This window comes from Coenobita brevimanus, chromosome 52 (genome assembly GCF_032717465.1).
Source record: "Coenobita brevimanus isolate Jiangsu-jjx chromosome 52, ASM3271746v2, whole genome shotgun sequence".
NCBI classification, from domain to species: Eukaryota; Metazoa; Arthropoda; class Malacostraca; order Decapoda; family Coenobitidae; genus Coenobita; species Coenobita brevimanus.
This window is the reverse complement of record NC_137005.1, coordinates 16,795,635-16,866,359: the sequence shown is the minus strand read 5'-3', so window position 1 is coordinate 16,866,359 and position 70,725 is coordinate 16,795,635. Positions and strand designations below refer to the sequence as shown.

Sequence of the window (70,725 nt, the reverse complement as noted above, 5' to 3'; positions counted from 1 at the left end):
TTCGGACGAGCAGCTAGCCACCACTGCTTTCGTTTATTCTCTCTGGCTGGTACCAGAGGAATAATTTCCCTGGTGTGCTTTTGTCTGTGCACTTACACATTGGAACGAAACATTAGCAATTATTCCTATTGTAACTGGGCTTTCTTGGAGGTCAGAAATAAGCATGGTGTATGTAGGTAAAACGTAAACAAAGTCGACTATGCTCCTCAGTGTGAGTAGTGACATCACTACCAATCAGAGGCCATTTCAGAGCCACGTGATTTTTCAACTACTTTATCTATTATTTTTTCATGTATCTGCTCAATCTTTTTGGAAAAAAAAATGGTTGACATAGTGATTCTCTGCGTATTTTTTATTTATGCAAGTATCTTGCTTAAAACAAAGTTTGACCGGAAACTCGTCTATTGCTTGAGTCAGCAGAGTCACCAGATTCAAGGGGGAACTGGCTTGCCGGCAAATACTCAAACCATGATTTATACGAAGGGTGACCATTGAATATAAGACCTTAATATTAATATAGCTTAAAGAACCAGTAATGATACCAACTGTGCAAGCTCGAAGAATCACGCTAAGCTAACTCCTGCTCTTGGCTACATATATTTTAATATAAAATGCAATTTACATATACACTTTAAGAATGTTGGAGATCACTGCTCAAGATTAAAAAATAGAATGAATGAGAGTAACCAGGTGGGAAGGGGTTGTCACACAGAGGATCAACTTGCTGGTGATGCAGGAGACAAGTGCTGGATGATCTCACATCTGCCCATTATAAAAGTCAGGTGACACCCACGATGCGACCCTTGCTCACATGTGCAAGCAGGGCAAGAGATGACCTCCACTCAGCCAGGGTCAGAAGCTGTGCTTGTCTGTCGATTGGTCAGCTTTTTGAAGCACGGTCAGGATTTGCTAGGTGGAGAATCGAGTCCACTTGGATTTTGCGATTCTCCCACGCCAGCCAGGTAGATGCGGCTCCACGTGGTCCAAGAGCCAGCCTGGGAAGGAAGTGGGTTCACTTGACAAGGGACAATAAGCGGATTACCATCTCTTGCCCAGCCCAAGACCAGAAAGTCAACTCCCTCTGGCAGATTAGCATGGGTCACTTGTCATCTCTCTTCTCTTTCATCTTCCTCTTCCTCTTGCCCTTGTCACTCATTTATAACGTGTGTGTGTGTGTGTGTGTGTGTGTGTGTGTGTGTGTGTGTGTTTGTGTGTGTGGCATACAGTATCACCTATATGTATAATTAGGACCACATTGTTTACAGGGCATGATGTTTTTAATTTTCATTCATAGCATTTATCGATCATGTTAATCCTATGTAATTATTATCTGTGCCACACCAGAGGTTACCAGTCACAGCAGTCCTGTGTCACACCAGAGGTTACCAGTCACAGCAGTCCTGTGTCACACCAGAGGTTACCAGTCACAGCAGTCCTGTGTCACACCAGAGGTTACCAGTCACAGCAGTCCTGTGTCACACCAGAGGTTACCAGTCACAGCAGTCCTGTGTCACATCAGGGGTTACCAGTCACAGCAGTCCTGTGTCACACCAGAGGTTACCAGTCACAGCAGTCCTGTGTCACATCAGGGGTTACCAGTCACAGCACCAGTCCTGTGCCACTTTTAAGGTCTCCAGTTGCAAAACTACAGTGCATTCAGAATGGTAAGTAGAGATACTGGTGGCTGTTGAGCTGTTCACATTACTGGCCTTTTATGTCATATATATATATATATATATATATATATATATATATATATATATATATATATATATATATATATATATAATGTTTATATATATTTATTTATATTTATATATATTTATTTATATTTATATATATTTATTTATATATTATATATATATATATTTATATATATTTATTTATATATTATATATATATATATATATATTTATTTATATATTATATATATATATATATATTTATTTATATATTATATATATATATATATTTATATATATTTATTTATAGATTATATATATATATATATATATATATATATATATATATATATATATATATATATATATATATATATATATCCATTATCCAATTCTACATTGCCCCATGAGGAGCGTAGGAGCCCGGGGCTAGGCAGTTGGTCCCGACATTTCAGATGAGTGACCAGCCTCACTCATCCCTGAGTGGCATTACATGAGCAATCAACCCCAATCACCCTTTGAATATAAACCTTAACCGGCTCAATCCGATTGGAGCGCAATAATTACCCACTAAACCACCAGGCGCCAAAATTTGGTTATATGGTTATCACCCAGCGTAGTAAATGGTTTCCTGGTGCACAGGAAACCATTTGGCTTGTCACTCAGTGTAGAGTCACCCACAGGCTGAAGGAAGTGGAAAGAATGAAGGAAAGAAAGACAGAAGAGGGAGTGTAAAGTCACCCTTAGGCAGAAGGACAAGGAAAGCATGAAGGAAAGAAAGACAGAAGAGAGTGGAAGGAAAGAAGGATGGAGAGGAAAGGGCAGACACCCGAGAGCAGCACTACATCGAGTGAGTGGATGGTGAGCGCCCCCACTACCACAATATATATATATATATATATATATATATATATATATATATATATATATATATATATATATATATATATATATATATAGATGTAACATTGAAAAGGTACAAAGGTCCGCTATATATATATATATATATATATATATATATATATATATATATAGAGAGATAGATAGATATAGATATAGATGTAACATTGAAAAGGTACAAAGGTCCGCTATAAGATGGGCACCAAGTGTAAGAGATCTAAGCTATGAAGAAAGACTAGAAAAACTGAACCTTCCAACATTTCAAGAGAGAAGGAAAAGAGGAGACATGATTATGTTATACAAATGCATCACAGAGAAAGAAAAAGTAGACATGAGTATACTCGTATACCCTGTGGGGAAGAAATATCAAGTGGACACTGCAATAACTGTACAAAAAGAGAGGTGATAAAGACGTAAGAAAATTCAGCTTTCCAAATGGGACAATTAATCAGTGGAATGCACTGTCAACTGAAATAGCGTGTGCGAAAGCAATTAATTAATTCAAAGATATGTTTGATATTTATGGTTTAAAACACGGGACAGTCAGTGGCGTACCTGAGGGGGGGCGGGGGGGGCTGTTTGAAACTACCCCCTGGGCCCCAATTGAGGGGGGCCAAAGAAAGCCTTAAAAATATATAAGTTTTTTTTATTAATATTTAGAAATATATATATTTATCATCCCGACAATCCCGGCGGAGATATTAGATAAGTTTTGAGAATTAGGGGGGCTAGGTTCTTTGTGGTGCCCCCCTCCAGGAGGGGCACCACCGTTGCGTATACCTAGCCCCCCGGGCCCCCAAATATCTAGGTACGCCCCTGTACGAGCTTGACTCATTCCTGTAAAGATACAATTAGGTAAGAACTATTCGGTAAGAAAACACACACACACACACACACACACACACACACACACACACACACACACACACACACACACACACACACGTGAGAGAGAGAGAGAGAGAGGCAGGATGTACCACACATCGCCCCGCACTTGGCCAATCTCTGCCACAAATGGCCATACCTAAACAGTGTCTTTATATATGTTAAGCTCTGTACTATGTTAAACTACTGTAAATGGTGTTCTGATATAAAAGAGGAAGTTTAAGTAAAAATGTTGTTCAAATAACAGAATACAACAAAGCCGTGCAGGAATGCGCCAAGGAAGCTAAATCAGCTGTTTTGTTTGCGGCTTACAGGAATGCAAAACTGTAAGCAAAATCTTTCTCTTAGTACCACTAGATGACCACCATCTTTAGTAAAGCAAGTTTGGAAGGAGTTAAGAAAAGGGATAAAGATAGAAAGCAGGATGATGATTTCTACCAGGAACTGGTGGAAATGGAGTCATTCAGTAAGCTGGTAGAACGGGTAAACAGATTAGAGAAGGCATTTCAGACTGAAATGGATGAAATTAAGCAATTGCACATGCAGAAGGAGATGAATGGAAAATCAATAAAGAAGGTTAACAAGAAAGACACAACAATAGATGAGCTGTCAGTTGAGGTGGGTTCACTTAGGAGGACAATTAGTGAAATGGCAAGCAAGGTTGTCAACCACGAGAGTATTATGGAAGAGTTCAAAAATGATACAGAGACAATAAGGCAGGCTAGCACTCTGACAGATCGTAGCAGTGATATTGAGGAGAAGGTAACCCAGGTGAACGAAGCACTGCAAAGCTACAAAAATGATATGGAAACCACGTGTGCTGAAATGGTGAAAGTGAAGAAAGACTTGGAAACAAGGGTCGAAGAAAACAGCATTAAAAAGGAAGTGAGGAAAATAATCCAAAACAATCCAAAATTGGTCAAAGATTCAGCAGAGATCAACAAATCAATAGTAATCGCAGGTATAGAGGAGGAAGAAATAAAAAAACAAGATTTCGAGAGACAAAAAGGAGATGGCAAATGTGATGAGCATATTGAAGGAAGTATCAGAGGAAATCTGTAGTAAAGACATAGAGGAACACAGAAGGCTGGGGAAATATGAGAGAAATAAGTCAAGGCCGCTGAAAGTAACCTTCCAGAGTGTAAACACTGTGGAGGAGATACTAAAAAATGCAACAAACTTATGGAAAAAGAGGAATTAGAAAATGTATGAATAAAAAGATGCCTAACTCAAGAGGAAATGGGATTACTAAGAGAAGAGGGAGGAGGCAAAAACAAAGAATGAGGGAAGATCAGAGGAAGAGAAGAACACATTTTGTTTTACAAATTGGATTGCAGGTACAAAAGTGGTACATAAACAGTAGGGAATAAAAAGGAGGAAGGTAGTAGACCCAAGTCATGACAAGTATGTAAACAAGATGATTAAGTTGATGTACTCAAATGTAGATGGAATGGTATATAAACTATTAGAGATGAATGATTATATCATAGAAAAGGAACCACATATTATTTGCCTAACTGAAACAAAATTAACACCAAAGATATCAAACGATACCCTAAACCTAGAGGAATACAATATATGGAGAAGAGATAGGAACTTAAAAAAAGGAGGAGGAAATATAATATTAACAAAGGGAAATCTGCAAGTCAAAAAAAAAAAAAAAAAAAAAAAAAATAGATATATCCTCACAAGCAGTGATTGCAGTAGAGATTAGTACATCTGAAGGGAAAGTAATTGTGGCAAATGTATACATGCCACCCAGATCAAACACTTGGGAAACAGGCGAATATGAAAACCTGGCAGTGAGTACATTTTTTAAGTTTAAGAGCGTTACTACATAGAATGGAGGAGAAATATGAAAGACTTATTCTAACTGGAGGTTTTAATACAAATATAAATTGGAATACTCTAGATATAAAAAGCCAGGAAAGCTGTTGGGACCAAATGCTCCTGGACCTTGTGCTGGAGTTTTTCCTAATGCAGCATGTAAAAGAAAGCACCAGAAAAAGAGGACTTGGTATACCATAAGTACTGGATCTTATATTTACTAGGCAAGAAAATGATATTGATAATATTGTGTATCATCCTCCATTCGGCAAAAGCGACCATGCCGTATTAAAGTGCAGCTTCAGGATTGCGTATGATAGTTATCAGTAATAAAAGTTACAAATAGAACCTTAACTACAAAAAAGGCAACTATCATGACCTAAAGGAATACTTCTTAGAAACAGATTGGGAAAAAGAGCTTAGAGGACACGATTTAAATGTTATATATAGAAAATTGTGTGAACTTTATGAAAGAGGAGTCCAAAATTACATCCCTCAGCACAAAGAAGCGGAAATGAAAATAAAGAAATGGTTTAAGAAAGAATGTAAAAAATCAAAAGAAAGAAGAGACTTGTGGAATAGATACAGAAGACACAATAGTGAGAGGGCATATAACAACTACAGACAGGCAAGAAACGAATATACAAGAATAAGGAGAGAAGCCCAAAAACAGTTTGAAGAAGACGTCATAAACAAAAGTAGTGATCAACCGAAGCTATTTAATAGCTACATCCGAAGCAAAACTAAAATAAAAAATAAAATACATTGCATTACGGATGAAGGGATCATCTATACACAACAGAAAGATACTTGCAAGGCACTATAAGAATTTCCAATCAGTTCTTAGAGAAGAAAATTTGGAGAGGGATGATATGGAACATGCATGCCCAAATATATTACCAGATATACAAAAATCAGAAAAAGAAATACAGGAGGACTTAAGTAAAGCAGACAAAGGAAAAGCAAATGATTCTGACGAAATTTCATGTTGGGTGCTACATGAATGTGGAAAGGAGCTAAGTGAACCATTATCTTTATTATTCAAGGAATCCTTGAGTCAACTTAAGCTACTTGATATTTGGAAAAATGCAAACATTGTTCCCTTATTCAAGAAAGGAAATCGACAAAATTCACTCAACTATCGACCAGTATCACTAACCAGTGTTGTAAGATACTGTAAAAACTGATAAGAAAAATTTGGGTAAACCATCTAGAACACAATATGATAACAGAAAGGCAATCTGGTTTCAGAAAGGGAAAATCATGTGTTACTAATCTGTTAAGCTACTATGACATAGTTGCAGAAATATTACAGAAAAGAGAAGGGTGGGTGGCCAGTATATATCTAGATTTCAAGAAAGTATTTGGCAGAGTACCACACCAAAGACTTTTATGGAAACTGTACCATCAGGGAGGCACCCAAGGCAAATTGCACTGTTGGAGGCAAGATTTTCTCAGAAAAAAGGAAACGAGAACAGTACTATGGGGCAATTACTCATCATGGAGGGAAGTGACTAGTGGAGTTCCACAGGGCCCAGTGCTGGCACCAATTATGTTTTTAGTGTATATAAATGACATAAATAGTAACATTGGAAATAAAAGCAATCTAAATATGTTTGCTGATGATGCAAAAATACAAAGGAGAATTACTAACACAGACTTTTGTAAAGAGCTAGAATTATTATTATTATTTTTTTTTTTTTTTTGCCAGGTATCCCCGAAGGGCTAAGGCGTTGCCTCTGGGTAGAGGACTTTTGGATTGGAGCGTGTAGCATTTTATGACCAGATGCCCTTCCTGATGTCTACCAATGACCCTTGGGTGGATTCGATCCTCCGACCGTTCGGTCAGAGTGGAGTACTCTAACCCACTGAGCCACGGCTGCTTAGAAGAAGAATTAAATAAACTTCATGAATGGAGTAATACATGGCAAAAATTCAGTGTGGACAAGTGTCATGTAAACTAGTTTGTTAAAAGTGGGAAAAAACCAGATTAGGATGCAAAACCCTACACTTATCAGAAAGAGAGAAGGACCTAGGTGTGTTTATCAGTAACAGACTATCTCCGGCTGACCATGTCAGTGAAAAGGTATGGAACTTACACACACTGCTTGCAAATATGAGAATAGCATTCGCATACATAAAGGAAGACATGCTGAGAAAGATAATAACATCTTTTCATCAGACCACCCCTGGAGCATGCATCAGAAATCTGGAATCCGCATCCCCCAAAAACACATAGATAAAACTGAAACAGTTCAAAGGGCCGCTACAGGATGGGTACCAAGCTTAAGGGATCTAAGCTACGAAGAAAGACTAGAAAAACTGAATCTGCCAACACTACAGGAGAGAAGGAAATGAGGAGACTTGATTATGCTACTGTATATAAATACATATCAGGGAAGGAGAAAATAAACGTAAATGAATATATAACCTATAGGGAAGCATCAGCAAGAGGTCACTGCAAAAAACTCATAAAATGAGAGGCGATAAAGATGTAAGGAAATTTAGTTTCCCAAGTAAGGCAATTGATCAGTGGAATGCACTACCGAATGAAATAGTGTGTGCCAAAACAATTCATAAATTTAACGAGATATATGATGAAAATGGTTTAAGACACGGGACAGTACGAGTTTGACTAATGTCTGTAAAGATACAATTAGGTATGAAGGTAAGAACACACACACACACACACACACACACAAACCACAGCCTCTATTTTTACCCCACGCCATTGATACTGTGTCTTTGTGTGTCTTGTACTTATTAGTTTTATCTCATTCAGGATAAGTATTCTGCGATTAACAATGGTTATGATAGACTGCCATTACCCATGAGCAGTTGACTCCTACTGAATCTTTTTAGGCTTAGTTCAAAACTTTTCTCTTTTCGAAAAGCAACAATGTTGGGGAAGGTGATATCATGGAGAATTTCAGGTTTTGTTGTTGCCGCTTCTGCATGCAGACGTTCGTGCTGTGTGTAAACAATGTCATCAATCATGTAACTGTAAAAGTGAAAAATGTGTTTCGAGTGCTGGTAAACGACCCGGGATGAGCTCCCGCTTATAAACCCCAATGACCTGACTATTATTATTATTATTATTATTATTATTATTATTTATTATTATACGGTGACGACAGAGGAGTAGACTGTACCACCAGTCGGGCAGGGCAGTACTCCCAAGGTGGATGGAAAGCTGATGACAGGGAGAGCTGGAGCTCCCTTTTCATCAGCCCTTGGGACTAGTTCCTGACCATTCCCCTTTGCTGAACTTTGTCAGTGTTTCACGGAGAGTAGGCCAGTATGCTCTCCAATACAAGTTTCTCTAAGGGTGCATCTACATGCGCTCTTGAACACATGTTGGCAACACAGCAGGCAACATGTTTGGGAACATTTTTGCAGCAGTAGTTGGGCAGATGTATGCAAACATGTTTCAGTCCAGCTTCGAACACTGGCAGCGGAGGCATTGGGATAAGTGTGCCCATACCAGGCAGCTGAGACTTCATCATGATATTGCCAACATGAGCTGGACGCTGCTGTTCCCAACATGTTTGCAGCGTGTTCGTTACTGTTTTACATGTTGCCAGCATTTGCTTGAGCACACGTGTGGACGCGCGCTAACTGTCAGCACCAAACTACATGCACACTACACACTACACTTCTTTTTCAAAATTAAAAAAGAAAAATGGCATCTAACAACCAAGCCTCGGAGTTCCCGGGGGGGGGGAGACCATAAATTCCCCTACCATCCGTCCCTCTCTCGGTGACGAACCAACGAGCTGCCTGGAACCACTGTCTAACTCAATTCTTCTTCATTTCTGCAACATTCGTGGCCTTTCCTCTAACTTTCTCTCTGCTGGCACCACCTCACATCTTCTGAACTTCACCTTCTCTTCTTAACTGAGACTTAGCTGTCTGAGGCAACTGATAGCAAACCCTCCTCTGTGTCCTCCTAGTTTCTCTATACTCATCTCAAAGCCAAAGGTGGCTGTTGTGTATATGTACGCAACGACTTATCTTTCTCTCATGTTCCTGAACTTGATTCTTCTGAATTCTCTACTATCTGGCTTCGGCTTTCCAGTCATTCTCTAACTAAATACTTCTGTGCTATTTACTTATCCCCTGATTTTACTGACTATGAAAAATTCATGAACCATCTTCCACGATGGAACACATCATATCCATTTCTCCTTTCTCTGAAATCTCCATTCTAGGCGATTTCAATATTCACCACCACCTTCGGCTCTCCTCTCCTTTCACTGATCCACCTGGTGAGCAAGCCTACATCTTTTCTAACCTTAATGACCTAGTGCAGCTTGTACAGCATGCTACCCGTATCCCTGACTGCCTTGGAGAAAGCTCCAACATATTTGACCTCTTCCTTACAGGCCATCGTTCTGCTTTCACTGTTAATCTTTCCTCTTTGTTGGGCTTCTCCAATCACAACCATATTATCTTAACGTGTCCTATCACTCTGGTACGACCTGCGGACCCTCCAAAGAAACGTTGGATGTGGTAGTTTGGAGCTGTGGATTGGGAGGCCCTCAGGCACTACTTCTATTATTATCCCTGGAATGATTATTGCTTCCATGACCGGAAGCCATCTGAGTGTGCCTTGCGGATTACAGTTATTCTCTTGTGTATAGAAGCATACATTCCCTTCTCATATCCTTTGACTTGTGCAAGAAAGCCTTGGTTTAATCACGCTTGTTCTAATGCTGTCCACAACAAGGAGAAGGCTATAAAAGGTACCGGGACCAACCCACCCCCGAACATCTTTTTTATGTTCCTGCCCGGAATCTTGCTAAGTCTGTTCTTCGGTCTGCTGCAAATAATTTCATCCGTACTAAATGCTTTCAACTCTCCAACTCGAATTCTTCTCGCTCCTTCTGGCACCTTGCCAAAAACCTTTCTAACAACTTTCACTCGTCATCCTTCCTCTTTTCTACTCAGGTGGTTTGTAGCTATTTCTTCTACTGATAAAGCAGATCTCTTCACTCAGATTTTCTTCTTCAGTTCCATCTTAGATGATTCCGGTCCTGTTCCTCCATCACTTTCTCCCCCCTGACTTCCTCATGGCTGACATTAAAATTTCTTCAACTGATGTATTTTCTGCCATCACTGGCCTCAATACTAACATGGACCTGATGGAGTCCATCCTGTTGTCCTAAAGAACTGTGCTTCTGTGCTTACACCCTTCCTAGGTAAACTCTTTCGCCTTTGTCTGTCAACTTGTACCTTTCCTTCTTGCTGGAAGTTTGCTCAGCCAGTCCCAAAGAATGGTGACCATTCCCAACCCTCTAACTATTGCCTAATTGCTTTAACATCCTGTGTCTCAAGAGTTTTCGAATCTATTCTTAACAGAAAAATTTTAAAGCATCTACCTATCATAACCTTTCTGATCGTCAATATGGATTCCGTCAGGGAAGCTCCATTGGCGATCTTCTCACCTACCTTTCGGACTCCTGGTCATCCTCCTTTCGGGACTTTGGCGACAGCTTTGCCATTGCACTTGACATCTCAAAGGCTTTCGATCGAATCTGGCATAAATCTTCAACCCGCCCCATCCTGACGTTTTTGGACCTTTTTTTTTTTTTTGGCCCAAACATCTGCTTTTGGTGAGGAACATCGAAAATTCATAGAGAAATCGCTTACCTGAGGTTTAAAATACGCGATTTAGGTACTTGTACTTCCTTACCTGACTGGGTTCTCTAACAGGCTGGCACCAAAGAAAACGAGTTCTATGGGAGGGTAAGTATTTTATCCACTCATAAACAGTATTAATTTATTTACTTAGTACGAATTTATACGTAGTACAAGAGTATATTGGTTTTCAAATAGTAATATAGCCATTAAAAGCATTGTTTCACTCACTAACTCATCACAATTCATGACCTTTTTTTTCCCACATTACCTGATCATCATTTCTGACTGATTCTTCCTCAGATACTGTGTAAACTTTGTCCTCCACATTGTCATCGATTGGGGAATCACTCTGGCCCTGCATGTCTTTATTGACCAGGTCACTGGTAACAGGTGAATTGTCGAGACAATGGCGTGCAGGGGGGGCAGGGAGAGATTATGCAGTGTAAGGCATTGTTCCTGCTTGGCATCTTGTAGAGGAATAGAGGAAGGTGTCCCGTGTATACATGCCAAAAATCACTCGCGAAATCACTCGCGAAAATTTAAAATTGTGCAAATTACGGACCTTGCAATGTTGCCCCATTAATTCACGTCGCCGGGACGGCACGGGTTATTTTCCAAACTGCCCACTTATGGTTTCAGTCCTTCTATCTGTGCCTTCATCTATAGCTTCCTTTCTGGTCGTTCTATAGCTGCTGCTGTAGACGGCCATCTTTCTTTTCCTAGATCTGTGAACAGTGGTGTTCCTCAGGGCTTTGTTCTATCACCAACTCTCTTCCTTTTCTTCATCAGTGACCTTCTAAACTGTACATCTAACCCTATCCACTTGTACTCTGATGATTCCACCCATCACCTTGCCATTCGGTTCTCACAACATCCATCTCAGCAGTTACTTCAACAAATAAGGGATGAGGCTCTGGCACACCTAATTTTTGGCTTGGCTCGTATCTCTGACTGGGGTAAAAATAATCTTATTTTTAATGCATCAAAGACTCTGTTCTTACACCTATCAACCCGACAAATCTTCCACAGGAGTACCCACTAATGTTTGATAATATCCAGCTTAATCCTGCATCATCCTTAAACATACCTGGGGTTTCATTCTCTCGTGACTTATCTTGGAAAGATCATATTACATCTCTTGTAAAATCTGCGTCCAAGAGATTAGGTGTGCTAAGCCAACTCCGTACCTTCTTTACCCCTGGACAGTTGTTGACTTTATACATGGGTTTTATTCGCCCCTGTGGAGAGTACAAGTCTTGCGTGTGGGGAGGCTCCCCACATACAGCTCTTCTCAATAGGATGGAATCAAAGGCTTTTCGTCTCATTAACCCCTGAAACGCAGGGCGTCGCGTTTGCGATGCTGGCAAAAAAGGACATAACGGCGAATCGTCGTGTTTGCGATTCGAGTTAATTTTGAATAAACGCGGGCAAGGATGTTCCAACTGGTATTGTCTATCAGTACCACCACCCTTTAGCTACAATTAGCATACTTTACCTTTGTACTACTGACCTCCGTTGTTGCCAAGTATCGCCCCCCCCACCACGGCCCGGCCAGCCTGGCTGTGATACATGGCAGCGCTCTGACTGCTCAGAACTGTAAATCTGCACTCTCCTCTCACAAGCAGTTTATGCTAATAGGAAACGCTTCTTTCCCCAGTTGTCACACTAGCTTTTTTTCGCACGGTTTGCCCCTGTTTAGCGTCAGTTTACCGCAGGCTTTCAAAATGACATTATGGCAAGTTCTAGCTCTTCCGAGTCAGTGCGAGCAGCCGACAGGAACGAGAATAAAGTGACGGGGGTAAGGCAGAATAAAAAGCGCGCTGCGGTGATCTTTTGGGAAGTAATATGATTGAAAATAATGTAGTATACGTGTTTTTAGCTGTGAAAATGGAAATGTTTGTTGAGTGACGGGAAGACCGCTGCCGCGCTGCGTGTCGGCTGTACGCTTCGTTGATTTTAGCCTTATTTTCAGTGCTTATTGTACACATTCCAAACTACCTGTACGTTGTAGTATAAAGTTTACTGTGACAGAATGAGGCTGTGGTAGAGGGGAAACCGGGTTGCTGGAGGTGTGAAAGTGAAGATTTGGCTACCCAACTTTGCAAGTCTCCACAAGTCCTTGGGTAGTCCACGAAGGCTCAACACCTGTCTCTGGAGAAAGCTGAATGTAAGTACTATCTGCCATACCAAGTATAATGTTCTAGGGTTAATCTCTGATTTTTGGCTAATATTTTCCTACAGGTACTCAGACTACGATTGAACCCCGCCACCCGGGGGGGGTCGGCTGTCCATTGGCCGTGTATTAGGGGTTAACTCACCTCCTCTCACTGGCTTCCTTCAACCTCTGTCTCTTTGCCGCACTATTGCATCTTTATCTCGTTTCTATTGCTACTTCAATGGTCATCGCTCCTTTGAACTGTCTGCTTGCATCCCTCCACCTCCAGGATGGGCGCATGGCACCAATCTAGCAACAAACTCTTATCCTTTTTCAGCCCAACTTTCTTATTCAGGAGTTAACCATTACTCCCAGTCCTTCATTTATGCAACAGGTCAACTCTGGAACTGTCTCCCTCAGTCTGTACTTCCTACTTCCTTTGATCTCCAGTCTTTCAAGTGCAATGTGTCCAGGCATCTCGAAATGAACAGATCTTGAATTTGTCTCTTTTGTATTTTTTTTTCTTGGAACGAACGGTTTCTGGGCTCCTGGCCTTTGGTTCTTTCTTCCTTGCATTAAAAAAAAATCATCCACTCACTTGGTGTAGTGCTGCCAACTTCTTCCTTCACTTTTATCATTCTTTTTCTGTGTCTGCCCTCCTCTCTTCCTATTTCTCCCATCCTTCCTGTTACCTTTTATTACCCGTCCCCACCCCTGAGGGGGTCTTGTTTTCACCCGGTTTGTCTCTGTCAGTGTTTCTTTTAGCATCTTTACGTGAAAACTAGTGGTGCAATATTGAGAAAAATTAAAGGAGTGATGGGCTATGACCTTCTGTCAACCTGATTAAATACTGGGCCAAACTGGACCAAGGCCCAGGCTGTAAGCCCAAAAAATGTAGAAAAAAAGTAAAACAAGAAATGGTTTTTCCTCCATAACCCCTTTCAAATTAGTCATATTGATATGAAACCAAAACCTAAGGGTGCATCTTTCATATCTGCATCTGCACCATGCCTCATTCCATCAGAGGGGTCAGCTAGCGGTAGGGGGATCAATGTAAGGTGGGCCGGGCCTAAAATTTAAATGGGCATAAAATAGTATTCGTCAGTACTATAATGAGTGCTGGGGACAGATTTGCTGTGGCTTGGCACCACTTCTAGTTACTCTTCTTTCCTTTTCAGGTGACTTTACATTGAGTGACAAGCCTAATGGTTTCCCACAAGCCAGGATGCCATTTACAGCACTTGTGATTATAACCAACCCATACATGTTCCTTATGGGTCAACAAGTGGGTTAGCATAGTGCTTGTGCCCCTCCCCCAAAACAACTAACTCAAAGACAGACGGCCACCCCTTTATGGGATTAAGGCATTTGGCAATAGATAGACAGATTATTGGCCAGCTCCATGCTGCCATTATTGTCACTCGCATTTTCCTTCTTGTAGTTCTGTATTCTAGTTTAATTGTGGCAGGCACTTCTACCTTTCAGAATTAACCGATTCCATCCAAACCTGGAGACAATGACCTGCCTATGACCTAGATGTGTCTGCAAGGTTTTGGTTGCTAGGCAACTACTCGTTGCCTAGCAACTGCCGAAAACCCGCTTTTTCATACATTTCACGTTTTCAGCTTTAGAAGCATTTCTAATGGGTGTAGAAAGCTCTGACTTCTTTAGGCATAATCTTGAGGTCATTCCCTATCGGTAGCGTGCGGTCCATTTTCCCCTCTCTCTTATAGTTTTCGAATGGCAACCCAGTGAAGATTGGCCTCAGCATCCCTTGCAGTCTTGTTTAATTGTGGCAGGCCCTTCTACCATTCAAAATTAACCGATCCTTACCAAACCTGGATACAATGACCAGCCTACGACCTAGTTGTGTCTGCAAGGTTTTGGTTGCTAGGCAAATAGCAGTTGCTTAGCAATGGCCGGCCTGCTTAGCCCCTCCATGGCCGTGAATCTAGAAACTGTCGGGACCCCAGTGGTCAGCCCTAGCACCATTTTTTCAAATTTCAAAAATCGATATTTTTGTTCATACCAATTTCAAGAGAAACGTTTGGCGAACCTGGCAATACAATTTTTAGCTCCCTAAGCCCATCCTATAGTTTGCGAAAAATTTCACAAAATCACTGCTACACGCCAGTGAAAAGTAAGGAGAGCAGTGGATAAAAACAGCATTAAGACATATCCATATTGTCACTTCTTTAAAGAGTTCCATGGTGGTGAAATTATTTGAAATGACTAGATATGTGTATTACAAGCAAAATCAGTACATAATATGGGAGGTTTCATAAAAAAAAAATATATCATTTTTTTCAAAGTTTTTGTTGTGTTTCTTGTGCTTATGCAAGTATCGAGTTACTTCTGTTGTCTAGGTGGTTTAGTTCGTGTCAAAAGAGAGGCGACAGATAATACTTTTAGGCTCTAACCCGATAAGGGTCCTTCTTTGTCAGGCTGAAGTGCAACGGCCCACTGAGAGATGGCCATCGTCGCCTACCGGTCTTATTATTATTATTATTATTATTATTATTATTTTACTGCTGAATTTATATGTAGGTGGTCATACAGTTTGTGCTTAAACAGTGAAATATTAGACCTCGTATATTCGGAACTATATTCATTATCAATATACCTAATACTGGACTCTATAATTGTTGTTGTCTTTTAAATGTACATTCAAATTAGTATCAGAAGCATACTGTAAACCAAGTGCAATACAGATGACGGATACATTGTATCTTGTTGCCGATTTTTCTCTGATGACTAGTGTATTATAAGCCTTGTATAGACTGTCTAATAAGTTAAAAGATCAGCTGTGGTCTGATTCGAAATTCGTCAGAAACTAATGAATATTAATTTTATGCCACAGAACAAGCCTGATGAATGCAGTGTGTGTTATATCACCTACGATGAGAGAGAGCATCGGCCGCGAACTCTACCGTGTGGCCACAGTTTTTGCTCTCCCTGCGTCATTACCTTAATTGTCAATGGGCATCTGTCCTGCCCCGACTGCCGCACCTCTCACCCCGCCACCTCCATAGATCAATTCCCTATCAGCTATGGTATGGAGGCCATGATGAAGCAGAACAAGGAGGCAGCTGTGACACAGAAACCAGAAACTGTCTTTGAGAAGGCTGGTGGAAAAACTTCAGCAGAAATGCAGATGCAAGTAAAAGCACATAACACACTCCAGAAGAGGCTTACGGGGATGAGCAAAAAGCTGCAGTCCCTGCTGGAGGAGCAGATGAGAAGCGTGAGTGGCCTGATCACTAACTGCCAAGACACCCAGTCTCAGTTGGACCAGTACCAGACCCAGCTGGCAGACTGGAGGGACCAGCACATCCAACTGCAGGACAAACTTCTTGCCTTAGTTGAGCAAAACAAACTGGCTGTGATGCTGATAGAGCAGGAAAATGCCAACGTGGCGGCCATGAGACAGGAAGGAGAAGCCGAAGAGAAACAGTTGAGAGCTGCACTGGGGTGTTTGCAGGAGGTTAACACAGCACAGGAGGCAGACACAGCCATCGACCATGCTGACCAGTGCAGTGTAGAAATTGAAGACTGGAGGCAGAAATGCCAGGAGATCTTTCCAAACATCAACACTGTCTCCACCAGCAGAAAGGTGGGCAGCCACTCCCTTAGCTTTTCTTCTACCACCGCTCTGTTATTAACATGAGAAAACGCGCAGTAATATCGCTAGGTACTGTTGCATCAATAAAACATACTTGATAGATCTGGTATTCAAAGCCTCCGCCATTAATGCATGTATTTGTACGGGCAGGTACGTGAGGCCACCAGGATGGCCCTGGAAATAGTGTCAGAGAGGAGTGATGCCACACCAACTTCAGACTTCTTACTACACCCAGACCCAACCTCTACCATCATGGAGAAGGTGAAGGATATGACAGACCTACTGGAAAAAATAACAGTAAGTTTCACTTCAGTGTCCCTCCTCAGTGCCTCCTCAATGCACGGGCACCAACAATGGTTAATAATGTAATTGTGCTGTCCACAGGAAATGTACTGTACTGAGACAGTCAACACATAATAATGACTTGGCACTCTCCACATGTAATGGTGTACTTGCAATGTTAGTAGGTAGTAATGTACTACATCTGTTTGCAGGTTCAGGATCTCCGTAGAATGAATCAATCGGTCAAGAGACTTGTGGAGGCTGGCCATTTGGTGGCTGTCCAAGAAGATCATGGTCGTTATCGCTCATCCAGGATCACCCTAGAAAATGGCCGGCTATACCTCCACTGTCTCCTGGACCAGCCTTTACCGCCCCATTCCCACACACTCCCGGTAAATCCATCACTCTCTCGTATGCACTGACTCTCTCCGTTTAGTTTGCACTTCCTGCTAGTCGCTTATGTGGCCTACTTTTATCGTAATGCCTTGTGCAGTTGGCATATAGTGTCTGAAGATCATATCTGTTAATATTTTGTTTAGCATTTCATATATAGATCATACGTTCCTCTCATGATACCCTTCAGTCTCAAAAAAAAATATATGTATATATTAGTATATCTGTCTATAGAAATTAGGGTAATCCCAGAGGGATGACCACAAAGAAATTACCTCTAGATCGTCGTGACCTCCATAACTGACATGTTTCATTCATATGCCTCTTCATACCGTCCCTCCCATTCATCCACGGTCTCCTTCTCGTCTTGTCCTTCCACCTTTCTCACATACACAGTAGTTGACAGTTGCTCATTCTGTCTCATTACAGCGATCGGGATGTGCCTGCTAACTCTTCCCGGTACATCCATATCGGTACCAAAACTTTCTTAAACCACCTGACTTCCTTTTCTGTTTTTTTTCACATGGAACTGCACGTTCTCCCTTCAGGTAACTCATTTCCATCCTTCTCACTCTTGACTTCCATACGTCCAGCAAATCCACGGTCCACTTCTATGCATTGATATGAGAGTCACAGTAGTCATACAACGACTTCTTTACAAGTAGGCTCACATCTAAACAGACATCGTTACACATATCATCGATACTTCACTCCTAAATGCAAATGCTCACCCGTGCGTAACCCACACAGACGCATAGGTGGTGAGGAAAACCGATTCCCATGAAAAATTACACTATTACCATGAACTGATGTTATACGTTTACCAGAATCCCCACTCAAGCATCAGCCTGATAACTTTAGTGCAGTGCCAGTAACAACAGGCAGTTGCGTCGTACCTCCACTAAAAGTTGTCGTAGGGACGATATATCCTTCCTGTTAACCTCCCCCCCCATCCTCGATTACAGAAGTATTACACTCATCGTCACTACTGTCACAGTTTTGGCCTTAAACAATACCACATATACTAAACTGTTAATAACATATCAAGCTAATTTCTAACTTATATTATCTTATTGACCTCAGTCACCTGAAAGGCTTAGAACGGGGTTTACGTGGTGGGGGTGAGATGTAGGCCACGAGAGGCGAGTTGTACATGCGTACAACTCCTGTTCGGCTAAGATCGACATCATTTTAGTCATACCAGTCTTTCCTTATTTCAGCAGCATTCGCAATAGCGGGGTGGTTGATATGCTTTGGTCGTCGTGCACGTGCGTCTTTCGGCCTGCTTGTTTGTGAATAAAATAACTCAAATAGTTCTAATCCAGTTTTGACCAACTTTGGTAGAAGGGTTCAGGATCAAACCAAGGGTTGTCCTTTTTTTTCTCTCTCTCTCGAGCATTACGTCATTGGTCAAGGACACAAGTCAAATTAAACTTAAACAGATTATATCTAATGTAGACTAAACTTTGTGCAGGGCCACTGGTTAAGGCAGTGGTGAAGGGATTCCAATCCGAGAACAATTAGTCAAAGGTCAAAGGGGAAAGGTCAAATGTGAAAGTCACATGGTTGTACCAAACTTGGTGGAATGGATTAGGATAAGGCAAGAACAAAGGAATTTGGTACTGAAAACAATCAGTGAAAAATGAAGGTAAGAGGACAAAGTTAACGCTAATTTTGATCCGATATAGATTAAACGCTATGGAAGGATTCATTGTAAGGCAGTGAAGAAGGACTCCATCCCGATATCACTAAGCTGAAGTTCAGCGTCCTTGGGAAAGGTCAAATGAAAAGGGCCAAACATACCAGAAGGGCTAAACGTAAGGCAAGGATGAAAGAATCCGATTTTTAGAAGACTCAGTCAAAGGTCAAGGTCACAAGACAAACAGATCTGGACCCACATGTTACCATAGGTGAACAAAAAATCTAAAAAGTTTTTCTCTTAATCTGGCCATACGTGATGGAATGATTGAGTGTGTTATTGAGAATAATATGTGAAAGGTCAAGATCACATGGCAAGGTCAATGAATATAAGGAGCTTTGATGCGAGTTGAACTGAATTTTGAAGATTTTAGGGTATGTAAAGGTGAAGGGATTTTTTTTTTTTTTTTTTTAAGCACAGTCCATCGAACAAGGTCACGGGGTAAGATCAAATGTTTGTACTATGTGATGAAGTGACTATTGGTTGATTAAGAATAAAGAGATTTAATTTTTAGACAAATGATTGTAAAATCATGGTCTCTTGACAGGTATGATCCGTTTTTGACAAGGCTTAGTAGAATGGCAGTGGATCTAGCAACAATAAAGCTATTCGAATTACAGGACAGTTGTTCGAAAATGAAGATTATTTAGCGTTTTAACCATCTGTATGGCGCAGGTGTTGCATTTCCTGAGTACTAATTATTGATCTTAGTTACGTTTGGAGGAAAACTCGGCCTGTTTTCTTCTTTACTGCTAGTACTATTACTACTACTACTACAACTACTAGTAGTAGTAGTAGTAGTAGTAGCAGTAGTAGTAATAGTATTAGTATTTTGTAAGTGTATCAAATAGCATGCATACAGCAGGATTGGGTATGCAGTTTCCAGGTTTTCTTTGAATACACGGGAAGAAACTGTACTTCTACTTTGTTACACTAAATGATCATCCGGCACACTTCCCATCATTATATCACACTCCGGAGGACATCAGGCTGCCCTCTTTACACAACACACACATCCACATTATATTACATTACCTTAAACCAGCTATCCTCTCTCCAAAAAACACCGATCTTTTCATTACATACCATACCCATTCCACAACACATCCCTGTTCTACCCCCCATAAGAAGAACCATGGCTGCTGCTATACTGGGAATCGGTGCGGTGGTTTCTCAGGTGACCACCACCGGCAGGGCTGGGTCGTTTGCACAGGGCCCTCCCGGTCGTCATTAAGCTACCATGCCACCTCCAGAGTTGCAGTGCCCTAAATCTGCTCGTCATTGCAGTAAAATTTTCTTTTGCAATATTAGGGGACTTCACTCCAACATCAACTCTGTTCAAAATTTCCTCCAGTTTGAATCCCCTGATCTGCTATTTCTGACAGAGACACAAGTAAGCTCCACCTCTGATTTAGCTAGATTTAACTTTCCTGGTTATATCTTGATTCAAAATTTCAGACCCAAAGGAGGCGTATGTTGCCTTGCTAAATCAGTAATTGCCCTGGAGGAGATTACTAAATTTAATTGTCCTTTTTTCGACTATTCCATATACAAATTAAATTCTTTTGGTAAAATTAAGTATTTCTGTTCTGTTTATCGTTCCCCTAATGCCCCTTCAGAGCCGAGTTAATTTGACTCTGTCTTCACAACTAAGTGTCCTCAACATTAATACTGCATCAGAAATTACTATTCTGGGTTATTTTAATGTCCATAATGTTGAATGGCTCACTTATTCAGCCAGAACTGATGACTCAGCTCTTGAATGTGAGCTATTTGCAGACTCATTTAATCTCACCCAGTTAGTCAGTCAACCCACCCGTGTACTAGACAACCCCGATCAAAATCTCCACCTATTTGACTTGTTTCTAATAAGCAATTCAGATAATTATAATGTCGAAGTGAAGTCCCCCCTCGGATCCTCGGATCATTTTCTGATTCAAGCCACCAGTTTCACACCTACCACACCTTCCTGCTTTGAACCTGTCGTGATGACTAAATGGCACTACGACAGGGCAGACTGGGAGTGATTTCAAAATGTTCTCCTGGATGTTCCTTGGACCTCCTTTTTCTCCCATGATGCAAATTCGACATTGGGCCACATACAGGATTTCAATAAAGTCGGCATGGAAACATTCATTCCCCATCATCGTTACAGAAAAAGATGTAATTCTCCTAAATGGTTTGACCACAATTGTGCTAGAGTAACAGAACATAAAACATTAGCATATAGCACTTATACAAGGACCAAAACCAAAGAAGCCTTTAACTATTATAAAAATATCAGAAACCATGCCAAAACTATTATCAATCTTTCTAAATCAAACTTTCTACATAGACAGGCTAACAAACTACTAAACAATCCAAATGATAACAAAATATTCTGGTCAACCCTTAATTCATTCAAAACTAACTTCACTACCACCTCTTCCATTCCACCTTTACAGTCCCCCAATGGAAATCTAGTAAGTGACCCACGTGGAAAAGCCAACCTTCTTGTTGACATTTTTTCAACAAACTCAACCCTAAATTCAGAAAATCATAATATTCCTGTACTTGATTTTGATTCCCCTCAAATACCTCCTTTCATGATTCACACCAGACACGTACAAGCCGTATTACAGAATCTATCAGCAGACAAAGCCACTGGTCCAGATGAAATTCCTTCAATAGTACTTAAAAATTGCTCCAAAGTGTTGGCTCCTGTATTAGCAAAATTTTTTTGCTTATGCATCCGTACCTCAATTTTTCCAGCCCCTTGGAAAGAAGCAAATATCCATCTTGTTCTTAAAAAGGGGGCAACTTCTGATCCATCAAACTATAGACCAATTGCAATAACTTCCGTTCTCAGTAAAGATTTTGAGACACTAATTAACAAACACATAGTCAAGCATCTAGAAATCAATAAATTGATCAATGATCGGCAGTAGGGATATAGACAGGAACGTTTAACTGTAGATATTCCTTGCCTTCTCACCCATCAGATTAACAAAACAATAGACCAACATGGTGAAACACACACAGTAGCACTTGATATTTCAAAAGCATTGGACAGAGTATGGCACCAGGCCTTATTGTCTAAGATGTCACACTATGGCCTTGCATCACTGGTTCCTCTAATTTCTTCTTACCTTCACAGTAGAAAAATACGTGTCATGGTAGATGGAATTTATTCTCAGTTTCATCCCATAAATGCAGGCGTACCTCAGGGATCAGTTTTGGCGCCAACCCTCTTTCTCATACATATAAATGACCTCCTATCTGTCACGCACAACCCATAACACTCTTATGCTGATGACTCGACCCTTCATAGTTCTTTCACATTTAGTACCTCCTTTACACAATTTGATATAAATTCCCAAATAAACACAGCAATTTCTCTGAACCAGGACCTTTCTAAAATTAATCAATGGGGACAAAAAAATCTGGTCTCATTTAATGCTCAGAAAACTAAATACATTAATTTCTCCAATAGAAAGAATCCCTCAGACTCTCACATAATTTTAAATGATGTCAGTATTCCCATATCCACTACAATTGATATCCTAGGTGTTACTCTAAACCCCACCCTAAGCTGGACAGCTTATGTTAAATCCCTTGCTAAAAATGCTTCTAAAAAACTGGGACTTATGTACAGAGTTCGTGAGTTCTTCACTGACGAGCAGATGGCCACAATATACAAAAGTCATGTGCGTTCTCAGATCGAATACTGTTCACCACTGTGGAGTGGATGTGGAGCGATTGCATTGAGGCAGTTGGACAAAATTCAAAATAAAGCCATTAGATTATTCAATAATCCTACCGTAACTCAGGACCTTCCTCCGTTATCAGTACGTAGAGATGTTGCTTCTTTAGCACTATTTTATCCATATTTTTACCGTAAGTGCTCTAACGAACTGGCTTCAATTGTGCCTTCCCTTCACATTTTCTCCCGAAATACTCGGGCAGCTTGGAGCGCCCATGAACTCACACTCTCTCCCCCACAATGCGGAACCTCTGCTTATCAAAATTCATTTATCCCCAGAACTACTACTCTCTGGAATTCACTTCCTGGGAGTTGCTTCCCACATACATTTAATCCTCTCAGTTTTAAATCCAATTGTTATAAGTATTTTATGAATGGAGGATGCCTTTAGGCACATGGACTTATTTTTTTTTCCTTTGTTTTTCCTTCCTCCATTCATTATTAAAAAAAAAAAAAAAGACGCATATGAGGTGCAGTGAAAAAGCCGGCTCCCCAGATTGTAAACGACAGCAGTGAGAGAGAGATAGAGGAAGGCAGAGGATGTAGACATAACTAGGGATGATGAACCGGCAGGGAAAGCGAGAGTTGAGAGAAACAATATAAATTAAGAAGCTAAAACAAGTGCCGTGGAGAGAACTCTGTCTCCAAGCCTTCCCTTCCAAGCCCATGCATATCCTGCAGACGAAGTGGTACCGATATTAAGAGGAAGTGCCGAGTCTGTGGCAAGCTACATGCACAGCACTGCCCCCTCTTTCACTCACAGTAACTGATGCAGAGAGAGGTTCATGAGACATGGACTTTCCATGCTAATCATTTAATCGCTCCACGCTAATACTGACAGGCTCGTGGAATACGTAGCCAAATCCTGCATATTGGAATGCTCCTTTATCATGCTGAAACTGAAAGGAACAGAGTAAACGGGAGACAGGGGTGGTTGCATTCTTTGTCTTCCTGCCTTGGTCCACCACCCTTAATTTGGTCCCATACGCTCTTATCCTCTCATATACCTCTTCCTGCATCTACCTCATTACTGACTGTGATATAATTTTATAATCAAAATATGAATGCATTTCCAATATGTTTGATGTTATCTTCGAAGCAATGTCCGGGTGATATTACACCGATTAATTAATTACTCATTGGCTGCATAGCACTAAAATGTGAAAATGTTTGTATTCGTCTTCTCTCTTTCCAACTTATATCATTACAGCAGTCATCCCTTTGTATGCATTTTTCATTATCACCTCCTATATACCTCGAGTCATTCTGTAGCATTACACGAAGAAATGTGGCATCATATTAACAAATACTGACTTATCCCATGCCACATTGATACAGCCTCACCCTACATCACAAAATTATTCCACCCAACCTACCTCCTTCACCTCAAACATTCCCTTCTACGCCTGCACCACCAATACGTCCTGAACTTCACCTTCCAGCCAGTCTTCTTAATCCCTCACTCCCCTCTGTGACCCTGTATCTCAGAAGGACTAGATAAGAAGACCAAGGAAAACAAGAGACAGAAGACTAAATACAGTAAGCATAATAATAACGAATTTATACTGTTCAAATTCACTGTACTTAATAAGCCGTTATCTCTTTTCCACATTATCTTACAACGTAATTCTATAATACATAAGCTATAACATTCCATGAAAAGTTATTGTTAACAATAATTTTATAATGTGTAATCTGTGGGAAATTATTTGTTACGAAACGCAGAGCATTTACTACCAAAGATACTGCAATGGAGTGTGATTAGTTAACAGGAACTTTCAGTCTACATTATCTTCCAACAGAGAGAGAGAGAGAGAGAGAGAGAGAGAGAGAGAGAGAGAGAGGGGGGGAGAGAGAGAGAGGGAGAGAGAGAGAGAGAGAGAGAGAGAGAGAGAGAGAGAGAATTTTCGCACTTTCCCATTCTCTTCATATTTTTCTCTCCTTGTGCAATGATTTTCCTCTCATTTTTTGCCGTCTTTCCTCTTGCTATCTTTTCTTCCTCCATTTGCTCATCAACCATCGCTCTATTAATCAATCCTGTTTGTTTCATCTTTCATCTACTTACATTTATTCTTCCCTATCCTTTCTGGCATACTGGCACACATCTCCGTAGCTGAGGGCGCCCATTATCCACTCACTTGATATACTGTAATGCTGCATACTTCTTCCTTCATGTCTGCCATTCTTTTTCCTAAGTCTGGCCCCATCTCTTTCTATTTCTCTCATTATTTCTGTCACTATGTATTTTTTCTTTACACTTAGGGTGGCTGTAACCTGAGTGGCAGGTCAAATGTTTTCTTGTAACCCAGGAAATCGTTTACAACGCTGGGTGGTAGCCATATAACCAAGTAAATGGATTTGTGTTAACTGGGTGGAGACGCAAATGTGGCATCCACCCAGGAGCCAAGCCTACACATAAATCCGCGCGCCTAAGTGTAGCAAGACGCTGTCAGCCACATGTCAACATCGGTTCCCTGCATGGGATGGCTCTGTAGGGGCGGTCTCTTGCCTATGTTTGATGGGCCTGCTCGATCAGACAGATTCGGGTAGTGCAGCAACAACTCATGTCCGGTCTTCCCTCCTAATATCCTGTCTTTTTTCGTTTTCCGCTTAATTTTCCATTTTGTGCATTCCTTGTCGTCATGTCAGTATTATCCTCCCTTCCTCACATCTGAGTCTTTTCTCACTTTCCTTTCATTTAAGTATATTCTTCCTCCAATCTTCTTCTCTCTCTCTCTCTCTCTCTCTCTCTCTCTCTCTCTCTCTCTCTTTTCGTGTTTCATCTATTCACCATTACTTTCACTAATATTATCCTTCATATCCTGCACTGTTCTCTTTTCCTATCTAATAAAAGGTATTTTTCTGTTCATCTCAGCACTTCGGGCTCTACTTATTTCTTAAACTTCATTTACTTTTACATTTTTACGCCCAGGCTCGAGGGTGTAAAAATGGTGCTCCCTGTTATACTCTGTGACTGAGAAACTGGACATGACATTAAACAGTGACTTGAAGCGGCAAATTGACTCATCTAGTACTGTCTTTGCAGGATCATGGGATATCGCTGCCTAACGAGCAACTACTCTGTGAGACTAAATCGGTGCATATTACCCACATAATACGTCAACGTCAACTCCAGTTCTATTGGCATGTGGCCCGTTTGGAAAGAATTTGGAAGGAATTTTAAATGTAAAGTGGAGGGAATGTAAAGAAATGCTCTGGAAGGAGGTAAAGAGTTACACAGGGTTATAAAGAAGGTCATAGGGGAGTGAAAACTAATAGTGGCAGACTGCTACTGGAGAAGAGAGAATAAGTGAGCAGATGGAGAGGGCACTTTAAGGATTTGTTGAACATAGGGAATGAAAGTAATGCGAGTATAAGTGACTGGGGAATGGCTGGGAGAAGAAGAAAGTCTAGAAGTGAGGAAGTGATCAGCAGGATGGAAGTAGTGGATGGAAGCAGTGAAGAAAGTCAAAATGGGGAAAGCCCCAGGAATTGATGGAGTGTGTGGTGAAATGCTGAAGCATGGGGCAGGGATATTTGTGGAATGGATGTAGAAGATGTGCATATTGGTTTATGGGGAAGATAGTCTCAGAGGATTGGAAATCAGGTATTATTATTCCCCTGTACAAGGGAAAATGGGAAAAAGAAATGGGTGATAATCACAAGGGCCTGTCTTCTTAATGTAAGAGGAAAATTAAATGGTAGGATACTGGTTGACAGAGTTAGGAGAATAACAGAAATTTTAGGTGGTGATGAACAGGGAGGTTTAGGAAGGGAAGACATTGTTTAAACTAGATATTCACCCAAGGTGTTTAGTGGAATAGTTTCTAGAGAAGGGAAAAAGATGTATGCAGCTTTCCTGGATTTGAAAAAAAGCATATGACGGAGTAGATAGACAAGGAATGTGGAAAATATTAAGATTATGTGGAGTAAATGGAAAGCTGTTGAATGCCGTGAAGAGTTTGTATGATTGCGCTAGGGCTGCAGTGCGTATGGATGGTGAACTGAGTGAATTTTTTTTATTTGAATGTTGGGTTGAAAAAGGGATGTGTCATGTCTCCATGGTTCTTCTGTCCGTATATGAATGGGGTTATAAAAGAGATACAGGGTAGGGCAGTGGATGTTGGAGCAGCCCTAATGAAAGAGGGCGACGTTTGCAAACTCCCTGCTCTGTTGTTTGCAGATGATACTGTATTGTTAAGCGAAGACGAAGGGGAACTGCAAAGTGTGGTGAATGAGTTTGGGAGAATGTGTAAGAAACGTTGAACATGAATTGAAGGAAGAATAAAGAGATGGTCTTCGAGGGAAATGAAGTCAGTGAATGTACAGTGAGGTTGGATGAGGAGGAAATGGAAAATGTGAGTGCATTTAAGTGCTTGGGTAGTGCGATGAGTAAAGATGGAAGTTTAGAGGATGAAGTGCTTGAAAGGGTACAACAGGGAAGAAAGGTTGCTGGATCTTTAAAAGAAGTGATTAAAATTAGGGAAGTGACATATGGAAATAAAATAGTCGCTGCATGATAGAATTGTGATACCAACTCTAATATATGGAAGCGAAGCTAGGACGGTATTGGAAGGACACAAGACAGGAGTGAGTGCAGTGGAAACGAGTTAGTTGAGAGGAGCATGTGGAGTTAATGGAGAGAGAGAGACTGACACACGAGGAAGTGAAGGAGAGTTGTGGTGTAGATATGATAGAATGCATCAAGAGAAATACATTGAGGTGGTTTGGCCATATGGAGAAGATGGAGTGAGAGATTGACGAGAAGAGTGTATGTGAGTAAGGTGGAGGGCGGAGAGGGAGGGGGAGACCGAGGATGAGATGAAGTGATGGAGTGGAGAGGTCTATGAGAGAGAGGGGTGTGAGCTTGGAGGAAGGCACCATAATGGTAAATGACAGGGAATCATGGAGGCGTTTTGTTAGTGGCCACCTCTTCCGGGATTAAGGTGCCTGGCTATAGATAGATACATAGACAGAGATAGACCTGCTTTCCTGGGGTTGATCCTGCTCACACTGTGATCTCTAGAGTGTTAATTCGAGGTGGAGTAGACCAAGGAACTCATGGGAACAGCAGGTCGATCGCTCCTGTCGAGGGATAGCCTACTTAGAGGGGGAAGAGTCACTGCCTGGAGGGTTGCACGAAGGGATCCATGTGGGCAGAGTAGAGGATGGATGAAGCTATGCTCGCGAGGCAAAAACTAGCCTTTTGCTTTCCGGGACAAGCTAGTGAGCGCGCGCGTGCGTACGTGTGTGTGTGTGTGTGTGTGTGTGTGTGTGTGTGTGTGTGTAATTCACCGGGTCGGTCAGGATCACTTGATGGTCGTGATCGTCAGCTTTTACCCTCCCGGAAGGGAGCTGAGAGCTCATATTGTCCGATCTAAGGGCAAGGCTGTGACCTTCACACACGCACACACCCGTCCCCTTGCTCAAGGGGGACAGTAACCACCCACTTCGTCAATGAAACTTTTCGCAACCTGAGCGAGGCGCGAACTCCCGTCCACCAGTTGGTAAGCGAGAGCGTTACCACTGCACCAGCGAGCGGTGTGTGTGTGTGTGTGTGTGTGTGTGTGTGTGTGTGTGTGTGTGTGTGTGTGTGTGTGTGTGTGTGTGTGTGTGTGTGTGTGTGTGTGTGTGTGTGTGTGTGTGTGTGTGTGTGTGTGTGTGTGTGTGTGTGTGTGTGTGTGTGTGTGTGTGTGTGTGTGTGTGTGTGTGTGTGTGTGTGTGTGTGTGTGTGTGTGTGTGTGTGTGTGTGTGTGTGTGTGTGTGTGTGTGTGTGTGTGTGTGTGTGTGTGTGTGTGTGTGTGTGTGTGTGTGTGTGTGTGTGTGTGTGTGTGTGTGTGTGTGTGTGTGTGTGTGTGTGTGTGTGTGTGTGTGTGTGTGTGTGTGTGTGTGTGTAAAGATTAGAATTCCAACAGTTTTCATCCGATTTTAATCAGACTTTGTGGTGGGGTTCTCAGTGAAGGAGTTAAAAATAATAATAATAATAATAATTTGGTTTTACGCCTGGTATCCCCGCAGGGCTATGGCGTTGCCCCTGAGTAGGGGATTTTTGGACTGGAGCGCGTAGCATTTTATGACCGGATGCCCTTCATGATGTCTACCAATGACCCTTGGGTAGATTCGATCCTCCGACCCTTCGGTCAGAGCGGAGCGCTCTAACCCACAGAGCCACAGCTGAGTTTGACTATTATTGTTATTATTATTATTATTATTATCATTATTATTATTTTAGAATGAAAGACAAGGTCACGTGGCACAATCAGAGTTCGACGCATTTGTCAGAGTGAGAACAAAATAACCAAAACAATATGATATTATTCAGGCCCAATTTGATGGTAGGGCTGATGGTCACCTAAGGAGTTGCTCGTTGTTTTTTTATAGTGCAATAGGATGGATATGAAGGTCACATGGCAAGGCCCAAATGAACAGTATTTATCTGATTTAGACCTTTTTTTAAGGGTGCAGTGCAAGGCGAGGATAAAGGGTTTCCATTATGAGAAAAGTCAAAGGGCAGTCAAAGGGAAAGGTCAAGGTCACAGGTAAGGTCAACTTAGTTTTCATCTTAAGTGAACCAAACTTCGGGGAAGTGCCAGTGAAGCAATTCGTTTTTTAGAACAATTAGTCGAAGGTCTAAGTTATGGGACAGACAGACCCTTAGCAGCTGGCGAGCGTACATGTTGCACTAAATGAGTACTTCTGTGATTTCCTTTTTATCATCTAATGTACCATTTATTTTCTCAACCTCCTCTGCTTGACTTTGCTTATTTTATTACCATGTTCTCTCTCTCTCTCTCTCTCTCTCTCTCTCTCTCTCTCTCTCTCTCTCTCTCTCTCTCGGCGGTAATTCTGCTCTGCTTCTTGTTTCTCGTACTCTTTAATCACCGTTTCTCACTCCTGTTTTCATTGTTTTCCACATTTCCTTCTGTCTTCATTCTTTCTCTCTCAGTTTATTGTCTTCTTTTTATGTCAGTGTCTGCCACACTTCTCATATCGTCATCTTCTTTCACCAGTTTTCAATCTTCATCCTGTACCTGTTTTCCAGTTGTAATTTTTTCTCTCTCTCTGAACCTGCTGACTCATTTTCCTGTAATTCCATTCCTCCTGGTTTTCCCTTGATCATTTATATCATTTCTTGGTCTGATTTTCTCTTCTTCCCGTCTTCATCTGTCTTCTGTTTCTCCATTTATTTTTTTTCGCTCTCCATCTCTTTTCTTATTACTCTGACATTCATCAACCTTCCCGCCTCATTCCCCTCCATTTGCCGTGTACACAGTGCTTGGTCCTTTCCATCCCTCTTACTCCTTCTTTCTTTCCTTCTTTTGTCTCCCTGATTAATTGACATTGTTATTATGTCCAGGTGAGGGAGTTGATGGCGGCCATTGACCCTTCGTCCACCATCGTGTATCTTGACCTGGCGTGGGGTGGGTCAACAAGAGGACGGGTCCACATCCAGGTGTTACCCGACACGCCCGTCTCAAAGCAATTTATTCTGCTGTGTACAGGCCAGTGCGGCCACTCCTACCGCAACACTCGCTTCTTCCGAATAGACGAGAAAGGCAGGCCAGGGGAGCGTGTGGCTGGCGGTGACTACGACGGCAGGGGTGGGGAATCTCTAGATGCTCCCAGCGGAGGACAGTACCGTATGTCAGGCAAGGCGGGAACCGTGTCGCGGGCATGGCCTGATGATGCTGTTCGAACAGCCCGGTTCTGCATTACCACCAGAGATCACAGCGGTGGTTCGGTGAGGCGTTGTGTCTTTGGTGAGGTGGAGAGTGGGTTGGATGTGGTGAGGGCAGCGGCCAGCCTCAGCGACATCACACAGGTCACTGTGAAGGACTGTGGTATAGTGCTTAACCAATAGTTACCGTGCAATTATTATGTGCTGGACTGTACTCCACTTACATATATTTTATTACCATCATGTTTATAGCATCGCTTCAATCCTCGTTTATGCTCGAATATGCACAACTTTCTTTTACCAAACTTTGTATAACTAATATTTCCAAACCCTGAAGTACCACCATGACACTGCCATATCTAACACAGCACCTGACACTGCCATATCTAACACAGCACCTGACACTGCTGTATCTAACACAGCACCTGACACTGCTGTATCTAACACAGCACCTGACACTGCTATATCTAACACAGCACCTGACACTGCTATATCTAACACAGCACCTGACACTGCTATATCTAACACAGCACCTGACACTGCTATATCTAACACAGCACCTGACACTGCTATTCTAACACAGCACCTGACACTGCTATATCTAACACAGCACCTGACACTGCTATTCTAACACAGCACCTGACACTGCTGTTCTAACACAGCACTTGACACTGTTATTCTAACACAGCACCTGACACTGCTATATCTAACACAGCACCTGACACTGCTATATCTAACACAGCACCTGACACTGCTATATCTAACACAGCACCTGACACTGCTATATCTAACACAGCACCTGACACTGCTATATCTAACACAGCACCTGACACTGCTGTATCAAACACAGCACCTGACACTGCTATATCTAACAGCACCTGACACTGCTATATCTAACACAGCACCTGACACTGCTATATCTAACACAGCACCTGACACTGCTATATCTAACACAGCACCTGACACTGCTATATCTAACACAGCACCTGACACTGCTATATCTAACACAGCACCTGACACTGCTATATCTAACACAGCACCTGACACTGCTATATCAAACACAGCACCTGACACTGCTATATCAAACACAGCACCTGACACTGCTATATCTAACACAGCACCTGACACTGCTATATCTAACACAGCACCTGACACTGCTATATCTAACACAGCACCTGACACTGCTATATCAAACACAGCACCTGACACTGCTATATCAAACACAGCACCTGACACTGCTATATCAAACACAGCACCTGACACTGCTATATATAACACAGCACCTGACACTGCTATATCTAACACAGCACCAGGTAACATTATACCAATTTGTTGAGTGGAAAGAATCAGTGTATAACGTAGCATTGCCACTAATGCCACAGTTGCCTCCAGTGGGCTAACTTCGTGCTTCATCTGTTACCATCAACACGAACTGTCAGTTCACTGGCAAGCAGGCATGGGCATGATTATGATTATAAAAAAAAAAAAAAATCATAATCCTGGGCTCTGATTATGTAATCACAATCATATCATAATTAAAAAATTAGGCAAGCAGCATTATCATATCATAATCAAAAACTACGCTGCAGCATTAATCATAATCAAATCATAATCATATTTTTCTTGACAATAATCAGTGATTAAAATGTGATTATTGTGATTATTTCTTTGTATTTTCCGTGGAGCAGTGTTCTTTCAAGTACATTAGACAGTTACATACACGTTCCAGGCCCAAGTATGTTTAAAAGGCTTAGCAGTGCACCACCTCACATGTTTGTACTTGTTTATATCCCATGATATATCAGTCAAATACACACACAGCCTATACATGTTCCAACAAGCTTGAAATATATGGCACCACCCGACACGTTTGTACATGCACGTGCTGCTGACTATATAAGGCAGACATTTGGTAAAGACTCATCACTCCACTCCAATCCTCAACAAGTACATCTCCATATCATCATGGGGCCACCAATACTGGACCATTTTCATGGCGGCTCCAAGGCAGATCCTACTACTCAAGTGAAACTGAAATGCAAGCACTGTGACAAGTTTGTTAGTGGTAGCACTCGACGGACTTCTGATTTCCATACTCACATGAAGGTAAGATAATTTATAATTGTATCATTATGTACAGTACTAATAACTTTCTATAGGATATGAGTTAAGCTGCTTGTTAATACTGTACTATTCTACAGTGATGGATCTACATTCACACCTGGGATTCAACCATACGACTATGTGATCAGTAGGACTCATGCTAATCACATGGTCCTGAATTCAATCCCAGGGCAGGGATTGCTTCATATTAGATTACTTGTATTTGCATCCCCAACCAATGATGTCTGTAAACTGCCCCTGGATCTCTAATGGTAAGGGGTGAATGTGTATAAAATTGTATTCATCATCTTCCCTGTAGTCATATGGTTGAATCGCTCAGATTCATATGTATATGCTGGAATACTGTCATTATGTATCACCTCTTACTGCCACATTTCTGCATGCATTGTAGGTGTACTAAATTTATGATGCTTAAATGTTTAAAGAAATTGTATTAAATAAAATGCATATAAAGGATATAAGCCACACACCATTACAATTGAGAGTGCTAGTTGGGAGAACACAATAATTAATGGTATAATAATGGATGCTCTTGGATAACAATGTATAAATTAGTGTGTCAGTTAAACAAGTAATACAAAGTGCACTGTGTGTGTGTGTGTGTGTGTGTGTGTGTGTAATATATATATACTGCAATGTATTCTGTACTTTCTACTTGCGTGTTGTGTTGTGTGTTGAGATATTCTCCCCGCACTTTTGGGGGCACAGGGAAACATAAGAGCTCGTCAGGGAACATGCAGAAATAAGCTCTCAAATGAGAGCGTAACGGGGACGGCAAACTGGCGAACGAGGGGAAGGCGGCAGAGGCAGGAGAAGATGCGATGGTTGGTAGTGAGATCGGCTGCCCGACGCTCGACGATGCAGGGCGGGACGAGAGAGCAGTGTAGACATCGCGGCGTCGATGGAGGAGGCGCCGACGAGCTCAGGTGGAAGCCCCAAAACGACTCTACGGTGGATGGTGAGGCCGGCAGCACAATGGTCAAACGAGGGCAGGGCGGGACGAGACCCAGGTAGAAAACACAGCGCCGATGGAGGAGGCGCCGACGACCTCAGGTGGAAAACCGCCCCGACGCTGCCGTCAACCCCCATGCCCATGGTGGAAAGGGCGACATAAACTCGCTCCAGCTCTCCAGCAGCAGCAGGTGGAAGCACAGAGGGGAGGCCCAGTCCTGGTCGTCACAAGGGCACAACCCCGGTCCAGGTAGTGGCGGAGGGAGGGTCGTCGGCCGGATATAAAGGGGGGAGGAGCCTTAACCTCCTGGTGGGCAGACCAGGGCAATCCCTCAGATGGAAAGGACAGGCCCGTCCCTCGGCTGGGACGGCTGCTATGGAGAGCTGGTCCCGCCGGGAGGTGTTACCGTGACAAGACATGGGCTGCGAGTCCCTTCTACTTGCAGAAACATCATCCAGATGTCAAGGTGATCGGCAACGTGGAGTCAACAATAACAACTGGAGGAGCACTTGCTCCGGTAACTGACATCGGGGTATCTTGTACTAAGAAAAAATTGGAGCAACAGCGATGCCCGCCAAAAGGAAATGAATAAGTTACTGGTTTGCTTCATTGCCGGCTCTCTCCAACCTCTTTCAAGAGTTGAGGATCCTAACTTTCAAGCCCTTCTAAACAAGGCCCAGCCCTGCTACAGTATCCCAAGCCACAAGGAGCTCAGCAGGAAGCTTCTTCCCTCTCAAACTCAAAAAATACAAGAACATCTCAGTGACAAATTTCGTTCTGTTGGGTATCTTTGTGTTACAGTTGATCTTTGGACAAACACACAGATGCGTTCGTACACTGGGATCACATGTCATTTCATTGAAAACTTCCAGCTCCAGTCAACAATGTTAGCTTGCAGGAGATTCAAAGGGTCCCACACTGCAGAAAAGATTCATGCCACATTCACTGAAATCATCACTAGCTTTAACATAGAAAAGAAGATTCTGACAATTGTAACCGACAGTGTCAGCAATATGCTTAAAGCTTTTGTGACACTTCCCGGTATGGACGATGTGGACACTAATCAAGACAGTGAAAGTGAAGAGCAAGATGACACCTTTGACATTCCTGATAACAGTGAGAAGTTCCTCGAGCTCTTGCCTGAGCATGTCAGATGTTTTGATCATAATTTACAAAATACTGTGAAAGATGGGCACGAGGAAGCAGGACCTGTATCAGGAGTCATTGGAAAAGCCTCACGTCTAGTATCACACATTTGTCATTCTGCACTGGCATCTGACATTCTTGATAATGAATGCAGACCTCAGGCCAAAAATGCAACCTGATGGAACAGCAGTAACAAGATGCTTCGCTCCCTTCTGAAGATTGATCTAATCAAGCTTGAGCAGTTAGATTGTCCACTAAAGTTAACCAAATATGAACTTAATCTCATCAAGGAAATAACAGACATCTTGATACCATTTGAAGTAGCAACTCTAGTATGTCAGGGACAGAATGTTATAACGTCAAGCAAAGTAATTCCATGTATTCGTGGACTGAAAGCTGAGCTCGAACAACTATCACAGACATACAAGTCAGTGATGATTACTACTCTCAAAAGCTCGATCGAGAGAAGGTTGAAGATCTATGAAGACATGGAGATGTTTCAGCTGGCTTCACTTCAAGTTCCACTCTTTAAGGTGGACTGGTGCTCACCAGAAGAAGTGAAGGTCATGAAATCTCTACTGAGATCTAAAGTAGATGAAATTACGCCTAATGAAGAGAAGAGTTCCCTTCAGGAAAATAAGGACACCCCACCAAAGAAGAAGTGCAAGCTGTTCAGATTTATGATACCATCAGCATCAACGAGCTCTTTCCTGTCAACATCAACTTCAACTCCATCACAAGTAGAATCCTACCTGAGTCAGCCAACAATAGATGATGATAGTGATTTCCTTCTCTTCTGGCAACGGAACCAGTCAACATTACCCGAACTAACGATACTGGCTCTCCAATATCTGTGTGTCCCAGCATTATCAGCTCCAGTTGAGAGACTTTCCTCTATTGCTGGGAAAGTCTTTCGTCCTAAGCGATGCGGAATGACATGTTCACTTTGAGGAGTTGATGTTTATCAAATGCAACCAACATGTAATTGAGAAGTAATGTTCCTTACATCAAATCTGGGGAAGGCGGTGGCTCAATCGGTAGAGAGGTGGCCTGTAGTCCTAACGGACCCAGGTTCGAATCCCGGCTGGGGCAGGGAACAGTTTAAGGATTTGAATTTCATTAAATCAGGCTTTACTGATCTACCAGAAGACCCGCCGACATGTCGTAAAAATACCCCCGCTAATACCAATACACCAGTCCAGTATGAGACAGCCCTAGCATGTATTCAATATGGACGGTGGGTGTTAGCGCCGAAGTGGTGACATGTAGAGGTATATGGTATGTAGGAGGACTGCTGGGCCTTGATAGCAGGCTGTGAAGCCTATGCCCAGAGTCGGACACATAAAAAAAAAAAAAATAAAATAAAAAACAAGAAATCAAGTGTATAATCATACTTTTCAGTTCTATATTTATCTTGCTTTGAGCAATTCTTTGTTTTCATTTTTTGCTGTGCCCAACAAATTAATACACTTATGGAAGACTTGAGGGACCATGATTTGAAATGAATTTATAGAAGTAATGTATTATAGGAAAAAACAATAAAACCCTCTACACAAAATGTAAGTTTTTAATACCATTAGTTAGTGATTTAAACGGTTATTACTGTACTCAAATGTGGAACAGTGCACCTGATAGATGTAATTTGCTAACTATTTAGGCATTGTCCTTAATCATTACTAATCATTATTTTTCTATAAATAATCACAGTGAAATGTTATTATAATCAAAATATAGTCATAATCATGCACAAATAGAAAAAAATTTAATCATAATCAAAAATACAAAAACTAAAGTAATCATAATCAGAAAAACGAAAAACAAGTAATCATAATTTAATCACAATCAAAAAATATTCCAGACGATAATAAAAATCAAATCATAATCATTTTATATAATCATGCCCATGTCTGCTGGCAAGGGATGCTTGTGTCTCACTTTTCACCCGTAAATATACTGAATGTTAAAGATAAATATAAACACAGTTGAAAGTTAGTTTTAAATGGCAGATGAGTTCCATAGTACCAGAAGTCATAATAATACAAGGAAATATTAATAAGATCAAAAGGTACGCAGATAAATACATAAACAGGTGAAAGACTGTTTTCAATTCCTGATGAGTTCTACAATACCAGAAGTATCAATTAATAGGGATATATTAGCAAGGTCAAAGGGAAGTACTCACTAATTATTTTCTTGTGTACACGTGCCTAACTCAGGTGTGTACGTTATCATTGGGCATACGTGTCAAAACGCAGTAAAGGACTTTCTAGGATTTATACGTTTCAATTCAGCTTGACCTAAAATTGACTTCTTCATCTTGAACGTTCAGCTATACCGAGAGAGAAACAAGAACATAGCACTTTTTCTTTACTTTTTTTTTTTTTTTTTAGTGTTCTGGTCAATAAATCACCATACAGGAAACATGAAAACAGGATACTACATCACGGAGTACTAGCCTGTAATAGATACAAGTGTTAGCAACACAGCAGACGTAAGGACTGTTCTTGCTGCTGCAGCCCCGGGCTTATCTGGACATTAAATCAGTGGACTGCAGGTAAGCGACTACTTCAGCCAGTTGCTCCCAGAGATCTTTGTTAATGTTGTACTGAAGGGTTGAGTGTACCATGTGACAGGGTGGTACATTCAGATGACCATGTGTGCGGTTGATTACAGTATAGTATGGGCATTGTAGATTGTGATTTACAGTTTGTAATAGTAGTGAAAACAGAGGAGAGTGGCCTACTCTGTCTTTCTGTGTAGTGCGGTGTCTGATGGGTGGATATCAGTTGGTGGTTCGTCAAGGATGCTGTTTTGTGTGACGGTTTTGGATGACTTTGAATGCTGTGCGTTTTTTATGTTCTGTGAATTTCTCAAAGAATCGTAAACTGTTACCTGTGTTTTTGAAGAAGAGTAACTGCAGGATAGCTCAGAGGCTGCAGCATATTTTTGGTAACTAAGCGAAACATCTATATATTGTGTTTTACCAGCTGTTACTTTTACTCGGTGTAATATGAACCGTTTCTCTCTTCTTTTTTTTTTTTCTGTCATGCCAGCAGCACTGCAATTCAATTAGCTAAAGAACTTTCCTGAAGTTAGTGCTTCATCTTTATTATTTTATCTCTACTGAGCTTAAGATGATAATTATAAGCTGGGATTGTTATTAATTTATTGTGTTATCAAACAAATATGTCAAACTAGTTGACACATGAGGATTGATATACTGCACAATGACAAATATTTTGTAATGAGTGGCGAAATGAATCCCACAGGCGGGAGCTCGAACGCATAACCCCGAAGACTGAAATCTGCGAACGACTAGTCGTTTGCTTCGTTCTATATTCAGTTCGTCCCTCACGGTATAAGCACTGCTTGCAGGTGCTGCCTTCCATCGTTGTGATTATTTCCTGCTTCTGTATTGGTGTAGTGACACGAGGCGACCTGAACGGTGACCGTTCTCCGTTGTGTCTTCCTCCCGAAGTAGCCTGATCCACCTTTTAGCGGTTCTGCTTACACCGAATGTTTGCACTACCTTATCGTGATTCTCTCCCCCTACATAATGGTAGATTCTGGCTTCTCGCATCTCGCTAGTAGTTGGATGCATGTTGCTTTCCCTCTCCCTACCAAGGTATATACTAGGTCTGCTTGACATTTTGCGGTAAGATGTAAGCTGTAACGGCCACATGATCATAGCCTGACCGAATTTGGTTCACAGTTCGTCCCTCGGACGCAGCAATTTCCGTGAATCGATGTTAAGGCTTCTTAATGTCATGGGTTCATTCATACCGCCATCTCATCATCAGCAATGACGGTTGAGGAAGTCAGGCCAGCAACCACGAATATGTAACTGTGGTAGAACTCTTATAATGTTTCATGTGTTACACTTGATCTTCGGACAAAACAGGGACACGACTTTTGTCTCTGGTTGTACACTGAAGGGTAGGGAGCACAATGATGGATGAAAGCACAGTGCCGAAGGGTAACATAAAGAACTTAAGAAGGCACAGCAAAGATACGGAGGCAAAGTGAAGGGGTACAGAGGTTAGAAACAATCATACTAAAGTTGTCCATAACAAAATGAGGAAGCATAAACAGTAAAGAAACTACAGAACAAGTAAGACAGAACCTCAAAATCTTGGTACAGTACAATACCAAGGTCTAAGGGAAGTAGAGTTCTGTGAGAAATTAAGCCCGGTACTGATGAGAAGAGAGCGACAAGAGTAATATTCTATATATGAATATGCTTCTGGTATCGTACGAATCTATACATGTGAAATTGTAGATTCATTGAGTTTATAAATGCCGTCATGTTTTAGGCATAATCTAGATGCATATTGGTTAGTGGGCAGCAGTTCTAGCAGCATATTAGTTTTGTGATCGTCTTTCCGTGAAATATATATGTTGATACGCTGCAAAATCAGAGCAGGTGTAGTTTAATTTTAGTACTTGAAAGTACATAGAAGGGACAAGAGCTTCGCGGCCCTATGGATCGGCTCAACATTTCCTTCTGAGGAGACGCATGAATATTCATGGAAAATCTCCGACGCATTCCACGTAATGTAAATCCAGTTGAAACAATTATGGGCAAAGCACCGTTTTAGTAAGTTGCAATTGACACACACACACACACACACACACACACACACACACACACACACACACACACACACACACACACACACACACACACACACACACACACACACACACACACACACACACACACACACACACACACACACACACACACACACACACACACACACACACACACACACACACACACACACACACACACACACACACACACACACACACACACACACACACACACACACACACACACACACACACACACACACACACACACACACACACACACACACACACACACACACACACACACACACACACACACACACACACACACACACACACACACACACACACACACACACACACACACACACACACACACACACACACACACACACACACACACACACACACACACACACACACACACACACACACACACACACACACACACACACACACACACACACACACACACACACACACACACACACACACACACACACACACACACACACACACACACACACACACACACACACACACACACACACATACACATACACATACACATACATCTGTGACCCAGTTCTGACTATCCTGAAAAATTTCATCGAAATTATTATTCAAGTTTCACCTGTGATACACACACACACACACACACACACACACACACACACACACACACACACACACACACACACACACACACACGGCCAGAATTATAGTATATATACTGGATTCAGTGTTCGATTCTTACGCAGGCAAAAAACAGCATGTAAGGAAGAATAAAAGTACAATAGGGGAGTCAGAATAAAAATATAATTTAAATGCAAACTCACAGAATCATAAGGTCAAGAAGCTAGAATGCAGAGTCAAGAGACTGGTACTCAAGGTTAATCGGCTAACACTCAAGGTCAAGCAGTTAGTGCTTAGAATTATAATAAAACTAGTACTCGGGTTACTGAAGAAACATGTAATAAAAAAAAAAAAGCCTAATAAGGATGGAGATGGACACTAATGTACCGTGTCCAGAAAGCTTCATCAGTCTCAAATGTTGAAGAGTTTGGGGGCATTTGCTCCACTCATCTCCCATCCTCGAAAAAGTCCTAGAATCATCACTAATCATCTAATATACTATAATCCTGGGCATGTGCATATGTGTGTAATGCAGCAAAACTTTAAAAAGGACCTTGAGAAACTTGGCCAGTTTCAGTTTCATGTCGATTGATATTTTCTGCAAGGGTGTTTTGGCCCCAAGTAATTGTCTCATTTGGTGTTGCAATACCCATACATGGAAAAGCCGGCTGAGCACTTCCATGGAGTTCATACATCTTTGCAGAGAGAGAGAGAGAGGGGAGGTGGGGGTGGAAGGGTTGTACGTCTGCATTCCAATGAATATTACTTCACTAAAGCTATGAACAGAATATTTTATCCAGTAGAGAATGGTGGTATCTGTGGTGGTGGTGGTATCTGTGGTGGTGGTGGTGGTGGTAGCTGTGATGGTGGTGGTGATAGCTGTGGTGGTGGTGGCTGTGATGATTATGGTGGTGGTGGTGGCTGTGATGATGGTTGTGGTGTTGATGGTAGCTGTGGTGGTGGTGATGGTGGTGGAGGTGGTAGCTGTTATTATTGTTGTGGTGGTGGTGGTGATGATAGCTGTGACGAGGTTTGTGGTGGCGATGGCTGTGGTAGGTATGATGGTGGTAATAGCTGTTCAAAAACGGCTTTAGTTTGGACATATGCTAAGCAGCCCAGTAGGACCTCGAGGCTCTTGTTACCACTATAATGTAAGTGAAGGATGTAACTGTGAAGGACAGGCACACTTTCCATTACATAAGGATATAATTCCCTATTCCTCATTTTCCTTTCTCTTTATTATCTTCCTACCCACATTTCCATCTATGCCATTAACCCACCTATCCACCTTCATGACCCACCCACCGACATCATCCAACTGTACCATCCGACCTCCTGCAAAATTCATCAATCAGTACAGTCCTCTCACCTACGCCACACTCTCTCCCCTCAGAACCGTCCAACACCACGCATTCTCCTAATCATTGTCCCACCTATCACACCCCGCTGAGGGGGGTCATCTTGACGTGGTGGCGGGGCTTGAAGCGTGGCTGGCAGTGCCACCTACTTTGGAGGCATGCCTACCTTTGTGGGGTTCGGCATTTGTCGGTCTCGTGGACCAAGCACCCCCTATATCACTGGGGGAGGAGGCCCGCTGGTGATGTTAGTCCCTGCCCTTTTGCCATCTAGGGCAGGACCGTTGCCTCCCCACGTGTTTGCTGTGCGTGGCATCCCGTAATGCTGGGAGACGGGAGTCCTGGAGGTTGAGCGATGCTGCACGATGCGCCCTGCAGCTAGCAATACTCCTCTTTGGTCCCTTATTCTGGCTAGACGGGCGGCCTGGTTGGGCCCGACCAGGTCAATCGGCTGGTCATGCATTGGCTAGGGTCAAGTGGGCACTGGGGGGCCTGGTGGCTCCTATCGTCCTGGGGTCACCCTTGTCCGGGTCCCCCAGTGGTTACCTGCGTATACTCCTCTGCTACCCCTGGGGTTGTCAGTGGCTCTGTCCCTGACATATGGCCTCCCCTTGTTGGACTCCATGGTGGGTGGGGGGGTGGGGGAATGAAGATTATAGCAGACCATATGGCGAATATTGATAAAAATGTTGTTGACGACACGGCCTCTGTCCCAGGACATACTTCAGATTGCACCACCCTCATAGCCACTCTGGAGCCTTTTCAGGCCCGTGGTGGCTTTCCTCCAATGCCCCAGCGTTCAACTGGGACTGGGAGGAGACCACGTCGGGTTGGTTCAGCTCTTGGGTTCAGCTCAGATGACACAGAGCCTAAGTCATTTGTCAAGTATCTAGTGCTCAGATCCTCCAGAGGTGGATCTGTGTTGGATACTGACATATTTGAATTGCACCGTTCGATTATTTCAGTTTGTGGCAGAGAACCCCGAATATCATTCCAGGGCGATGGAAGCATCCTCATTGAAGTATCGTCGCCTGAAGAGAGCATGCAATTGTTGAATTTGACCTCGGTTTCTGGATTAGATGTTTCATGCACTCCACACAGTACCTTCAACCAGTGTTACTTTTCTCGTGACCTTCTTCGATACTCAGAGGCCAGGTTGTTGGAGGAAATGCAGTCGTCAGGCGTGGTGAAGGTCGAACGTGTACAGAAGAAAATCGAAGGAATTTTGACCCCAACACCGACATTGTTCCTGACATTTGATAGGTTAATGCTACCTAAATCTGTGAAGCTGGCTTGGCTGTCACTTCCTGTGAAGCCATATGTGCACACCCCAAGGCGGTGTTTCCACTGTCAGGGATATGGCCATGTCGGCAAATTTTGCTGTCGTGCACAAGCTGGACTTCCTGGTGTTTGTGTCTCTTGTGGTGGATCAAGCCATACCAGCGACTGTACAGGACCCATTAAATGCTATCACTGTGGAAGTCCTCATGCTGTCTTTTCAAAAAGCTGTCCAAGATACTGCCTTGAAAAGGAGATCTTATCCATTCGTGCACGTGAGAAGGTTCCCTTTCCAGAAGCAAAGAGGAGGGCCCAGACTCTTTTCTTTCGGCATGGAGTTACTTATGCTTCTGTCCTTTCTGGGGCACCTGTACGTCGTTCTGTGTCCCAGAAGTTGCCATGACCCTTTACAGTGACCACTTCCCCAACTACTGATTTGACGGATGTTGTTAACCCTGGAATTACTGATAAGTGTGTGACTGATGCTCATCCACCCACTGCTCCAACTGTCTCTGCCTCCACTTCAGTGGCTGACGGTTCGCGTACTTCTGTGGTGGTGGCAGATGTACACGCTGACAAGACTCATCCCCCCTTGTCCAGTATGAATGAGGCTCCTTCTGTATCAGGCAAACGTCATCGTAATTCGTCAGAGTCCTCAGAGCCTGAAAGCCGGCCACCTAAGGTTTCTGTTGTTGAACCTTGTATCAACCTCTCTACTGTTCCCTCTGCCTCAGAGGCTGAGAAGTCTAGCCAAATGGAAGCTGCTGCTGGTGGTTCACCTGTAGTCAGGTCCCCACCTGGGGATGGTGTTGGACAGACCGCTGATGCGTCCGTTCTGAAAAGCACAATGTCAACCTTGCAGGGTTCTAATCCTGTCGACTCTGATTCCACTTCTGGAGCTTCTAATGGTAGCACTGGCCGTCCCACATTACCCAAGGCGGCCTCCAAGCATCTATCCAAACCGAATGTTATTCCACCTCAAAGGAAGAGTGTTGTAAAACTTTCCTCTTCCACGTCCTCACGTTTGCCCACGGATGTTCGACATAAAGCGCGGGTTCCTGGTGCTGGACAGTCTCTTACCAAGGGCCTTCCTAGGCATCATTCCAAACCCGCTCGCATGTCAGGAGGTGTACAGTCCCACACTTAATCATTTTCCCCCCGACTATGGGTTCTATCATCCAGTGGAATTGTCGGGGTTTACGTGCTAACTATGAGGAACTGTGTCATCTAGTTTCTCAATTTACTCCACTATGCATGTGTATCCAGGAGACCATGGTTGGTGATACTGCTCCTGCTGGTCCTTCTGGCTACAATGCTTTTTATTCTGATCCTGTGCTGGGCCAAGGTCGTCATGGAGGTGCTGCTATCTTCCTTCGCCAGGATATTCCATATAGTCATCTGGATATTTCCAGTCCCATGCAGGCAGTTGCTGTCCGGATGTTTTTACGTCAGCAGTATACAGTTTGCAGTCTTTATCTACCTCCTAGTGCAACTGTTGAAAGGGCGGATCTGGAACGCCTTATTCATGGCCTTCCTTCTCCCTTTCTGTTACTAGGCGATATGAATGGTCACCATCCACAATGGGGAAACAGTGAGGCCAACCCTCGGGGTGTTATGCTGGCCTCTTTAGTGCAAGATGAGGAGTTAGGCATTTTAAACTCCAATATAATGACTTATTTCCATAGCCAGACAGGAACTTTTACTGCCATTGATTTGTCTTTATGTTCAGCTGATGCTCTTTTAGATTTTAACTGGGATGTGTTACCAGACCTGTATGGCAGCGACCATTTTCCGTTACTCTTAACTGCTAGTGCAGGTGGACCTCAGCCACGTCTTCCTCGCTGGCTTCTGGATAAGGCTGACTGGCCATATTTTAGGGAATTAAGTTCCATTTCCCTTTCTGTCAATGAGTTTGGCTGTCTTACGGAGGCTGTGTCATATTTCAATACCGTGCTGCACTCGGCAGCCCTATTATCTTTTCCAAAAACAAAGGGTCAGTTTCCTAAACGTCCTGTTCCTTAGTGGAACTCGGAGTGTAGTTCCGCAGTGAGAACCAAACGAGTCGCCTTCTCACAACTTCATCGTCACCGTGGGGATCCTCAGTATTTGGTGGCATATCAGAGGGCACGAGCTCATATGAGGCGGATTTTAAAGGAGGCCAGGCGTTCGTCCTGGAAGGGTTATGTTTCCTCCATCAATTCGAGGACTTCCATCACCCAGGTGTGGAACCGGGTAAAGAAAATTTCAGGTAAATTTACTGTACCATCCCCTCCTGTTTTATCTGCACCAGGTGGAACTGTGGCTGATCCATTTGCTATTGCAGAATTGCTTGCTGACCATTTTGCCAGTGTGTCAAAGAAGGATGCAGATACACCTTTGGCTTGCCACCGTCGGCGCCTAGAATCTCGTGGTCTCAGTTTTGCCTCTGCTGGGGGAGAGCCTTACAATGTTCCATTTTCAATTTTTGAACTCCAGTCAGCTCTGTCGCAGTGCCATGATTCCTCTCCTGGTTTTGATGATATTCCTTATGCCTTTTTACGCCACCTGTCTGATGAGTCCCTGTTGTTTTTGCTTTCACTGTTTAATAAGATCTGGTGTTCTGGGGAGTTTTCGGCTTCGGGTGTTGCTGTAGTTATCCCCATCCCCAAACCAGGTAAGGACCACTACAGGCGACGAATTATCGGCCTATTTCTTTGACATCTTGTATATGTAAAGTTTTGGAAAAGATGGTCAATGTTAGGCTTGTGTGGTTTTTAGAGAAAGGTGACTTCTTATCCCCTGCCCAGTATGGTTTTCAAAAAATGCGATCTACCTCTGATGCATAACTGTCCTTGGAATCTTCTGTCTGTGAGGCTTTTTCCACTAACCAACACCAGGTCACGGTCTTCTTTGATCTGGAAAAGGCATATGACACTGCATGGCGTCATGGTATTTTACTCTTTCTTCATGAGTTTGGTCTTCGTGTGCGCTTACCTGTTTTTATTCAACAGTTTTTATCTAACCGAATTTTAAGGGTGCGAGTGGGAGGAGTGCTTTCTAATGCCCGAGCACTAGAAGATGGAGTACCACAGGGGAGTATCCTTAGTGTTACTCTGTTCGCTGTAGCCATTAACAGCGTCATCAGTGTACTTCCTGATGGTGTACAAGGATCACTGTATGTCGATGACCTCTCGATTTCCTTCATTGCGTCTAGAATGTCTCTGATAGAGAGGAAGTTGCAGCTGGCTCTCAATAGAATTTCTGACTGGGCAGAAACACGCGGTTTCCATTTTTCTTCAGCAAAGACAGTGGCTATACATTTTTGTCGTCTTCGAGGAGTCCACCCAGACCCTGACTTGTATCTCTATGGTAGAAGAATATCCTGTGTGGAAGAGAAGCTGTTTCTGGGTCTTCAGTTTGATAGAAGATTAACCTGGGTTCCTCATATTCGTTCTGTTAAGGTAGCTTGTCTTAAAGCTTTGAGTCTTTTGAGGGTTTTAGCTCATACCTCTTGGGGTGCTGACCATCAGACCCTCCTCCTCTTGCATAGGTCTCTTATTCTTCCTAAAGTTGAATATGGGTGTGAGGTCTACTCCTCTGCAACAGATGCCCGCCTCCGATTGTTAAATTCTGTGCATCATGCTGGTGTTCGTCTGGCAACCGGGGCATTCAGATCATCCCCAATTTCAAGTTTGTTGGTAGATGCTGGTGTACTCCCCTTGGACTTGCGACGCCAGTTGCTAATGATGAGGTGTTGGTATCGTCTTCACCGCATTCCAGACTCAATTTCTTGTGCCATCGTCTCCCAGGATTCCCGATCTTCTGCTTTTGACACCCGTCCTAATTTCCCAAAGCCATTTAGTTACAGAGTCCGGTCTGTTATGCTAGCCCTCTCTCTCTCCCGAGACTGGCAATTTGTCCACATCGGATCCCAAGGGTGGGTTTTTGGCTACTCCCTCGTGTGACATTCTGTAGGTCCATTGTTGGAAAAAAGGGCTCACTTCCCTCTCAGGTGTCCCTCTCTCTGTTTTTAGAACATGCCTCCATTCATGAGGGTTCTGTCCCTGTCTGTACTGACGGGTCTAAGACTGATACTGGAGTAGGATTTGGTGTTGTCTTCCCTTCCTTTACTAGGGGCGGTAGCCTTCCTGGCATTACTTCAGTGTATACAGCAGAACTGACTGCAATTTTGTATGCTCTTAAAATCATTTTTACTCTCCCCCAATCCGTTTTTGTGATTTATAGTGACTCACATAGTGCTTTGTCTGCACTGGAGTCTTTTAACGCATCCCATCCATTGGTTTTATCAATTTTAGAGTGGCTTTTTCTTCTTGGCCGCCGTGTAGACTTCTGTTGGATTCCTGCACATGTTGGTGTGGTGGGGAATGAGAGGGCAGATACTTTAGCTAAAGCTGCGTCTTCTCAACAGACCCCAGCTGACTACCCACTTCCCGTTTCTGATGTAACACCTTACTTGCAGTACACAATTCGTACATGTTAGCAGAGACACTGGGATGGTGTTTCTCCCAATAAACTAAAAGAAACCTTTCAGAGAGTGGTTGTGCCAAGGGTTCTTCCCTCTGTCTCAGCGACTGGAGGTGGCTCTTGCTAGGCTTCGCATTGGGCATTCTCGGCTTACACATGAGCTCCTCATGTGTGGTGAAACTCAACCGTACTGTGATGACTGCCTTGTTCCCCTTACTGTCCGTCACTTGCTGGTCGAGTGTCCGAGTCTGGGGGGCCTGCATCAGAGGTTCCTTCATAGGCATGGGGGAGCAGATGGTGCCTACTATTTGTCCTCGATGCTTGGTGAGGCCTCTAAAGATTTTACTGATGTTTTTAGTTTTCTTCAGGAGGCGGGCCTTCTTCCACTTTTATAAGAAATTGTTATTTTGTAAATTATTCTTTTATTATTTTTAGTGTTTTATTCCTACTAACAGATATTACCTTTATTTTGAATATGCATTTTTTATTTTGCCGTGTCTTCTACTTTGTCATCCGGCAGCATATGACCCTCGCAGTTGCGCCGCCAGATTGTAATTATTTTCAATCAGTCAATCAATCCCACCTATCACTCACTTACACCCCCATCTTTATTTTTTTTAAATAACAGAACAGAGGAAGGAAAAACATATGAATAAAAAAAAAAGAACAAATCCATGCACCAGATTACTGGTGTCCTCTGTTCATAAAATATCTGTAACAGTTAGGCTTGAACAGCAGTAGGTTGAAGTTTGAAGTGAAACAACTCTGGGGATGCGAGTTCCAGAGAGATGCAGTTCAGGGAATGAAAAAATTCTGATAGGCAGAAGTTCCGCAGTATGGTTGAGTGACATTCCAGTCATGAGCGCTGCCAGCTGCCCGTGTAGCACGATGGAAGGCATGGAAAGGTGGCACAATGGACGCAACTTCGTCTGAGCATTTGCTATAGAAATATCTGTAAAATAATGCAAGGGAGGCAACATTCCTTCTTACTTATTGGGGAGGTAGTTTATTAGTAATAGCAGGGCTATTAATAATTCTAACAGCTTTGTTCTGAATTTTGTCTACTTGTTTTAATGCAATCTCTCCACATCCACTCCGCAAGGGTGAGCAGTATTCAAGCAGAGAGTGCACATTACTCATAAATTATAACTAACTGCTCGTCAGTGAAGAAGTTACGGATTCTGTACAATAATCCAAGTTTCTCTGAGGCGGTTTTAGCAAGTGATCTGACATGAGAGGTCCAGCTGAGGGCATCGTTGAGTGAGTTGCCGAGAATTTCAATACTTTTCGAAATGGGAATATTTGTAGCATTGAAGGTAATATACGATTCTAGCGATACCTGTCTATTAGTAAATTGTACTATACATATTTAGTTTTACTAGCATTAAATGAGACAAGGTTATTTTGTCCCCATTCACTGATCGTGGATAAGTCTTGATTTAAAGAGATGGTTGTACTGAGATGAGAGTTAGAGATATCAGACTTTGTAAATGCATGTCTGAGTGTGAATGAACTATGAAGTGTTGAGTCATCTGCATCTGAATGGATGGGATTGTAGGTGACAGATAAGATATCGTTAATATGAACGAGGAACAGGGTTGGTGCCAGAACTGATCCCTGCGGCATGCCGGCGTTAATTGAGTGGAAAGTGGAATATACATCATGTACTTTTACTCTTATATTTCTGTTGCTGAGATATGAGGAAATCAAAGGAACAAAAGAGTTTAGTCCATAGCAAGGGAGTTTGGATAACAGGGAACGGTGCCACACTCTGTCGAAAGCTTTAGAAAGATCCAGGGCTACTGCATGAGTTTCTCCATATAGGTCAACTGATTGATCGATGGTATGAGTCAGGAGACTGAGTATGTCAATGGTGGGTCTTTCTTGGCAAAAATCATATTGTCTATCACTAATTAAGTTGTTGGATTCAAGATGTTTAACTATGTACTTATTAATTAGAGTTTCAAACAGTTACCAAAAGGAGATGTGACAGTTATTGGTCTGTAATCAGAGGGGTCAGAGGAACTTCCTTTCTTTGGAATTGGGTGGATATTGGCTTCTTTCCATGAATTAGGGAATGAAGAAGTACGTATGCATAGTCTGAATAATTTAGCAAGGACAGAGACAAGTTCTGGGGAACACTTTTTCGAAACAATTGGCGGGATTCCATCTGGGCCTGGAGCTTTGTTGGTAGGTAAATTGTCTAGGATGGATTTCATGTACCTTGTCTGTATTTTAAGTGGAACAATTTCGGGAGAGTCAAGTTCTAGTGCTGGAACGTTCTGGCTGGCTTCCTCTAAGGTAGAATTTCTGGCAAATTACTGGTAAAGATATCTGCTTTCCCACGCAGGTCATTTGTAATGTTGCCAGCTGGAGATTTTAGTGGGGGAATAAATGATGACTTGTTAAAGTTATTATTGAAAGGATTGAGAGTTGACCAGAATATTCCATTGTCATTAGGGTTGTTAAGTAGTTTTGATCCTTGGTTTTGAAGAGAGTTTGATTTAACAAGATTTATTACAGCTTTTGTGTGGTTTCTAGCAATTTTAAATTGAGAGAGTGATTCCGATGTTTTTGATTTTAAATAATAGTTATATGCTGATGACTTTTGGGCTGTTGCTCTTGCACAGTTGCTATCAAACCATTTTGGAGAGTTCGGTCTTTTAGTGAATTGTTGACTCGGTATGAATAAATCCATACCAGCTTGTATTAAATTGCAAATGTGGGATAGGGTAGAACTGACATCACTAGAGAAGAAAGACTGCCATGGAATGTCAGCAAGATAATTTCTAAATTCATCCCAGTTTGCCCTATCAAAGTGCCATCAGGTCATCCTGACAGGTTCAGAATGGGGAGGTTTGGGGGGGCTTACTAATGAGGCTGTGATGAGATTGTGGTCAGAGGATCCAAGTGGAGACAATACCTCTATCCTGTACTGATTTGGATTATCTGTCAGGAACAGATCCAAAAGATGGGCATTATGGTCAGGATTATCTGGTATTCTGGTTGGTTGCTTTACCAGTTGCATGAGATTAAACGATTCTGAAAACAGCTCGCACTCTGGACCAGCATCATCAGTCCTGGCAGAAAACAATAATCATTCAACATTATGTATGTTAAAATCACCCAAAATGGTAATTTCGGTGTTAAGGGCAAGGTTAAGGTTACTCAACTGTGTGGAAATGGAATCAAATACACTGGGTTCAGCAGTACTGGGAGAGCGGTAGACTACATAGATATATTTGGTAATATTTTGACAGTTTAGTTTACACAACAAGTAATCAAAACTGCATGAAGTGAATTTTAAAATGGTGTCAACTGCATATTGGGATTTGATATAACAACAGGTGCCTCCCTTATTACGGAAGTTTGTGAGGAGATGGTAACCAGGAAAACAATATGGGGATATTTCAGTAGATGGTGAGATTTGTGGTTCTGTGAGGAATAGGGCCAAAGGAGATATGGACTGTAGGAAAAAATGGACTGAATTTAAGTTGGTACTAAGCCCACGGATGTTGGTGAAGAATAAGGCGGCATTTTCACTTCGCTGACGAGCATGGCCGGAAATCGCATTAGTCGCTGCTGGCACAGTCGCTTGATGGCGACTGGGAGGACCCTGTGCCGCCAGCCCTACCTTGCCGGTGGTGGTAAGCCGAGATACCACCTCTTTTGAAAGTAAAATTGCAGCGGCCATTGGTAAGAGAGTGGAATAGATGTGATATCTTATGTGCATGTAGTGTGGTGCAGACAGTTGAAGGTAGAGGTGTTAAGAGAGTTTGCTGGCCTACTTTCTGTGTAAATGAAAGCACTGAAAATGTTCAGCAAAGGGGGATGGTCAGGATCAAGTCCTGAGGGCTGGTGAAACGGGAGCTCCAGCTTTCCCTATCACCAGCTTGCCATCCACCTCGGGAGTACTGACCTGTTCAACTGGTGCTACAGTCTACTCCTCTCCCACCTAACATCCACTTATGCCATAACCCTTCCAAATGGCACAGAGCTTCGCATGTTTAGAGGGAATTTAGTTTACCATGAGTGGCCTCCCAGGGTAGAACCTCCGTGGGAGAGGGTGACGTAAGGCCATTAGGATGGAAGTCGTATATACACACCTGGAGAAGAGGGGCACAGAACAAAAGGGGACCTAACGACCTGGCATAGTACGACCTCACTTCACCTCGACTGAGCTTACATTCTAACCATGGCAAGCCTATACTCTGAAGCTGTCATATGCGAAAGTACTTACTGTCTCTATTATTACTTCTCCAGCAGTCAATTTGCATACATTTCTTCACGGTAAATTGAAGTTTCGATACTGATTATAGATAGATAAATAGATATAACTGGCTATAAACTGATAGGTAGATTATATGGAGTCTGTCCAAAATGAATCTGAACTTTTTAAATAGTGCACCAATTACCCGGCTTAGCATGATCGCGATGGGAACACTGTGTAGTGGCGACTTTGCTCTTAATCATAACATTAGCTGCATCATGCCAGGTCACTTAGTCAGCGAGGTACACGCATTTGAGTGAACGTGTGTATAGTGCACTTGACGAATTTTTTTCTGTTTCCCTTATCATGTGAATTGGCGACCTTTAAAGGTGAATTTCAACATCGGGAACCAAAAAATGTCCGCAGGGACCAAATCCGGAGGGACGGGCGGCAGGAGGATGAGGGTCCTCTCGTTCTTCACCAAAAAGTCACAGAAAAGGAGCGGGGCATAAGCAGGTGCATTGTCATGGTTCAACATCCAGGTTTTTTGTCCATGCCTCAGGCGTCTTCCTCCGCAGTGCCTCCCTCAGATGCTTCACGACATCCAAGTAAAATTCTTTATTGACTGTCTGACCATGTGGAACAAAATATAAAAGGATGATCAACATCACCTTCACATTTTAGTAACTGATGTGTTTTTTTTAGTCATGGTGACGATGTTCCTAACTGGAATTTCAGAGTATGATAGTGTTGTATAACGATTATACTGTAGGTGGCGATGGCGATGAAGTTTGTCATCTGCACGTAAACGAAGTATACATTTCAGGAATAGACATTTCGCCACGAGCATACCTCAGCTGTCGCCATTTTAGTCTCGGTAAACCAGAAAAATAATTATAATTCTTGAAATCGCATCTTATACACGCATGTAGATATAAGTGTTTCCATCAGATTATACAGCAATGAAAGGACCAATATAAAGGAACTACTGTATGCATTTTTTCAATAAATGGTGTGAGAGGAAGTGGCTTTTTCTCATGTCGACCTCATATTGGGAGAGGAAAGCATGGTCGGGCCTTCAAACCATTGTGTTGAGTGAGTAACCCCCCCCCCACACACACACACTTGAAGGTTGAGTATCGGCGATTCCCAAAAGAAAAAGATCGGTAGGGACGGCTTTGTGCTCCTGACGTGTGGTTATTGACCATTAGACCCGGACTGACGTAACCTTGAGTAGACCCACCCGTTGGCTGTGAGAGTATAACAAGCTGATATAAGTTCTCATTTATATAGGTATATACAGCATGCTTAGGCACTTCTGGCTGTTGGCTTTTGCGTGGGTTCATGTGTTATGTACAAACTTTTGTTTTGTTGCTTAGGCATTACCGGTTTGTAGGGTTTTGTGGTTTCAGTTGGTAATTGTACTATGTTTAGTGCTTAATCTAAATATGTGCTGTGTGGTGCCCGTTTTTTAAATCTACAGTGTAAGCCTATATACCTGCAGTGCCTACGTAGAATGCTATCCTTATGCCTAATTAATGTAGTATGTAGGTGGATATCAGAAATCCTGTTTATATAGAGGAGGCTGAATAGGTCTGTGTGCTTAATATGTTAATTGTAATCCGTTAAATAAATATGTTCCCCTTATTCCTGGTATCATTACTCATGATGTATTATATAAAATATTCAAAAGACTTAAAGGAGAAGAGAAATTATACAAAAATAGAGAGGAGAGAAAAATGTCCACTACAGAGCATGAGGATGAGAAACTATTAATTTATTCCTGTTACTGACCAACTACACAAAGGATAAAACAGACCGATAATACATTAGGACGATAAAAACAATAAATATACTCTGTTATTAACAAAGAATAAACCAGAATGGAAGAATATATATATATATATATATATATATATATATATATATATATATATATATATATATATATATATATATATATATATATATGATATTAAACTGCCAATACATTAACATCAGATTGAGGGGAACAATAAAAGCCTATACTCTTGTTATTGACCTTATGTACTGAGATATAAACATAGTTATTACATAACACCAGAATGAAAGAAACAATAAATATGCTCCTGTTAGTGCGTATTAAAGACTTAAATTAGTTACTCAATAAGACTCTATTTGTTACCCACAAACAACAAAATGATGCATTGCCACAACGGAGGAGGACGTGGGGGAACGATCACAAAGTTGCCAACATATTTTGAGCTGTGGTTTCACGATAATTAAAAGTCAACCGAAGTTGACTTTTGTTGACTTTTTACCTCATAATATTTGACTTGGGCACCATTTTCTTGTCCAGGCGAGGACAAAATCCAACACTGTGACGTCATCAAATTCCAACCGGGACCCGTCAGGCTGACTTCGCCTCAACAATGGCTGGGAGCAGTGTTGCCCCGTTCCAACCTGATGCTGTTGGATCGCAAACGTAAACACCGATCAGTTGATTGTCAGCACTTCACATTTTTCCTAATTTTCCTCATATTTTAACCATGGCTAAGGAAATAAGAATTAAATGGTGGTTATTATTTAGTTAAACGTGCAAATATCTTCACAAAATTAAAGAACTCAAATGTGGTGAAGGCAGACAAATTCGAAAATTTTCAAGCTAAAAATTTCCATGACGGTGTCAGTTTGTGAAAGTAATGCGGCTGGTGTTACAATGACAAAACTGTAATGTCATTGCATATACTGAGTAGTAAATATTGGGTCATGCAATTGCTTCTATGCTTTGCATGTACAGGTAGGCATTGTTCATTAATTATTTATGTCGCCATATTTGTTGTTGGTGGTGAGTGGGGGGAGGGAACATGACTAACTGATACTCTGATAGTTTGTTGTACAGGCGATCACGAGCTGAAGATCAACCCAGCCGAGTTGGTCAGTCAACCAGAGTATTTGACTACTTCTCGTGAAATCACGGGTCTGGTCATTCATATTCTGTTGGCTCCGGCAGTCATCTCATCATCATTTGTATGGTCACTGGGAATGACTTTTGAACCAGTGTGGATTTACTGCAACCGGAGGCTGACTTCTGTGTAGGGAGAGAACGTACTTCTTGCTGACCTCTCCTCCGGGTGTAGGGCTGTCCCACCGCCATTTTTTTTTTTTTTTTTTTTTTTTTAGGGGGTGTTAAAGTTCGGCGAGCTAGAACTCATTTTCCACCCATTCCCTGTTTAGTAATACAATAGGTGTTTGTATCTATTTGCTAAGATTAACTCTGCCTACTTACCTCTGAATTGATCCCCCAACTGATCTCTCTGGGGTGTGAATAAACAAAGACGCTACCTCCAGAGAGCCTTAGTTGTTTTACCCTGGGTGTCTTGTCTTTGCTCGTTTTCTCTTTCTTCCCGCTTCCCCACCAAGGGGGAGGCAGTTACTACGATGCACGCCCCTGCTGCCTCCCCCCCTTTCAGGGAGGAGGTGTTCCTAACGACAGTCGGTATGTTGATTGGACTAACTTCCCCCAGATAGACACACCAGATTCATCCCCACTTGATCTACTTTTAGGAAATGCGACTCTTGGTTTGTTACATGCTCTTGGTTTAACTCCCCTATCCTGTCCCCATCTTTTTATTACCAGGGTGATTGATGGCTGTGCTTGAGAGGTGGAACAGGTATATACAAAAACTTGCAAGACGAGATCTCTTAGTGAATACTGTAAACTCGTCCCAGGTAAATGATTTTGAATATTCTGAATTTGATCAGAAGATTCTGGTTTCCACGAATTCTTGCAAAGGTGTTATCACTTGGGGAGATCTCATGGTGATGAGAGAGGACGACATCATACATGAACTTGTTCAGCAAGACGTAATTGATGCTAGATTTATTACCCAGTACTCAGGAGGCACAAGAGCGAAGACTGCAACTATTATCTTGACGTTATAGACTTGGAGCGTGGAAATCGCAGACGTAAAAGGAAGAGAATCACTTAGTAGAGCACAAACATCGTGGCAAAGTTAGGCTCTTTATTTGCTGACGTTTCGGAAAATACTGATTCCATCTTCAGAGCAAAATCTATAATCGAATAATATACACAGTTAAGATTTTTATATGTTATAACGATCAAAACAAGACTAAAAACATGAAGGTACAAAAACGAAGTCCATTAAAATGCCGTCTTCGTAAACCAATAAGTAATAAAAACTAAAATGAATGAGGTAGGAGTAAGAAAGCAAAACATCTGTAAAATAGTAAGTGCAGTGCTGTAAAAAAAAACTTACCTAGTGTGGAAAACAAAACAGTTCACAGGAAGCCATGTCACTAATCGAAGGGTTAAAACGGTATTGGTACAAAGCTTCCATAATGGGAAGGTCCGTGTCATTGTTGCTACCACCAAGAACTGTAAAGTGGGAATGAGAAAAAGGATGGTCGTGTTGTTGTGAGTGGTCCCGTATTCCTGAGTGTCATGGATTGCTGATTAACTGGCCTGTTCGAACTGAACGACCTAAGTCGTGTCTTTAGGTGTCTTTTGTTTACACTGAGGAACAAACTTTAAAAACTTCTAGCTGAACACTTCCCACAAGTGTCACTTAGAGTTGTGTTTAAAACCTAAAAAACAATCCAGAGTTTTTTCAAGGTAAAAGACACCATTCCCTCACACTTACAAGCATCCGTTGTTTACCTCTTCACGTGTGCCAGCTGTAGGGCGGCATATATAGGTAAAACAAAAAGACACCTAAAGACATGAATCCATGAACACTTAGGTCGTTCAGTTCGAACAGGCCAGTTAATCACCAATCCACCACACTCAGGAATACGGGACCACTCACAGCAACACGACCATCCTTTTTCTCATTCCCACTTCACAGTTCTTGGTGGTAGCAACAATGACACGGACCTTCCCATTATGGAAGCTTTGTACCAATATCGTTTTAACCCTTCGATTAGTGACATGGCTTCCTGTGAACTGTTTTGTTTTCAACACTAGGTAAGTTTTTTTTTTTTTACAGTACTGCACTTACTATTTTACAGATGTTTTGCTTTCTTACTCCTACCTCATTCATTTAAGTTTTTTGTGGTGTGATTGGTATAGATGAAAGAATTTGGCAACACTGCGTGATGAGAGCTGGCAACACGGGGGAAAAGCAAAGTGAGACGAGGGTGCTGGCGAGCGGGCAGTTTTGAAGTGGTGGCTTGCTTGGTGAGACGTTTGGGATTCCTGCGGTGGCAAGGAGGTTGGTTGTTTTAGGGAGCTCCTCTTGCGATGGTGATTTTCCCAACCTTAGTCGCAATGGGGCTGTAAGGTCGGTAATAGTTGGTCACGAAAAGTCTGGAAGGTCAACTTAAGGAGGCGCAGGTGACCTGCAGGGACGACAGGTGCTGGAGACTCGAACAAGCAGTCAGCTGACTCTGCTGCCACAGGCAAGGTGATGAATTTTCTGTTAACCCACAAGCTATCTAGGCTGTGTATCAACATGGCTGGAAAATGGAAGCTGAGTAGCGAGATGATGAGGTCGTATGATGGTCAGGGCGATGTGGTGGCCTGGTTAAAAAAGGCTGAGTTGGTGGCCAAACTGACGGACATCAAAGATTTGGCCAGTTTTGTACCACTGTTTCTGGAAGGAGATGCATAAGCCTTGTATCTTGAGATGAATGAGAGCGATCAGCAGGACTATAAGAACATAGGAAATAGATTGAAGGCAGCTTTTTCCCAAGGGATGCTTGAGGCATATGGAGCATTAAAGAAGATCCAGTGGACAGGTGAACAGGTGGATGTTTTTGTCAACGAAATAAGACGGCTAGCAGGGCTAGCGGGCTGGAAGGGTGAGGGCCTGGAGAGGGCTGTAAAGTTAGGATTTGTGACTGGGTTCCCAGCTAGGATATCAGTGGAACTGCAGCAGGTGAAGGACATTGAAACGGTGGATATGAGTGATTTGATCATGAGGGCTAGAGTATTGACCTCTGGAGCTGGGGGTCAGGAAGTTGCAGCAGTTGCAACTAGAGGTCCGGTATCAGCGGAACGCTGGCAAGCTCCTCAGTGTGCCTCATCCTCACGAGGCAAGCAAAGTAGCAAGAGGGAGACTCGGGGGTTCAAGGGTCGTTGCTTCCAATGTGGTGGTCCTCACATGATTAAAGATTGTAGAGAGCCAAAGCCAGCCCTAACATGTTACAGATGTGGAAAGGAGGGTCACATAGCGAGTCGGTGTGACCAGGGAAATGGGCAGGGGGAGCTGCTGCGCCGGAAGCTATCCCCTCAGACAGGTGAAGGTGCTTCCAAGTTCCCTGCCAGTAGTCAAGGTCTTGGTGGGGGCCTGGAGGGTGAGGGCACTGGTGGATTCTGGTTGCTCAACCACTGTGTGTGCCTCCCGATTAGTAGAGAGATGCACAGAGAAGGGTGAAGGGCTGGTAACAGTTGATGGGAGAGAAATTGGATGTGAGGGCACCAAAGAAGTAGAGTTGATGGTGCAAGGGACCCGGCTGAGACTTAAGGTTATCGTGCTTGCTGAAGTGATTAATGGGATCGACTTAGTGGTGGGAATGGATGTGATTAGTCAACTGGGTGGCGTGATGATAAGGAATGGAGGAGTAACTTTTGGGAAGGCATCAGAATCCTGCTCACAGGTAGAGAGAGGGAAGGTTCAGTGTGCCATTGCAGTAGCAGAGCTAGGGTTGGAAGGAAGTTGCAAGAGTGCTGAGCCTGAGGGACTCAAGAAGTTAAGAGTCGAAGACAGCTGTCGGACAGAAGGCTGATCTATGTAAAATAGTAGACAAAGACTTCGTTGCAGAATCTGACGGCACGAAGTGGGTAGTGGAGTGGTTCCTAAAGGGAGAGTCACCGGTTTTGAAGAATAAGGTGGGTTGTCATGAGCATGCAATGAAAGAGCCCGTAAGAGAAGAATTTGACAGGGAGGTGGAGAGATGGATCACTGAGGGTATACTGGTGCCATGGGGGAAGGAAGTGAAAAGTGGAGTGTTGCCATTGATGCCGGTGGTGCAGCCGACGAAGAACAAGGTTCGGCCAGTACTGGACTTCTGTGAGCTCAATGTTCATGTGATGTCTCATACAGGCGACGATGCTGTCGATGTGTGTAGTGAGACACTGAGAGAATGGAGACGGATGAGTGGAGCCTCGACCATCGTGGATTTAAAGTCAGCCTACCTGCAAGTTCATGTTGTCAAGAAGTTGTGGAGGTACCAGCTGGTGAACTACAAGGGGAACACACTATTTAACGAGGCTGGGTTTCGGGTTAAGTTCGGCACCGAAAATCATGACAAGGATCCTCAAAACAGTGTTGAGTAAAGGGAAAGGGATGGAGGCTGCTACAAATTCATATGTTGATGATATACTGATCGATGAGACGAGGGTTGCAGTATCTGAAGTTGTGGAGCATCTGAAGCTGTATGGATTGGCCACGAAACAGCCTGAGCCACTGGAAGGGGGTACTGCCTTGGGTCCGAGACTGGAAAGAGAGAGAACTGGGGAGCTAGTTTTCCAGAGAGCCAATGAGGTGCCGGCAGTGAGGGAGGACTTGAGTAGGAGAGAGTTGTTTTCCGTGTGTGGAAAGTTGGTGGGCCACTACCCAGTTGCAGGATGGATCCAGGTAGCGTGTAGTTATGTGAAGAGGAGGGCCGAGGGTGTGAGATGGGAGGACAAGGTTGGGAAGGAGACTGTTGAAATGATACAAGATATCGTGAGGCGGGTAAGGCACAAAGACCCGGTAAGAGGGAGATGGTACGTGGCTAGGTCAGAGAAAGGAGTTGTTTGGTGTGACGCTAGCAGTATCGCAACGGGAGTGATTTTGGAGATTGATGATGAGACTGTTGAGGATGGTGCATGGTTAAGGAAAAAAGTCGACTACAACCATATCAATGTGGCAGAGCTGGATGCTGTACTGAAAGGCGTCAATTTAGCTCTAAAGTGGGACTTGCGAGACATCGAGTTGCAAACGGATTCAGCTACAGTGTTTGGTTGGCCGAGATCAGCAGTGACTGCTGAGAACAGAGTTCGGGTGAAGGGACTCTCAGAACTGATTGTGAAGTGCTGCTTGTGAATCTTGAAAGACTTGATAGAAGAGTTCAGGGTCAACCTGCGTTTAAGTTTTGTGCCGTCTGAGAAGAATAAAGCAGATGTGCTAACGAGGGTGAAGAAAGCGTGGCTAGGGGTCCCGGAAGAGGCATCGGAAGAGGCTATGGTGTGCTGCACAGGAGTCCAAAGTGTGGAAGATCTGCACCAAATGCATCGCATGGGGGTTGATAGGACACTGTACGTGGCGAGGAAGGTTGACCCAGCAGTCACGAGAGACAAGGTCCGTCGGGTGGTGAGACACTGTAGCAAGTGTCAGTCAATTGATCCCGCACCAGTTGTGCATGAAGCAGGGGAGATAAGAGTAGAGAGCAATTGGAAGAGACTAGCAGTGGATGTGACGCATTACAGGCAGGGGCTGTATTTATCTATGGTTGATTGTGGACCTGGTAGGGTAGCTATATGGAGAAAGCTGAGGGCAGAAAATGCAGAGGAAATTGCAGGAGCACTGTATGAGGTATTTTTGGAGAGGGGCCCAGTCAATGAGGTGCTGATTGATAACAGCACTGCTTTCCGGTCGCAGGTTTTGAAGAATGTGCTTGACAAGTGGAATATTAGTCGTTACTTTAGAGCTGCGTACCGGCCAAGTGGAAATGGAATCGTGGAGAGACATCATCGGACAATCAAGGCCATGGCAGAAAGGGCTCAGGTGACACCTATGGAGGCGGTATTTTGGTATAATATGTCGCCCAAGTCAGGCCAGGATGAGACGACTGTTCCGCAGAGGGCGGTGTTTAAGTATGAGTGGCGACATCCTAGTATGGTACCAAAGAGTGTGGGGGGCGAAGAAGGAGGTGCGTCCGTCCAGATTGGAGATGAGGTTTGGGTGAAGCCACCGAATGCAAAATGCACGTCACAATGGGGGAAGGGCACAGTGACTGATGTGCATTCCCAGAACAATGTCTCCGTCGACGGGATGCCGCGGCATATCCTGGACATTAGAAGAGTCGTGGACTCATCGACGGAGGACGAGGGGCCAGTGGCACCTGGTGGGGACGAAGTGGTAGTAACATCTGGTGAAGACGAGGAGATACCACGGCGGTTGCGGCGAGAGAGACGACCACCGGTGTGGATGAGAGATTATGAAGAGGGAGAGTCAAGCGGGGAGGAGTATTAATTAGTGATCTTAAGATCAAGGGGGCGTGTGGTGTGATTAGTATAGATAAAAGAATTTGGCAACACTGCGTGATGAGAGCTGGCAACACGGTGGAAAAGCAAGATGAGACAAGGGTGCTGGCGAGCGGGCAGTTTTGAAGTGGTGGCTTGCTTGGTGAGACGTTTGGGATTCCTGCGGTGGCAAGGAGGTTGGGTGTTTTAGGGAGCTCCTCTTGCGATGGTGATTTTCCCAACCTTAGTCGCAATGGGGCTGTAAGGTCGGTAATAGTTGGTCACGAAAAGTCTGGAAGGTCAACTTAAGGAGGCGCAGGTGACCTGCAGGGACGACAGGTGCTGGAGACTCGAACAAGCACTCAACTGACTCTGCTGCCACAGGCAAGGTGATTGAATTTTCTGCTAACCCACATTTTTATTACTTATTGGTTTACGAACACGGTATTTTAATGGACTTCGTTTTTGTACCTTCATGTTTTTAGTCTTGTTTTGATCGTTATAACATATAAAAATCTTAACTGTGTATATTTTTCGATTGTAGATTTTGCTCTGAAGATGGAATAAGTATTTTCCGAAACATCAGCCAATAAAGAACCTAACTTTGCCACGATGTTTGTGTTCTGCCTGGTGATCCCCTTCCTATTATCTTGACGTTTGGTAGTTTCTCTCCTCGATCATGTCAAAGTTGGTTAGGAAATTATTAACGCAATTAACATACGGCCATATATCCCTAACCTTCTTCACAGTCCGAAATGTCAGCTGTATGGACATAATGACAAGTTTATTGGGCTTCCCAGTTAACATGTGGCAAGTGTGCTTCTCACGATCATGATGCTGAACACTGCACATCCAAGACAGTATGTTGCTTTCACTGCCAATGCTTTCTCCACTTCCTTGACAGTTTGTCCCAAGTAGGAGGAGGAGAAAGAGGTCTGCACAGTGATGGCAACTGAAAACACCTCCTACTACGAAGCTAGAAAGAAGGCGAAGGCGTTGCATGTAACCCCCTCAACGAATACCTCTTATGCTTCAACAGTGATGTCCCATCCTGTGATGTGCTCTGTCGAGCCACAGACTGACCCTGTCTGTTACTCATGCGACTCCCTGCCTCTTCATCTCAGCCCCCTGTCCAGTCCATCTTTCTTATTAATATTCCTGTCACTACTTCCTACTCACAGGCTGCTGCTGCTACTCAGTCAGTGTGACCTAAACCGAAGTTCAACAAGTCTGATAAGATTCATTTAATTAACCACCCTTTCCAAACAGTCACGTCCTCATGTTTTTCCCGCTCTTGCTTCACCAAGGGAGAGAAGAGTTAGCTCTTCCTCAGGGCAGTATGAGAGTCCTGTAGTTGAAAATATCGAGGCGTCCATTTGCAAATGCTGGGATAGATCCTTCGGTAGCCACTCACCTGTCGGTGGGCAGCAAAAAATAAATAAATAAATAAATAAATAAATAAGCACACTGGTCCACCTTGTAAATCTTTAAGCGTCACATTCACTGTGTTAGAGTGGGTCTGTAAAACCTTCGGGAATAAATTACACAATATAGAAATCCTACTGTCTATATTCAGGCCTGATGTTATCCGTTTAGAGGAAATGCGCTTGGAGGATTACCCTGATCCTCCACAGCTCAAACAATACTACTCATATAGAAAATATGACGGCCACGGGGATGCCATATACACATGCAAATCACACCCAAAAACAGAAGCGATTCTAAATTCTACATTGGAAGCTGTCATATGCAGAGTAAAATTTAATAACACGTATCTATCTATTTGCTTTTTCTATCGTATGGATCGAGTGCGAAATGATGAAGTGTGAAGGAGAACTGGAGTTGTTCAGGAGATGGCTGGTAGAGTTGAGCAGAGGGTGTTGCGATGGTTTGGGCATATGGAGAGAATGGATAATGAGCGATTGGTGAAAAAGATAACTAGATCTGATGTGAGAGGTGTAAGGCTGAGAGGAAGAACACGAATAGGATGGATGGACAGTGTGAAGAGAGCGCTGGATGCGAGAGGGATGTCTGTTGAGCAAGGAAGAGTGGCTGTGCGTGACAAATAAATGGAGAGAAATTGTGAATGAATAAGTGATGACGCAGCCCTGAGGGGATATTCTCCTGCATTTGGTCTGATCAGCTAGGCATGTCAGGTGTGGGTAAGGGGATGGGTCTGTTGTGATGTGGCAGGGGTAAACCAGCTCTGCTGTCGGGCCCTGCTGCGGATGTCACTGATTGCATTGCGCAGTTGATCCTTGTGCGGTGTGGTGCGGTGAGGATCTGTCCGTTCTCCCCTTTGGGGCTAAGATGCGAATGAATGTGTTTGAATGGATGAGTAAATGGGGAGTGTGTCGTCCTGTCTCGGCTACCTCCCTTTCCTTGGGGGAAGCAGCCTAGGTATATAGATAGATAGAATAGATCGTCCATCACATGGCCGTATTGATGGTGATGCTTTAAATTCACTTTCTGAACACCTTCCTGGATATAAGTTTATTTTGGACGACTTTAATGCCCATCACCATCAGTTTGACAGACTGAGGATTGATGGTTGTAGGGAACATTAGCTGACCTAATATTACAGTCAAACCTCTATCTTCTGAACAATGGTAGAGTGACTCATGTAGAACATCATACTGGTGATTTTTCGGCCATTGGCATGTCTCTGGCCTCCCCAGGTATACATCAAGATTTCTTGTGGGATCCTTATGACGACATCTTGGGAATTGATCATCTACCCAATTGTCTTTATTACACATGCAACATTTTTTCGGCTTCTCTTCTTCCAAAATTTAACCGAGAAAGCAGATTTTGGATCCTTCTCAAGGATCGCCAGTTTAGATTTATCTGGGGAGACCATAGATGTAAAAGTAAAAAATTTAACCAATTCCATATTACATGAGGCTGAGGCTGCTATTCCCCATTACTTCTCTATTTCATGCGAAGCATAGAGCTCCTCGGAGGCCACAGACTACTGACAAGCATTAAGAAAAACCAATAGGGGATACAGGAGTTTTGATAGGGAGCTCACTGAGGAGAACTTTATTGCATAGAGACAAGCATGGACTGAGGCAAGATGAATAATTAGAAGGGCTAGATGTGACTCCTTGTGCCCTTTTGTGTCCACGGTGAATCCTTTTACCCCACTCAGTAAAATCTGGTCTACTATCACGATACATAACAATAAAAGCCTTTCCATCCCTGTGACCACTCTGCAAATGAATAATAACATCTATGACGATCCCGTGGACATAGCTAACATCCTCGCTAGGAGTTTTTCTCTTGTTAATAGCTCAGCCAATTACGACAAGCATTTTCAACATAATTATCGCACGGCTAAGCTACAATTATTAGATTTTGCCACAGAAGACGCAGACTCCCTGTACAAGCAAGAGTTTACGATAGATAAACTTCTTGCCCTCATATCATGACACTAGTCCTGGACCAGATACAGTCACATACAGTATGATCCAGAATCTTACTCGGGACAACCTGATCATGCTGTTAACATTATACAATGAGCTTTGGGCGTCCCGAATGTTCTCAAGCCTATGGTACTTTGCGCACATCATTCCCATGCCGAAATAGGCTGGTCTATCTTACGAATCCCACTTTATTTCATTCTACTCTATTAACCTTTTGTCTGTGTAAGGTCATGGAACGAATGGTTAATAATAGGCTTCTTTTTGTTTTAGGGTCCAAGAATTTTCTAAGTGATGGACAGTGTGGCTTTCGTAAATACAGAAGCTCACTAGATCATTTAATGTATATGGAGCATTGCATTTCGGAGGCATTTTCCAATAAAGAATTCATGATAGGGGTGTTCTTGGACATCCATAAAGCCCATGATATGATGTAGTGACATGGTGTACTAATCAGGCCATATGCTTCCGGTTTAAGAGGTAATTACCTACTTTTATTTCCAGTTTTTTAAGAGACAGAACTTTCTTTATCAAACTGCCCCATAATGTAACATCAGATATATTTATCCAAGAAAAACGGGGTGCCTCTGGGAAGTGTGCTTAGTCCCATTTTGTTTAGAATATGTATTTGTTTTGTATCTGTTTAGTATTTGTTTAGTATTATGATCAAAGATGTTCTGTCATCAGCTCACATCCCGAGGAGGCTTAAATGCACACTCCATGCTGATGATTGTGCAATATGGCACTCTTCCCGTAATACACAATATTCGGCTGGGCGGACTCAAGTAGCCCTTGTTTACGTCCACGAGTGGGCCTTGCAGTGAGGATTTAAGTTTTCTGTCGCTAAGTGTGTTACTGCAGTTTTTACCACGTGTAGCATTCCTGATTTGCACTTGACTGTGGATAATCAGGTGGTACATTTTCAAAATTATGTCAGATTTTTGGACGTTCATTTTGGTCAGAGGTCAACGTTAATTATCATAAAAATAATTTAATTGTTTGTTGTGATAAACCATTGAATGTCCGTAAGTACCTAGTAAGAACTACTTTGGGAGCCGACAGGAAAACATTATTAATGGTACACATTTCCCTTATTAGATCTAAACTGAACTATGGCTCACAGGTGTATGGGGCAGCATCTGATGCCACATTGAGGAGGCTTGATGTGTTGCAGAATAAGTGTTTGCGAATGTGTCTTGGAGCCCTGAGGTGTACACGTGTAGTTCACATGGAAGTGTTACATATGTAGTTCACATGGAAGTGGTACACATGTAGCTTACATGGAAGTGGTACACATGTAGTTCATATGGAAGTGGTACACATGTAGTTCACATGGAAGTGGTACACATGTAGTTCACATGGAAGTGGTACACATGTAGTTCACATGGAAGTGGTACACATGTAGTTCACATGGAAGTGGTACACATGTAGTTCACATGGAAGTGGTACACACATAGTTCACATGCAAGTGGGAGCAAATGTACCTCCCCTCCATATTAGCCGCGACCACCTGCTGATATCTTACGGAATAAGAACTGTTAGAAACATGGGCAACGCTACGCTGTTGCAACTCTCCATCTGACCAAGGACATACCCCCACATCCCTGCACACCTAACCAAGCACATAGCAGCCGTCACTCCCCCCCCCCCGTTTAACAGAGAGACATTGAAATTTAAATATTTTAGTAGTTTATTCACAGTAAACATAACCTGGGCCCTTCAGATTCCTTACACAGCCCGCATTGAAATCTGAAAGAAATATATATTTTTTATACTTTTTCAATATTAAAAAAAAAAAAAAAACTACTTAAGACAGCATTTTACCTATCAAAAGGCACCATTTCCTTACAAGACATACTGGTAACTATGTGAAATTTCATGACTGTAGTGAATACTTTGAGTTCTGGCCTGGCAATGAAATCTTTACGTCCGGCTAGCCACCCTGCTACCTAACTCTACGGACGGACACCAGCGATAACAGTACCCTCCTCTGCCTTTGTCAAGTGGAGGGTTGTCTGGTGGAGAGTAAAAACCACCACCACCACCATCATAATCATCATCATCATCATTATCACCATCATCACCACCACCATCATCACCATCATCATCATCATCATCATCATCATCATCATCATCATCATCATCACCACGACCACCATCATCATCATCACTACCACAACCACCATCATCACCACCACCACCACCATCACTACCACCACCACCATCACTACCACCACCACCACCACCACTACCACCACCACCACCATCACTACCACCACCACCACCATCACTACCACCACCACCACCACCACCACCACCACCACCACCACCATCATCATCATCATTATTATCATCATCATCATCATCATCATCACCACAACCACCATCATCGCTACCACCACCACCATCGTCACCTTCAACACTACGCTGTTACAACCCTCCATCTGACCAAATACATACCCCAAACCTCCCTGCACAACCAACCAAGCAGATAAGTCCTCACCCACCCACCCGCCGGTTTAACAGAGATAGCAGGTCGCACTGAAATCTCTGAAAATCATTTTTTTTTTTTTTTAAATACTTAAGACACGGCATTCTACACTTCACTGTATGACAAATAACTGTGTCATTTTCATGATTCTATAGGTAACACTTTTTGAGATTTGCTTCGGAAAAGAAAATGACTACGCCCAGCCGCCCAGCTGTATGGACGGACACAAGTGATAACATTACTTTCCTCTGACTTTGTTAGCTGAAGGGTAAAAAGTGATATTGTAGTGCCATAATTTTAAGTATTAGTATAAGTTAGTATAAGCTAGTATTGTAAGTGTAATCTTAGGTAATGTTATAAATATAGTCTGTACAGTTCATAGTTTAACCGTTAAGTTCTATATTTAAGTCTAGTCTTAGTTGATATTCATAATGTGAACATGATCCTAATAACGATAGTACTAAATTGAATATTGGTGTGAATATGATTAATGTTTAAACATAATAGACCAGCTATTTCCTAACGAAGGCATATAACCGCAGAAGTTTAGTAGAGATTAAAAATCGCGAAATGTCTTCCTTCGCATTCTGATCTTGAAATTTACATGTCAGTGCTGATAATATTCCCCTTCTGAACTGTGCAGTGATGAATTGAGAGTGTCTGAAGTAAGAGTGTTGAAGGTAATCATTATTGACTCGTGTTTACAGTCACCTAGGCATAGGAAGCTTGCACGGGTAATAAAACTTTTCGAAGTCCTCATTGATTTGGCTTCGTTATGATTAAAGTTCCTTTATGCCTAGCACAAAAATTTTAAACATCTTAAGTAATTTATCTACCTATGTTAAATGCAAACGTATATCTCGTATTCTTTAGAGATCTAGTACAAACAAAATATTACAAAGTAATCAGTTAAAGTTTCAGCCAATACCTGAACACTGAGTTGATGCTTATAAAAGGCGGGGAGTTTGAGATGCCGCTCACACACACACACACATACACACACACACACACACACACACACACACACACACACACACACACACACACACCACAAAGCCAGTCAGAAGACAGGTCGTGTGTGCTGGGCAATCCCCAGGTCCTGTCCTCCCCACTTACTGTTTTTTAACCAGCGCATACCCCACTAACCGGGCTAATGTATGGCACAGCCTGCACTATAGGTGCAGGGAATCTTTGAATGAACGAACGAACGAGACACCGCTCTACTCTTCATTGTTACAGGTTAGTGCCCGAACTCTCACCCATCCACCCTCTCTCCCTCATGTCTTAAGTCCTCATATACGTAAGTTAAATTGGTGATACTTCCATTGATCCCTCTTGTATTGATTAATGAGATTGCCGCTCCTCTTCATTGTTACAGATCGTCCGTTGAAGCCACTGATAAACGCATCATACTATATCACACTTCCCCCCCCCCTTTTTCCCTAGTTCATGTAGCCTAAGTAACGAATATATCGGCTGGTCCATTTTGATTATGGTTCACTTTATCACTGTTCATATAATTACTGTAACTTTACTGCATATGATTCTTGAGTTAAACGAGTTTAATCTTAAGAGAATATCTTGGCAGTATTCTTTGAATCTTCCCGAGAGTCCAACTGTGACCACGGGATTAATATATTCATGTGTATCAGTATTTTTTTAATCTTCCCGAGAGTCCAACTGTGACCACGGGATTAATACATCCATGTGTATCAGTATTCTTTGAAACTTCCCAAGAGTCCATGACCACAGGATTAATATATCTGTGTATCAAATTTCTTTCAATATTAATTTAGCTCGTAAAGTTTCATATTGCTAGTGATGTATATCCTCATTAATATTTCGTTTGGGTTCATTCACAGTTTGAAGAGTAATATGTCTCAGTTCTTAATGCTTAGTAAATTTTAGGTTAAGTTAATTCGAGCTCGAGTTTTGCTTTCCTTTAACCCCTTAACCGCGAGGCGTCACTTTCGTGATGCTCGGCCACAATGGATCATACCGCAGGGCGTCACTTTTGTGATTCTGTGTTATTTTCAATTATCCCGGGCTCTCAAGTGGTGGCTTGTATCATCTATCAGTACTGGCAATGTCCAACACTAGTCAGCACTCCAAATCTCATCTGTACTCCCATCCATTGTTGACAGTTTAGCGATTTTACCCCCTTCGTGACTCCCCTCCCTACCTGCCCTCCAATTATCCTGTCCTCTCACCTCCCACGCCGCGCTGCGCTACGCAAATTTCCCACGGATTTTTCCACAGATTTCATCCATTGAAATAAGCCCTATGCCCTATACTTATAAAAATAATATATACCAAAAAAAAAAACAGGTAAGTGATAGTGTTATACACCAGGAATTGGCTAATTATCACCAGATAACACCTCACGTGCATTCATTCGCTACATTACCATGGTAATTTCCCCTTTGAATTATGCCTTGTAATTGATGTCTGTAATAAAAATATATATCAGAAAGGAAGGGAGAAGCCTAAGTGACATTTACATTCACCTGGAACTACCTATTTCTTTATGTATTGCCGAGATTTTCTACCTATAAAAAATTAGCATGTAAGTTAGCAGCAGTCAGCCTAAGTGTCATTGTCAACCCTTCCCTTCTCAGATAAGCCGCGGCATTTAGTTCCTTGTCCTCCGTTGTAGTGAAACAATGTCGCACTCGTGCCCCGCCATTCCTGCCACTTCTGCACCCATTGCAAAGGGCCCCGTGACCTCTACCCCTAAGAAAAGTAGTGAGGGAAGCAAGAAAGGCCTTAGTGACTCTGCAGTGGCACGTGAACCGGCAGAATTGTCCATGGTGATGATGGACAGTGATTTTGATGATTCGGGTGAATTGTGTGATGAGCAGGGTGAGGTTATCGTGCCAGAAACTGCTACAACGAGTGCTTCAGTGTCGGAAGTAGTCTCTAGCTCCAAGGGAAAGGAGCCTTTAGTGCAGCAAGGCCAAGATTTTGGGAAGGGAGTGAAAAGGCGGCGTGTTAGCTCCAGAACAATGCCCCCACGTGACCCAGCCCGCCATGAGTCATGAGTGCATTCACCTCCTCGTTCCCCAAGCCCCACTTCACTCACTTCTTCATCATCGTCTGCTGAGTTATCTCCGGAGTCTTCGTCGTCGGAGTCACCACCAGCATCAACAGTGAAGGCAGGCCGTAGAGGTAGAGGTAAATCAAGGAGAGTGAAAAGTAGTGTAGCTAGTAGGGTAAGGGCTGCTAGTGCTGTACGGCAACCTAGGGTCAGTGCAAATGACCTTAACCAAGATAAATCTGCCTCATAGCCAACCTCCACCACCACCACCACCACCACCACCCGCCCTACACCGCCACGACAGGGAATCCTAGATGCCTTCGCGTGGACGGAAGGGTCAGATTTTGTGCCTGAAAATTTATTATTTGATGAGAGCTCCTCAGGAGTTCAGCCTGCCTTCACTATTGACGAAAATGCTGAGTGTGTGGACTACCTTTTGGCCTTCCTAGATGATGAAGTCATGCAGCACATATGTGATGAGACCAATAGGTATGAATCACAACGTGCTGCAAGTGGTACAGGTGCAGCCAAGATGCAACAGTGGTCCATGCTGGGTGTGCAGGAGCTGTATGTGTTCTTTGCCCTCATGCTTCTCATGCCACACTCCAAGAAGCATGAGTTGGAAGAATACTGGTCCATGGACCCCTTACTACCCTCACCCACCTTCAATAAGTACATGGCCAGAGATCGCTTCCAGAACATCATGGGAAACCTGCACTTTGCCGACAACAATGTACCTTCCCAAACTGACCCACTCTGGAAGATCCAGGAGATTCTGAGCAGAATGAAGGGTAAGTTTATGTCATTCTTCCACCCCTTTCAGAAGGTTGTCATTGACGAATCCTTGGTTTTGTTCAGAGGACGTCTTCGGTTTGTTCAGTACATTCCAAGCAAACGCCATCGCTTTGGAATTAAGTTCTTTGTACTGTGTGACTGTAAGACGGGGTACATCCTTGACTTCGTCATATATTCAGCCAGCACTGTCGATCTGGATAAAACACACCCCCTTGGCTTCTCAGGCTGTGTAGTGAAAGTGCTCATAGAAAAGTATTTTGGTGGGAATCATTTGCTGTATACAGACAACTATTTTACAGCACCGAAACTTGCCAAATACCTTTCTGAGCATGGCAGTGGCTCCTGCGGCACTGTGAAAAGTAATCGTGCCCACTTCCCCAAATTCAGAGAGGCAGGAACCTCGCAGCGAGGAGACGTGCACCTACGCAAGTCTGAGAAGATGCTGGCAATACGGTGGCATGACAAGAGGGTCGTGCACATGCTCACCACCGTACATAAGGGGGAGATGACAGACAGCGGGAAGGTCGACCGTAGGACAGGCG

General features: G+C 42.8%; 1 protein-coding gene and 1 pseudogene across 1 annotated transcript; both read left to right on the top strand.

Annotated features, from left to right (window-relative positions):
• Positions 1–32,473: 32,473 nt before the first annotated feature.
• Positions 32,474–34,909, top strand: LOC145400497 (uncharacterized; annotated as a pseudogene).
• Positions 34,910–34,927: 18 nt separating this feature from the next.
• Positions 34,928–35,680, top strand: LOC145400496 (uncharacterized). The gene has a single exon (XM_080273021.1). The coding sequence runs from the start codon at positions 34,928–34,930 to the stop codon at positions 35,678–35,680; it is 753 nt and encodes a 250-aa protein (XP_080129147.1).
• The last annotated feature ends 35,045 nt before the right edge of the window (positions 35,681–70,725 follow it).

Excerpts from the sequence above, each read along its gene's own strand:
- LOC145400496 (XM_080273021.1), top strand. The coding sequence starts at position 34,928 with ATGCTTCGCTCCCTTCTGAAGATTGATCTAATCAAGCTTGAGCAGTTA.